The sequence below is a fragment of the Prinia subflava genome, chromosome Z (genome assembly GCF_021018805.1).
Source record: "Prinia subflava isolate CZ2003 ecotype Zambia chromosome Z, Cam_Psub_1.2, whole genome shotgun sequence".
NCBI lineage: Eukaryota > Metazoa > Chordata > Aves > Passeriformes > Cisticolidae > Prinia > Prinia subflava.
The window spans coordinates 26,034,850-26,106,938 of NC_086283.1; the positions used below are offsets into that span (position 1 = coordinate 26,034,850).

Here is a 72,089-nt window from a genome sequence, read left to right on the forward strand (position 1 = left end):
AATGGCCGCTAAGCAAAGAAAGATTACAGGCGCTCCGTGAGCTTGTGGAGGAGCAGTTAGCTGAAGGTAACACTGAACGTACATTTAGCCCTTGGAAATTCCCAGTTTTTGTTATCAAAACACTGGGGAAAGATAAGTGGTGCCTCTTCCATGAGTTCCGTGAAATTAACAAAGTCATTGTTGATATGGGGTCCCTTCAACCAGGGATACCTTCCCCCATGATGTTACCCCAAAACTGGAAATTGGCAGTGATTGGTATTAAAGACTGTTTCTTTAAAATTCCCCTAGACCCTGGCAACGCCTCCCAGTTTGCCTTCTCAGTGCCAACCACCAACTGAGAAGCCCCAATGAGGAGATTCCACTGGTGAGTCGTACACCAAGAAATGAGGAACTCACCCATCATCTGCTAGTGGTACATCACCTCATTGCTGTCCCCCATGCATGCCAGAGTGGGAGAAGCCATCATTCTGCATTGCATGGATGATATGCCTATGTGCACCCCCGATGATAACGTGCTGCAGCATGTGCTTGACCAAGTAGTCAAGGTTTTGACCTTTGCAGGGCTCTCCTTACAGAAGGAAAAGGTTCAAAGGATGCCTCTTTGGAAGTACTTGGGCCTTCAAGATCACTGTGAGGACCACTGTGTGGTGGTTCATTCAAATGGTTTAATCCCCAAAACCCTGTTAATGAGTTAACCCAAATGTCTATCATACCAAGTTGTTAGTTTACCCCATGCCCATCCCTTGTCTGTTATCCCAAACCCACTCCCTAAGTCCAGAAAGTTCCCTCATACTCTGTTCCCCATTGGAAAGTGTGTTAATGCCATGCCTCTGTGTTTCCCTGATTGGTTTTCTCCTTGTGATGTGGTGTTGTACTCCTCCCCTAAAGGTTTGTGATTGGTTGTTATATGCTTGTACCACCCCTCTTTAAAAAGGCTTGCACGCCTCTGTTCTGGGTCTTTGGTGCCTGGCTCCCTTCAGTTGATAAAGTTGCTCTGGAATCGCCGACACCTTGGACCTGTGTGATCCTTTACCAGCTCTCAGTCGCTGCCTCACCCTTGTGGACCTTATCGCGGTTCTCCTCAACGAGCTAGCCCGGAGATTAAGAGGCTAGGACTGCGATACCATTGCATCTCAAAAATTGGCTTTTAATAGTGATCCCAAAACTTTAGCGGAGCTACATTCCCTGTGTGGGACCTTAAATTGGATCAGGCCTTGGCTAGGCCTTATCAGCGATTGCCTAGTCCTCTTCTCAATTTATTGAAAGGGGGAGAGAAGCCAAGTTCTCCAAGGACACTGACTCCAGAGGCAAAATCTGCCTTAGAGAAGGTGGAAGAACTGCTGGTAAGGAAACAGGCCCATAGATGCAACCCAGAGTTGCACTTCAAATTTACTGTGTTAGGGGAACTGCCACACTTCCAGGACTGATCTTCCAGTGGGACCAAGACCAGAGGGACCCACTCTTGATCACAGAGTGGGTCTTCCTCAGTCAGCATCAGTCCAAGAATATTACTCGGCCACAGGAATTGATGGCGCAGCTGGTCAGGAAAGCCAGGACAAGGCTTCTTGAACTGGCTGATTGGCAAAATTAGTTTATCCAACAATGGAACATCTCCAGCCAAACTGACAAAACATGTTTGAATATCTCCTGCAGAACCATGAGACGCTGCAGACTGCACTTGAGAGCTATGGTGGACAAATTTCCACCCACGCCCCTGCCCACCAAGTTTGAAAATCGTTTGCTTCGAAATTCCAATTGATACTGAAAAAAAAAAGGAGCTACAAGCCGCTCAAAGCCCTAACCGTTTTCACTGATGAGTCTGGAGCATCCCAAAGGTCAGCAATGACCTGGAAGGATCCTCAAACTCACCAATGGGAGATGGATGTTAAGTATGTTGAGGGATCCCCTCAAATTGCTGAGTTGGCTGCAGCAGTTAGAGCCTTTGACAACAGTTTTCAGAGCTGTTCAATTTAATTACAGACTTGGCCTATGTAGCAGGGGTAGTGGCCAGGGCAGAACATGCGGTTCTCAGGGAAATCTCAGACAAAACACCTTTTGAGTTCCTGTTGAAACTAATTTATGCTGTCTCCCATTGAGAGCATTCTAATTCTGTTATGCATGTGCGACCACATACTGATCTTTCAGGCCCAACTGCAGAGGGGAACAGGAGAGCAGATTCCCTGGCCACCGCTGTGGTTGTCCTGGCAAAACTTTGTGACCTCTTCCAACAGGCAAATCTGAACCATCAAATGTTCCACCAGAATGTGCCAGGCCTAGCCATGCAATTCCACCTAAAACACACTCAGGCCAGAGCAATTGTGGCCACATGTCCCCATTGCCCATACTCAGCACTACCATCACTAGACGCAGGAGTCAACCCTAGAGCTTAGAAAGCTGTTAAGTGTGGTAAACCAACACTACACATATCCCTGAATTGGGCAAAATGAAATAAGTGCATGTCTCTATTGACAACTTCTCTGGAACAGTGTAACACTTCTGCCCACATAAGAGAAAACAGAAGAGCATGTAGTGAAACTTCTGCTGCAAGCCTTCTCAGTGTTAGGGGTCCCAAACAAAATTAAAACAGATAATGCCCTTGCATTTATTTCCTGGGTCCTCAATACCTACCTAGAAGTAGGGAGTTGAACATAAATATGGTATCCCTCACTCCCCCACTGGCCAGGCTGTGATTAAGTGAGCCCACCAGTCACTCAAGAGAGTTCTAGAATATCAATGGGAGAGCAGAAGAAGGCTAACCCCTCAAGGGAGACTTTACAAAGCCCTCACCACCATTAGTTTCCTAAACTACTTTTTTGAAAACGTGAACTCCCCAGTGGTCAGGCACTTCTTCCCTCATGGGGATCACAAGTCCAAAGAACATCCCCCAGTCCTAACAAAAGACACAGAAAGCATTCAGACTGAGGGGCCATACAGACTACTGACATGGAGACATGGCTATGCCTGCATGTCCACACCCCAAGGATTACGGTGGATCCCACAAAAATGGGTACAACTATATGTCCCGGTGCATCCCACCAGAGCTCCAGATGATGAACACCAAGACATGTCAGTAGTCAGAAAAAGGAGACTCCTTTGGTGGCAATGGAGACCCCTGTTCCCCTTTTTATCCTGACCTCCCCTTTTAAAATATGTTTATTAATGATTTTTAAAAGAACATTTAATCCCTCCTATGTTTGATCCCCCTAATAGTGGTGCATTTTGATGTTAATTGGTTCATTTTATGGTTCTTAATCAGAGTTTCAGTAAACCCCTATTTTGGTTATGTAAATGGCATATCCCTCAGTTGGTAGCCTCTCTCAAGTTGTCTTTCAAGTTATACCCTGCCTCTTTTTCCAGATTGTTCCCTGTCAATCCTCCTCAGGAGCCAGCCCCTGTCTAAACCCCGCCTAGGCATTCCCCGAAACCTCGACACCCAGTTGGTCCATGTGAGCTACCCTCCTCCCCTCATCTTCCCATTGGTCCCTGGAACTCATCAGTTCATGTTGATCTCCTCCCATCCCTCTACCTGACTGGTTGTATCCAAGTTTCCACATCCTGTTCCTCCCCTGTATATATTACCTGGTGTAACTTGTTCAGTTCATGTTGTGGTGCAAGCTTTGTTCGGTTATGTTGTATATGTCTTATCCAATCCAAAGTTTATATTGCTAAATGGTTTGTTCTATGTACCCGTTCTGTTTCCTTCATGGTTTCTCCCTGGAATTCCCCCCATTGGCAGTTAACTGTCAATCCCCTGCTCCCTCTCCTCTGGAGCCTGCTTGTCATCTTGGGGCCCTTCCCCGGAGCTAGAAAATTCTACTAAGGGCATCGAGTGATAGGTCAGATCCAGAGGAAGTCCCTCCCTCTTACCTCCGTTTAGTTCCTGGAGATGCCATTCACCCTTGTTACCCATCCCCAATGACCCCTATTTGCTGATCTTCTGCCTCCTCCCCTTGTTCCATCCCCCCAATAAAAGATGCTGTCAAGCAGCCTGAGGCACTCTGCCCGGGCAGCTCTCAGGAGGTGAGGAGGTCTCCCTGGAGGCTCCCATAAAATCCTTGTGACTACTCAACAGAGTCTTTCCTTCACTTCTCCGTCACCGTTGCAGCGTTCCATCAGTGCCTTCAGGCGTTGTTCCGGGAACCAAGAACCCACAGGGATCGGTTCAGCTGGTGCAGCCTGCTTGCCGTACCTTAAGCTGCCGTGGTGCCTGAGCTAGCCTGGTGGGCTTGAGGCGACACCTCAAGAGGCACCACGACAGTGTGGTGTCCAACGTGGAGCCCCTTGAGATCATTGGACCCCGCTGAGCAGACTCAGAGCTCCTGGGGGAAACTGTTGGGCCCCTCGCAGCAGCTCCACAAAGCACGCCCTAGCCCATGCCATTGGAAGGGCATGCCAGGTGGCTGGCGCACACCACACAGCATTGCGCCCTGCGACAGTGCCATTGTAACACCCCATCAGCCAGTTGAGATTATATCCACTCCCTTTACTACCCCATTGGTTACAGGTTGTGAAAACCGCTCCCTGCATTCCTCCTACGTCAAACCCTGATTGGTTAAGATGTTGTGTCCACACACTGTTCCACCCCTGTTTAAAAATCATGTTCACCCCTGCTCGGGGCTCTCTTTGGCTCCTGAACCCTTTGGCAATAAACCCATACTGCTGAATCCTCAAACTGAGAGCCTCCTCCTCCTCCTTTCCCCAGTCTGTGGCGGCGCCTAGCAGTGTCCTAGAGCTGGTGGCTCTAAAGTTCTGCCCGTGGCAAAGCTAACGCAGAGGCAGTTGCCCACTCCTGGTGCAGCACTAGTGTGCCCCTGGAGCTAGCTGAGACACCAGTGACTGAAGTCATGTGTCAGTCCTCCACAAAAGTGACACCAACATAATGTCTGCTTCCTAATACCGAAATTACAGTATCTTAGAGAGTTTTATTCTTCCTGACATTTCAGTGACATGACAGGCACTGTTTCTCATATCTTGCTTTCACGGACTGGGATTGGGAAGTGTTTCTTCTCTGCTGTGTTACGCTGCTGCTTCTTTGTACATAACATGAGTTACCGTCTCACTCATTTTACTCTAAGAAATGGGATTGAGAGGGTTCCAATGAGCATTCAAATGTTCTCTTGGTATCATCCTGCAGAGATTCCAAGCCTCAGGCAGCCAGACACAGTCAAGTGTGTTTAACAGAGACGATCCTGCTTGATGACAAAGTGGCAGTGCATTAGTCTCAATCACTACACAGAGAAGGTTAAAAACTGGCTTCAGTATCTTTGTACAGACTTGGCATCATGAAGCTATCAGGGCTCTGTCTCTGACCAAGGCAGCCACCTCCATCCCATGCTTCCACTTTCCCACAGGTGGACCTGTGGTAGATCAGGTGAATCACAGGCAGATGTAGGCAGCACTGCAAGGCAGCCAGAGCCAGGTTTCATCTGCCCATGGGGGCAGGGTGCAAGGGTTTCCCTCCCCAGAGAGCTCCCAGGACACTAGGAATATCACACTGATGTATCAAGATGTATGGAGATAGGACTGAACATTTTCCCATACCCAGGAACTGCTGACAGGCAGGCAGAAAGCACAGGCAGAAAGAAGGAGCAAGGGCCACAGTTAGCAGCATCTCTTCTCTGCTTCTCTTGCAGATGAACAGCCTGGTTCACAGTGTGTCACTGCCTTGTCCACACCAGAGTGACACAAGAAGAGACAGCCCATTTGCCAGCAATACAGGCAGCAGCACTCCAGCACACACACAGGCTGCCTCCTCTGCCAGCAGAAGCCAGCAGCTGACTGCTTCTGCCAGGGGCAACAGAACGGCCATCACCACACCCAGAAACAACCACTTACTGCTTGTTCCCATTGCTGAGGACACAGACACAGACATTCAGAGCTTGAGGGCTGTACCACACCATCACAAAGCCTATGTTGCAGGTGTGAAGTACAAGAACCAGGTCCCTATGCATGACATCCCTCACAAGAACTACAGATTCTTTTGAGCCATAGACACAGAGACACACCAGAATGGTGAGACTGTGCACACAGCATGGCTACATCAGCTTCCCTGGGCAGAGGTGCAGGGACATGGCACTGGACAGAACAGCATTGTTAAATGCAACCTCAGCAGCTGGTCTCTGCTGGTGCATCACAAGACTACAAAGGATCTGAGCATTGTGTCCAAGATAGAGCCTTCACAGATGGTGAAGATGAGAAGCCCAGTCTGTGCAAAGGATAGACTGTCCCTGCTCAGGAAAGCCAGACAAATTTTCCATGATTTTGAAAAGATCATGAGTCACCAGAGGATGCTAGAGCTTCTGGAACCAGATTTTCCAAGCAATCGTGTCACCTTATCTGAGGAGGAGAAAGAGTCGGAGGATGATGGATAGCAGGAGCTGGGCTAAAGGAAGACATCAAGGTCAAAGAGGTATCCCAGAATGAAGACAAGAGACCAAGAACTGGCTGAAAGAGAAGACAACAATGAGAAAGATCTGTCTCAAGGTGTACTGAAGATGAAGAGTTGGCCCAGTGGGAAGATTACAATGATAAAGAGCTGTCATAATAGGAATACAACAATAACAAAGACGTGTCCCAAGGGGAGGATGGGAATGACAGAAATGTCCCAAGGCAAATAGAGGAGAGATGAAGACCTGTCCAAAAGGGAAGAGGACAACGGGAAAAAATTTACCCAACAGGAAGACAACAAAGACATATCCCAAAATGAAGATTGCTATGACAAAGGCATGTCCCAGTAGGTAAATGACAAAGAGGTTTCCTATGGAAAAGAGAATGTTCTAAAAGGAATAAGAGAGAGACCAAGAGCTGTCCCAAGGGGAAAACACATAGACCAAGATCTGTCCCAAGGGGAGGACAGCAATGACAAATAGTTGTTGTGAGGGAAAGACAGCAATGACAAAGAGCTCCCCCAAAGGGAAGATGACAATGAAAAAAACCTGTCTCATCGACAAGACAAGAAAGACCAAGAGCTGTCCCAATCAGAAGATAATGTCAGCTACAGCATCTAGGACAACACCTTGGGCCCAGTGAATGAGGACCCTCACACTGCTACCCAGAGGAGGCCTAGCTGTCTCAGCAGCGTGGTCCCAGAGGTAGCAGGAAAGGTAGCCAGTGACCTCTTGCCCCAGTGAGTGCCACAGCCTTTGAGCAGCTCTGGGCAGAGCTCCTGAGGAAGGGGAGCACCATGCACCACCTCCTTCTGCTGAGGCACAAGTGGTAGTTACAACAGCTTCCCTAGCCCTTAGTGTGCAGGTAACAAGTGCAGGGGCAGAGAGCTGGGCAGCTGCACCACACAGCCCCTGCTGCTAACCCAGTCCTTCACCTCTCTTTTTGGAAACCCATGCCCACAGAAGGCAGTGGGCAGTGACAGCTGAAGGTATCAGTCCTGTTAGTGCCAAAGACCAAGACTGGAGGCTTTGCTGAGGTGGAAGAGTGGGAAGACTATATGAACTAAGATCTTTCCCTAAAGAAGTCCACAGTGTCCAGAGCCTGTCCCAAGGGGAAGATGAAAGTGACAAAAAGCTATCCCAAGAGAACAAGATCATGTACTTCTACAGAAAAGGGGCTCTCTGATCCTGCCCCTTGAGAGGCACAGGCATTTTGTCTGCACAGCTGTACAAGTCCAAGCCTTGCCTTGCCAGATGGAAGCCTATATGCAGGGGGATAATGGGCAACTGAATAACCAAACCAATATGATTTCACCAGAAGCTGTTTATTGTTTACACTACATGCCAATTATAGCTTCTAGGTCTATGGTCCACATGGGCACACATCTCTGGGTTGGCTAAATCCCTTGTTCATGAGGCAGGCACACCTCCCTCAAGACATCAAATTGCCCAGGGTCCACCAACACGTTGTGCCTCCTTTATCTAGGTTTAGCATTCTTGGTAGTCAGATTCTCAGGCTCTTCCCTTCTTTTTAGCCCTGTTTTTCTCCAGAGCCTTGACAAATTCTTGAGGGTTCTAATAACAAAACTGCAAGTGGCTTGATAAGATTATTCACAAACAGTTTGGCTGGTGCATCAGAATGGCCCGTTACACAGATGCATTGCTACATCTATGTCCTCTGCAAGCAGTAGGCTCTTTGCCAGCAGTGGCCATCCCACTTTGGGAGGGAATTCCAGGCTCTGCATAGGCTGTCTGGTGGCTCTGCATGGTAGCACAAGGATGGACAGAGGATTAGCACCCTGTTGCCAGGGCCAGGCTAGTCCCTGAAGATACGGCTGGCCCTGAGTCTGTCCAGAGTCCTGAGGGAGCAACACAGGCTGCTTTCGCTGTGGATATTTTGATAAAATTTGATGATTTTGCAACTCCATGTTTCCTGCCTTTCTCCTATCACAATTGCCATACTCCCGTCCCCGCCCAGTCCTTGCATGTTCCCATACTGTTTCCTTTACCTTTTTTTCTTCTCAGATGTCCTTTTTCCCCTCATGCTTCTCACACTTTCCTCCTTGTGATAAACGCCAATCACTCACTTTTTGAAATTCATGAAAATTTAATAAAGAATAAAAATTGGTTACAAAAAAATTAATACAATAATAAAAGTTTAAAAAGTTTTCAGAGACAGGACAAAAAATGAGACAGTAAGAGCAAAGAAGGTAGCCCGGGCCTACCGTCCCCTCTCCTTTCCAAACAAAGACTCGCAAGGAGAGGGGCAACTTAGAGAGAAATTTCGGTCTTTTCTGCAACCTCCTCATTACTATGCATATTTTCCCTGGCGTCTGCAAGTCTGGTTTAAGTCTTTGAAGAGGTTACTTCTGTTGATAAGGAGCCATAAATTCTTCTTCACTAGAGGATTTCTTGTAACTGTTATCTCTGTAGGAAAAACCTCCTGGTCATCTTTTCTTTTTTCTTGAGCTAAAGAAAATATCTTACACGCAAATTTTCTACTTAGATTCAATGTTAAAAACTCCATTTACTATATTATTTAAAATGTTAATATTGCATAACTTTTCTACCTAGCATATTACATATAGTAAATATCTGCATAGAGCCACACACACAATATGCCTTTTTCACACTCCTCACGTTTCCTGCCCTTATTCCAGACGTTTCCTACTCTCCCCCCCGTCACATTTCCTCCCCTTTCTCCTCTTGTATTTTACTCCACTGTCCCCCTCATACTTCCTGCCTCTTTGAACAGCTGGCAGATGGGGGTAAAAACTGTCTTGTGTTTCTTCGCGTGTACAGAGCAAAGTTGGAATACTTAATTAATGAACCAATTGTCTATTACTGGTCATCTAAACATATGCCTCACAATGGAGACTCTCGCCTGCCCCGCGCTGCTCCGACCCGGACAGACACCGTGGCTCGGCTAGGCCGGCCCCAGGAGCGGTGCCGGGAATGGCAGCCCGGGACTTGGGCGGGAAAGGGCGCGGGGGGCGGCGGGAGGCACCACCTCCTCCTAGGAGCAACGGCCTCGGCCGCCATCTTGTGCCTGGCGCCAGCCCCTGCGGCGCAGACCCCGCTCCAGTCCCGACCGCCCCTCCTGGGTACGCGCTTTCTCGGAGGGGCAGACGCTGTTTTCTGTCTCCGTAAGGACTGGTCTCGGCTGAGGCCGCCCCCGTTAGCAGCCAGGCGGTAACTGAGACATTCCCCCTCCAGCAGCGCCTCTCTGCCCGCCGGCCCGGCCCGCCTCTCTCCCCGCCTGCCCGTGCCGTCACGCCCGTTCCGGTTTGCGGCGCGCGGAGATTGGCTCTTGGGTCCCGGCGGCCCGAAGCGAGACATTTGAACGGCAAACGGACGCTCCGCGCCGCTCCGCCGTGGGGTCGCTGCCGCGGGACGGGGTAACACTCGGCGGGGGGCTCCTGGCCCCAAGAAACGGGGTGGGACTCGAGGGTCTTCTGACCGCTGCGACTCGGGACCGCGGCGCTCCCGCGCCTGTCACCGGGCAGCCGTGACAGGTCCGTGGGGACAGCAGCCGCTCCTCCCTCCCCGGGGGCTGCTGCTGAGTCGCTTCCTGTGCCCGAAAGCATGAGCGCAATCTGCGATCTCCCCTTGCAGGTGCTGAGAGGAGCTGTCAGTGTCCTGTGGGTCTCAGAATGGCCGGAGATGACTATGAGGAAATTCTCAAGTACTATGAATTACACGGAACAGTCGGTACAGGTGGGCTCAGTCTGTGAATGCAAACAAGTGTGTGTGGTGTGTCCACTCACCGCGATGTTTATGTGAGAGATTATCTGTTACTTCAGAGTCCGCGGGTCATGTTTTCTCGGTGTGTTTTGTGGGGTGCAACTGTGGAAGTGTAGCTGGAAGGTGGTGGTAGAAATTGCTTCTTCCTCTAGAAATGATGCTGCATGCTGTGCATATGGTATTTGCTTCAGAGTGACTGAGATCAGAGTGAGAAAGCTTGTCACCATGCAGAACTTCATACCTCTCTCTTTCAAATTCTAGGTGGCTTTGCAAAGGTAAAACTTGCACGACATCGTCTCACTGGTGAAAAGGTTGCAATAAAAATCATGGACAAGCTTGCTTTACAGGTAATTTAAAAGATACTTCAGAGCTGGTAATGTGCTGTTCCTGTGGAGTTCTCAGGAGCACGGGTGTGAGTTGTCGGTGTGGGCTAGTGGTAAATGCTATAAACATGGAAGAGTTTTGATGGCACCACAAATCCTATGCCCTCATGTGGAGAGGGCAACATTCTCTGGCTGTAAAACTGAGGCAGTTACAGCTCTAAATATTAAATAACTTAATAAACTACAGTAAGTCAGTCAGAGTGCTGATGAGAATAGTAGCATTGTACATTTGCCCCTTTGGGTTTTATTGACCATTGTGTGAGGAGAGTGAGCAGTGACAGAGCTGGTGCTGGTTTGAGTTTGAGCAGTTCTGATGTGCAGGCTTACTGTGATGTACAGGCTGTTAAACTACTTGGCAATTTCACACCTTGCTGTTGTGATCTTTTAGGATGACTTGCCTCGTGTTAAATTAGAAATCGATGCCATGAAGGACTTGAGTCACCAGCACATTTGCCGGTTGTACCATGTGATTGAGACACCCAAGAAAATATTCATGGTTCTAGAGGTAAGGAATGGTGTTTCTGCTATTGCAAAGATCTGATCTCTGGGCTTAGCCGTAGCAGTAGATGGTAGCAGAGTCTAAATGAAAAAATCCTTTGAAAGTTATCTTAATGATGAGTGTGTCCAAGGTGCTGTAGTTTAAAAATAAAGCTGACAGTGTGTTCTGTCTCATTGTAAAAGCCACTTTTCACTGTTTGCAATAAGCAAACTGACTGTAATACCCACCTCACACTCCAAAAAACAGCACCAGCAGGATATGCAGGACCTGAGAAATGTCACCGAGTTGTCACATCTTGGGTCCCGGCGGACAGTTTCTGTCACATGTGCTGGAAGTGTGATATGGCTGTGGCAAGCATCAAGCAAGAGTTTGGCTCTTGGGCTTGTTAGATCTATTGCACAGTGGGCTGAGGCATGCCTGGGTACTGCTGGGATTAAGCAGAGAGAAGGAAAGAGAAGAATGCCTTCTTGATGTTCATTGCCCTCTCTTGTCCATGTTTATATTTCGTGACTGAAAATCATTACATCCCAAATGTATTCTTTTTTTCCTGCTTTCATGCAGTACTGTCCTGGAGGAGAGCTCTTTGATTACATCATTTCTAAGGACCACCTCTCCGAGGAGGAAGCTCGCGTATTTTTCCGGCAGATTGTTTCAGCAATTGCTTATGTGCACAGTCAGGGATATGCCCACAGGGATCTCAAACCAGTAAGTCTGAACAGCAGTCAAATTTGCTCAAATAATAATGAAGACCCACTTTTATTTCTCTGAATGGAGCCGATGGGAATTGTCTTCTCTGTTCTCCTATGCTTACAGCTCTTTAGTTAACATTTGCTGAAGAAGCATTATTTCTATTTATTGCTTTGTTGCTGAACTGAGCTGGATGTAGCTGTATCTGAGAAGTATGCTTGCTCTGGAAGAGAAGCAGAATAGTGCACTCCAGTTGAGAGTGGAGCAGACATGGATTTGAAATTGACTGTTGATTAGGTATTTTTGCTATCCCCTTTATTCCAGCTTGTACCCAGGGAGAGTTGTTATCATTCCTCTCTATTGTGCAAACTGTTCTGTTCTGACAATCAAAGGAAAATGTGATTCCAACAATATAAACAAGTGAAGACTGGGCGGGGAAGGAATGTGCCAGAAGTGGACCGATCCTGTGGCTTTGCTGTCACCACAAGAATTAAGCATGGGCTTAGGGAATGGAAGTCTTGAGACCATTTCTCCTAGAAGGGGTTAGAAGTTTGCATGTTCAGACACACTGATGACTGAAAAAGCAAATTCCTAGGGTAAAAGCATTTTACTAGACAGCTCATTAAATCCTTGTCTCCAAAGAACTTCTCTCCAAGCAAAGCCTTCTGTGTCCCTCTTGGAAGGATTTGGATTATAGCTAGAGACCTGATGGATTCACAGGATTGTGATATAACTTGGTTGGGAATTTACTTCTAGTAGCTTCTGCTTTTATCTCCTGTTTAAAACCATGTCATACCAAGCTTCTTCATCCAGTCACATCTTGGACCTTTCCATTGGATGAGGCACCATAATGTTGCTGGGAAACCTGTTAAGCTCTTCACTTCCTTTTTTGTAAGAAAGGCTTTTTCTTAGTACCAGTTTAAATGTCTCCTGATGCTTGTTGACTGTCACCATCCCACCATGTGCTTCTGTGGAGGGGCTGGCACTGTCTCTGTGCCCCCTTTGTAGGAAAAGGCTGCCATGAGGTCTCCACTGAAGCTTTGTCACCTACAGGCTTAAAAACCATCTCTCCCTCAGCCTGTCCTCATAGAAAAAGTGCTCCAGCCCCCTGGACAGGCTGGTGTCCATCCACGGAACTTACCTCAGTTTGGTGTCTTTCCTGTACTAGAAGGTGGGAAGAAACGGAATGTGCTGTTCTCACTGAGGTGAACAGAGGGCAAGTGGCTTCCCCCACTTTGCCAGCTCTGCTTCTTTTCACACCGTCTGGGATATCACTGACTACCTTTTCTGCCAGGGCAGGCTGCTGCCTCACAGTTTTTGTCTTGAGTCTAGTAGCCCCCTAGGCCTTTCTCAACAGGTAGGAGCTTGCATTACCTGCCCTGAATATAAGATATATTCATTAGCAACAGGCCAAAATCTCAGACGAGAGCTTCAGGTAATTTATGACTGGTAATGGCAAGAAGAAATAGAGTGAAGGAAAATGTGGTTTGTTGGATACCTGGTGTTATGTAAAAAATTGTTACCAGTTTTTTCTTTTACTAGGAAAATTTGCTGATTGATGAAGAACATAATCTGAAGCTGATAGACTTTGGACTTTGTGCAAAGCCAAAGGTAAGGGTGTTAGTTATTCTCAGCTTAATCAGCTGCAGTGCGCACACAAAAATTGCAGGTGGGACTTCAGGGTGCAGTGCAGTGCCTTCCCCTGAATTCCAGCTGTTGGTGTAGTTGTCCCACTGCTAATTGCTTGGTAAGGCCTTAACATTGTTAGACATTTTTACATTTTCTGAGCAGAATATCAGTTTTTCTCCTCTTACACTTCATCTTTCATCCCAATTTAAGGCACAGACTGCCTTGTGTGTAGAGTATCTGTTCCTATAAAGGCTTGTACTGTGAAGCTTATCTTGGTGTCCATTTGCTCTCAATAAGTGTCAATGATGTGTCATTTTCATAGCTTTTGTCTGTAAATAGAGATTGTGGATTTAATCAAATAGATTCCCCTTGCCTTTACAAAGCCTCTGGATCCACATGGTTGTACTGAATTGTTTAACAAGTTTAAAGTTGGTTTCTACATTGCTGCTCTGTTTGTCCTCTTCACATATGAGATGGGTGCTGGGAAGAAGGAATTTAATGGGAAGAAGATCCAAAGTCCTCAGATTGTTTTAGCTGAGTCAAGTTAAAGCATCTTGCAGGAAATTGGGAGTATTAGACCACCAGCTTAGTGGTAAAATGTCATCTCACTGTGATCTGCTTAGAACAAAGCCCAGGCTAAGAAATAACATGTTTTTAATAAGGAAGCATTTTAGTGACTCTTAATAAAGTTATTGCCTTAACTATGGATATAAATATCCAACCAGCCTCATGCCCAGTAGCTCTTGCATTACTGGTTCCCAAGGTCCATCTGTTTTCTTTCTGGTCACAAAGGGAAGTATTCCTACTACAGGAGGAGCTGTAGAAAAGGCTGCTGGGATAACATGTGAAGGTGCAGCTTGGAATATGAACATCTGTAGGATTCTTCTGGTTTTGGACAGTTTTTGCCTGGTGAGGCCATATATTATACCAAAGCAAAATGTTAGGTGACTGTTCATATACAGCACTGGAAAATGAAGAATCTGAAGCCTCTAAAATGTTGTTGCCAGAAGAACATTTGTGTTAGAGCCAATGCTTCTTTGTCATCAGTTTTGTGTTGTTCTAGGGTGGTCTTGATTACCATCTGAACACCTGCTGTGGAAGCCCAGCTTATGCAGCACCAGAGCTGATTCAGGGCAAAGCATACATTGGCTCAGAGGTAGGTGACAGTTGTGGATTAGGGTGGTTTTTTCCCTGCGTGTTAAAAGGCGTATTAAAGGTGAGGTTCAGATATACTCCCTTGGTGTCTTTCTTCAATGTCATGTTGCTTCAGTGACTCAGAAGCTGTGTAACTGAGAGCAGTCACAGCCTGGAATAGCTCCTGACCACAGGTTCTGCACCTGTCTTCTTCATCTCTGACTAATCCTTCCCTGTCACAAGGTGTTGCTCTACATACAATAACTGCCTTCTACCACATTATTCCAAGTAACAATTTGTTCTGTTGATTATTCAAGTCCTGTTGTAAATTTCTGTGCAGTATCAGTATATTGTGTACTTTGCCTTTGAAATCTTTTATGAAAATTGCTCTTTGTACTCTGCAGTGTAGTGAAATTAAAGAAAACAAAAACTGTGGCATTTATCCAGCTTTGATTCCATGTACAGAACATTTGGGTCTGTTCTCGGCTTTGTCAATCCATTCAAAATGCTGCAATTTCAATCTCCTCAAACTTCCTAACTCTCTGTGCTATTGGATGGATTAGGTTTTTTTCCTTTACCTCCTTTGCACCACTGTCCCGGACCTCTAAGTCTTCCTTTCTTTTTGTTTTCTGCAAAGTCAGTGCTTCTCAAACCTCCTTTATCTTTATGATTGAAGTGGGAGTTGCAGTATAGGCACATTGTCATATTTATACAGAAAAGAAACAGTGGGGCTTTAAAGGTGATTGTAACTGTACTGACAGCTGTCATAATCACTAATACTTTTGAGTACAGAATCCTTTCAGATGAATTTGATTTCTTTTTTGTCAGTGAAATCCTTGTAGGTTGAAAGTAATGCAGCAATTTGGTGGCCTAAGGAAAAGGGTAATGGTTTTACTAGTGCTCTAGTTTCAGTGAATTGAAAATTGTGTGCTTTCACTTGGACTACGAGAGTTCTGTCCAGATTTAAGGAACCTACTTTGCACAAGTTGCACATGGGCTTTGCCAAATGGAGACAATGTGATCAGTCTCTAAGCCATTTTAGACAGATCTCTCACTTTTATTTTTTTAGGCAGATATTTGGAGTATGGGAGTACTGCTGTATGCTCTGCTGTGTGGCTTTCTCCCCTTTGATGATGATAATGTCATGGCTGTCTACAGGAAGATCACAGTAGGTATTGATGAATACATGGGGAACAGGAATCACTAAGCATTATGGGAATTTTTTGCTTTCTGATTTGAACAAAAAAGCCTTATCACTTGAATTTTGTTATGGTTTGCTTCTCTTTTGATAAATAATTTGTAGATTTGTTTCTGTTTTCCCTCAGCCTGTGCAGTATTCTACCTTGGTCCTATGATACAGTGGAAAAGTGAATTTCAGGAAAACCATTTTCTTGCTAGTGGGCTGGACTTCTATATCTGAGTATTTATCTGTGTTCTCCCTAAAAATTACTAAAAATACTCTTTGAATGTCGGCCATTCTCATGTCTAGGAAAAGCAGGATTCTGCATCTGGTGTTATACTTTCTTCCTCCAAAAGGAGTTGAATAAACAGTAAATAGTATAATGCAGTAATTGGTTCTTTCCCTGTAAACTCCTCTCGATGTGGCTGAACAGTTGTTGTTTCTCATCACACATACACATCTGCCAGCCACTCTGAGCTTCCATAAAAATCTGTGTTGATAAAGCTTGCTCTGCATGGGATGATGAACAACATTATAGAGTAACAGCTTTGTATTCCTCTACCTCATTTTCCTCTCACCAAGAGTCTGATGTGTCTAAAAAAACACCAAAAAACCCTCCTCGAAAGTATTCTAGGACTACTTTGGCAGGGGGCAACCGACCATCATTTGCACAGGAAATGTTTTCAGGGTGCGTAAAAGTCTGAGTTCTATAAAGCAGCAGATTATTTCATCAGCTAGTGTGGATTTTTAATCTGGAATTTGAGTATGCTTGCGTACCTTGACAGAAGTTCTCGAGGAAGCTTAGTCTGAGTTGTTGGAAGGACTTTTATAAAATAAAAAGGGAAAAAATAAGCAAAGACTATCTAATCCAAAGATACACAATCCAAAGAGATTGTGTAAAGGTGCTTATGGTCAGATGAGATGCTATTAAAATTACATGACTTCCCAACTCATATAGTCATAGAAATCTTGAGTTCTCAGTAAGAAAGCAAAAAGGATCATCAAGTCCAACTCTCTGCTCTTTACAAGACTGCCTAAACTAAACCATGTAATTAGGAGTCTTGTCCAAATAACACTAGCAAGCACTTAGAATTTCTCAATAAAATTGCTGTGAAGTGGAAACAGCGCGTTTGTCAATAGATTTGAGCTGCTTTTCCCTCTCTCCTTGTGGTATGAACTGTGTTGGCTGCCCAGATGGTCAGTGTACATTGAGAACGTGTTCACTTGTCAGCGTGCTGTCCTAGGATCACAAAGCCCTTTTTTCATTACACCAAGATGCAGAATCTGGTAAATTATCCCGGTAAATGAAATATTTAATTCTTGAGGCATTCACTGAGCAGAAAACTCAGATGTGAAATGGAGATCTTAATTAAGAATATCACAAATGATTCTGTGTAGTTATTGTTGTCCAGCATGGACAGGAGCCATGAACTGGGTTGTTTGGAGTAATGCAGTGTCTGCCAGTGGAATGTGTTGAAGTGAGCTGAAACAACAAATGAGGTTTTAAAGCTTAGTCTAGGAGCAATCAAAAACCAACCATGTCGCAGGTGTGAAGATGCATACTTGCTATTTCCACTCTGAATTTGTTTTAATTTTATGTGGCTGTGAATTGAAAATTGTTTCAAATGAGGACACTCACAATTGTGGAATTTAGTTTCACACATTCTAAATCCTCAAATTTATTGTGATCTCATCTCGAATCTGTTGCTCCGAGTCAAATCTGCTGCTTGAATCTAATTAAAATCATATGACTTACATGCAGTGCTGATGTTCCACATCTCTTCATTTGTGAATCAGTGGTCTGACTTTTTGACTGAAAAATTAAGCTGTGGTATAGCTACTGTAAAAAACCCCACAACTTCTGGTATGACCTTATGCACCTGCCAGATATCACAACCTGTTTACCATCCAGTATTGCCCACAGTACAATAGATGAGAATTGCTCTTTGTTATGTCCTGTTGTGTAGCAATATACTAAGAACAAAATGTAGATTATCTCTGTAACTTAGTTTCATCGTAAAACTGTGTTGTAAAACAGCCTACAGAACTATTCCTAAGTAACTTACTGGTAGTGTCTGTAAAGATGTAACTGAAAGTCTTTAATCTGTGATGTCAATGCGATACATAACTGTACTTAGAGATTTAGCTGCATAAAATACCAACAGTTTTGTTATTAAGACATTTGTCTGTAGAAAGAAAATTGCCATTATAAAATGATAGTTATGTTACTTGAGAATGACTTTTTACTGATTTTTTATTTTTATCTCAATTTTCATTCATAAATAAATGATTCTTGGTGGTGAATTTGGTTTATAGCTACTGTTACGCCTCACATCTGGGAGTTGCTTTCAATTTTCTTCTAATCAAAAATTAAAGAAAAACAGCAGTAAATAATTATTTTGAAAAAAACCCTCACTTGCTAGATCTGTAACCTTTTTCCTCTCTACTGTGTGAGATTGAAAGTTTAGCATTAGATGTAACCTATTCAAAAAAGAATATCCTAATACTGAGGATGGTGTACTTTTAGTGTCTGAAAAATAGTGATTTCAGGGAATCTTCACTTTGCAAAGCGCTAATATCGGTCATTCATAATTCAGTATGTTTGCACTTTTAGAACTTCTGTACTGAGTTGATAGGATGAACCAAGGCAATGGAGGAAGGAGCAGGTTAGCCACAAAAGTGGGTGGAGATGGAAGTATCACACAAGCAGAGTGGATGAAAACTGCAGCTGATGATTGAAACATGGCATTTTCCTTACTAATGCGTGCTGGGTTTTAATACTGCCATGATATTTATGCAAGTCATTCTTTAAACTTAGTTGACATCTTCCTGATGTTCTTTTTTTACAAAGTACGGAGGTCACTATTGTCCAAGTAATTTAGTAGTTCCTTTTGAGGTTCAGTTTTAGTTCTAAATCCTCTTCTTTTTTTGCAGAGAGGAAAATACAGTACTCCAAGCTGGCTCTCTCCTAGCAGTACACTGCTCCTTGACCAAATGCTGCAGGTAAAAGTATCATTTCTATTCAATAGATATATAAAGTACTGTCGAATTGGTGCAAAACATTACATCAGTGAAATATTTAAAAATATTTGTGTTTAAATAAGAAGTTTAATTCTTATAAATTTTTGACGAAACGATTACCATTGCCTTCAGCCAAACAATCTTCGGGAAAAATGTTTGGTATCAAAAAGAATTAGCATAGTTTACATGATTTAACAAAGTCTTCAAATAGCGTGTGTTTGATTGTTCTTAATTTGCTGTGAAAACGAGCTGTTTTGTAGTCCAAATATACATTTAGGCTACACCTAAGGAATCTAGGCAATGCTGTGTGTCCGTGGGAGATCTGTTGCAAATGTAGGTTCTATAGCTGCTCTTCATGGCTAAGATCTTTGAGTGTCAGCTTCCATTTGGTGAAGCTCAGAAACAGTATTGGTTCTGGTTTTGTCGCTAATCACCGTAACATTCTGTGTAGAATTGTTTCTTCACCTTTTTTCTACAATTTAAGTAGCACTTTGATTTTTTATGGCCCACCAGGTTGACCCAAAGAAGCGGATTACAGTCCAACACCTGTTAAGTCACCCTTGGCTCATGCAAGGTTTTTCTGATGCTGTTCAGTGGCAAAGTAAATACCCAGTAAGTACTCTGACCAGATAGATACTAAAGCATTTTGTGTAATATTTGCTGGCTTACTACCATCATCATACTACGTGGTATGAAATTATTTGTTACAAGATGAACTTTGAGATGGTTGTGGACCTTTTCTGATTCTTTTAGCTATCCAAATATTATTACTTGCTTTTGATTTCTTTTGAGGAGAAATTTCAAATGTGTTTTCGTCATTTTCTACAGCTGAATCTGCAGAATAACTGAATTCTCATCAAAAAGGGAAATACTTCCACATGTGAATGATCAGCTCCTTCTCCAGACTGCTTAATCAGTACTTGGTTTAATGTGCAAAGCACAAATATTGTGAAGGACCTGCTAGATGTGCTTATGATTTATCCTGTATGTAGTCCTCAATGAAAATTTGAATAAAAATTCGAATTTCATTGAAGGAATAGTCATCCTGTCTCTGTAGCTTGTTTTACTTGTGTGAGAGATGCAGTATGGAGAGAAAAAAACCAAAATAATCTGTTTGTCAGCTGAAAGTTCTGAGACGTTCTTGCATGTTGACAGCCAATGCTTCCCACTGCCACCAGATGCCACTGTTACCCTAGATAAAGAACAGTTTGACTATGCTCACACCATCAGGGCAGGCTGGCTCTGGTAGAGATGGGCATGGCTCATAGCTTTGGATATTTATAGGCAGATGAAAGCGTACCTTCCATTCTAGTAAAAATCGTGCGTTCTTTTGGGTGGCTTATTTGAATTTTTAAGCTCTCACATGTGAGTATCCAGGCTGTGAAGCTGTTGAAGTTGTATGTATGACTTTTTCAGTCTGTTTCCTACAATGTTTAGTATGATGCTAAACATTTGAAGTACAAGGTCCAAAATAGTCATTGACTATTGACTCAGCCCACTGGGTTTCACAACAGTGTCATTGTCAGATATGGATTATGGGGCAAATTGAAAACCTCACACTTCAATATCCATTATGTTCTTGCAGCTGGGACATCTTGATGAGGACTGTGTAGCAGAGCTTTCTGTGTTTCATGAGCAGAGCAGGGAGACTATATTGCAATTAATAACTGAGGTAAGAAGTTTATGTCAGTAATTTACAGTTATTAATTACAGTAATACAATTAAATACAGAAATAAATAATTTTACTGTGTTATCAGACTAATACTTATGTATCCCAAAGTATGACATTTTACATACATTTCAGATTTAAGAGCCCCTGTAGAACCCGAGAATCTGGCTGTAGCTTGTAAACTAAAAGCTACTGGTTTGGAAGTTCAAATTTATTTATTTATTTTTCTCCTTTAATAGTGATCTTCATGTTTCATAAATCTTACTGTTATGTACCACTATGTTAAAATCGTTCTGAATCTCTGAAAGTCAGAATAGACTTGTAAAAATTTATAGCTGAGCAAGAGATACAATTTGCTGGGTTAACTCTCTGCATTGAAATGGTTCAATAAAGGGTAGGAAAAGAAAAAAAGATAAAAATATCAGGACAACACCCAGACAATCTACAAAATACAGGGGCTTTTGAGTTACTATTCACAGATTTTAAAAATAGTGGGTATGTTTAGTCATTTTTGACTACAAATGACAAAAGAACTGAATACTTCTAGCATAATTGTGCAAATGTTAGCAATAACATTGCAGGTTGTTGAAAAGACTTAAAGCATGATGTGTTTTCCTGAATCTGAAAATTTTTTTGCCTGAATCTGAAAATTCTTCATTAAAACTGAATTTTCTTGTTCTTTGTATTCGTTAGCAGTGAAAATAGTTCTGGGTTTTTTAAAATATTTGAGTTTTCCACATAGGTATAGCAGAAACAGACTTTTAAAATGTGTGTGATACTTATAGCAGATTTGTGGAATTAATTCTCCTTGTTCGTTAGTTATAGCAAATAATCAGAATAACCTGTCTACAGAGGGGAAAGTGCCTTCCAAATAAGTTTGTGACATTTGCATAGTCCTTCACTGGAAGGCTTCTAATCCCTTATAAATTATTCAAACTAACTGTGCTATGCCGCAAACCCATCAAAAGTGGTGTCCATGTTCCTCACACACGCAGAGTTGTTGAAAATCATGCAAAAAGTTGGCATTTGAGAAAGAATGGGCAGGAGTTACTTCCAAAAAATTTAAACGTTGGGTGAAGTATTGGATAAACCGAATTATTAGGTTTGCATTCACTTCAGTAGATATATCTTTACTCCAGCACTTCCATGCTACTTGCAAAGAACAACCAACACACTGCCTTTTTCTTTATCTCAGGCATGTAATGCAAATCACTTGAAGTCTGAAGTAACACTTACGTGTAATTAGGGTTTCATATCAGGTAGAAAAACTTGTAGAGACATAGAAATGCTCAGAGGGCTGTGCTTGACTTGTACCTGTGATGTTTCCAAAGAGGAGATTAAAATACCTTTTTTCTTTCTCCTTGACCCCCACAGTGGAAATATGACCACATGTCAGCAACATACCTCTTGCTTCTATCCAAGAAGGCTCGTGGCAAGCGTGTTCGTTTAAGGTTTCCACGTCTGACAGAGCATGCCAGTACCATGACGTCGACAGGCCTTGAGGTAAACTTGAGTTCAGCAGGACAGCATCATTACAATCCTGCCCTGAATTGACAAAGCTCTGCCTGGAGAAACATTCTGCTGCTCTAAACATCAGGAAGAGAGCATAAGGCTGAGTTTAGCTCAACTGGTTAGAGCATGATGCTAGTAACACCAAGGTGGTTTTGATCCTCTTAGGACCCATTAACTTAAGAGTCGGACTTGGTGATTTTTGAGGGTCCCTTCCAACTCAGAATGTTCTGTGAAGTACACTGTCAGGCAAAGTCTTGGGCATTAAAGAGTTCAGTCTTCTCATTAACATGATTTAGCAAGCTGGGCTGTTTCTATGGTTTGACTTTGCTGGAATAGCTGTCTGGGAGGATTTGATGTATCAAGTGCTGCACGAAATCCCTCCTTGTTAATGGGCTTAAATCCCCTGTTTTGTGGCCTGGGTAGTTCCATATCTTGTTCTATGATGACTAACTGCACTCTGTGTTTTTCTCTGTTTTTTTCTACCTTGAGGGTTGTATTTGGTGAGGAAAATCTTTTGATACCTCATGGTATGTCACCTGGGCAGTGCTTTCTGAGGCGACGTAGGCATTATGGGAGCTAGTGATCAGATCAGAGGGAGTCATCCCTTTCTCTTCTGTTTCACTGGAGAACTTAATCCTAGAGAGGAATTTGTATACTTTGAGTAAAGGAAATGTGTTGCTGCTGTTTTTCTGATGATTGGGATTCTGAAGTAGTTTTGTGTATCTTAGGGAAAATTCTATTCCTTTGTAGTTTGGTAGTGATAGGGCCCTTCAGAAAGTGCCTAGAGTTGCTAAACTCCTTGGAATGTTGTATATAATATGTAATTATATGTGACATCAGTGATACTAGTCTATTTGACAAATTCCAAAGCATTCAGTGAGGTTGCAGACTTGTATAAGCTGTTCCCCCTAGAGACAAAACATTTGTGAAATGGTCTGAGTGTGCTGCTTTCTGTATTAGAGGCAGGCACTCAGAACAAATACTTTATGTATCTGATTTAGCTGCATATGAATTATTTCAGTTCACCCATACTGCTTTTTTGAGATGAGAATGCTAGGATTACTAGAGCTGCATAATAATAGATCATGAGTTGTAAGTGTTCCTGAATATGCATAGTGTGATTTCCGTGATCATCGTGGGTTAGCCTTCTACACTCTGATGATTAAGGTGGAGGTTCACTAGGTTCAGTTGTGCTGAACTGTGAAGCTACTTCATCTCCAGAGATGTCCAAGGTAAATTGGCAAAGGCTACTAAATAACATATGCATGATCCCTTCCCAGATGATGGTGAAATTCATGTTTACACAATACAGCAGTGTGTCAATCCTCCTGCACTGCTCAGAACACATTTAACTTGCCTGCATGTAGCTACTGGGTGAATATCAAATGATTTTGCCGAAACACCTAGCTGGCAAGGTTCTCTAGCTGAACCTGGTGTAATGTGAAGACCTAGCAAACAGAACCTTTTACTCAGCCATTTCTGAATTTGGTTGGCACAAGCTTGTACATAATAGTGCTTGACTTCAGCATATTGCAAAATATTCACCATGCCATGAATTACATGTAGAACACAGTAGCTGCAATATCCTAGTATGCATTCATGTTCAAAGGAATTTCAACTACAATATCAGGCTCCTATCGTCTTGTAGTTAGCAACCTTCTGGTAAGGGCTTTTGAATAAGGTGTCTTAGAAGCTCTGGAGCTTACCAGACAGCTCTCTATTCCAGTAGTAATGCGAGATCTGCTCATTGTCATATCCTTGATCATGGGGCAACAGAAACTTACCTACAAGTAGAACATAGGTTACTAAAATGTCATCCATTCCAGCTTTTTAAAATGGTGTCCATTTCAGCCAAGGACTGGCAATTTAAAATGGCTGTGTACAGTTTCGCTGTAATGGTATGAAGTAAGTCCTTGGGAGGAATTTCCTGTAAGTAACAAAAGGTGTTAGAGATTAAGGATGCTTTGATATATATCTGCTTGTATGTGGTGTGAACCATGAAGGTTAACAACCTTGGCTGAAGTTACAAATCCTTTGATTTAATAACTGACAACTTCTGCGGGGGGCAGAACTAGCCATCAGGTGAAAGGTTCCAAATGTTATTTCCAGTTAGTGTTGTGGATTTGGTAGTCGCATGTTTTGGATATATGTGTGTATATATAGCTTTTTCCAGCCCCCTTTTAAACATCACTCCATTCTTCTCTTGGATTCTTTCTAGATTATTACTAAGACTTTTGATAAAAAGAGGTTGTGGTACAAGCCCTGAATTCAAAGGTGGCTATTTTTGTGAGTTGCTTCTCTTCATGACACCGGTCAAGAAATATAATTAGGCAGTGGTGCTTTGAGAATAGTTTCACACCTGCTTTTGATACAAATGACAAATCTACAACAACAACATTAAAGTCATATTTTAAAATGTAGGTTGCCATCATGGGAACTTCCATTATTAGGAACTTAGAAAGAAATTAGATTTAGACTTTAATGGCAGTATTTTCCGATGAAGTCTTTTTTTTTTTTGTGTGCGGTGGAATCTCAACTGAATATTTCTTTACAGTCTGAAAAAACTGTGTGTGAAGATATGCCAGAGTGCAGTTAAGTGCCATGGGCATTTGTATTTGTGGAATTTACAGATGCAGCTTCACTGCTTGAAGAATCTTTGTTAGAAAAGATTGGTATAAATACTCATGGAACAAAGCAGGTGTTTTATACAGTGTTCTTAATCCAAAAGATCTTATTTTCGTTGTACATAAAAATTATTTGATATGTGAATGTTTGGTGGACCCTAGCATAGTGGAGTTACAAATGGAGTAATGACGTGTTTTAAATATATAGCTGAACATACACTGTGTCTTCCTCTAGCTGTAGGTAATTTGACTAAAACTTGAGCTCTGATTTTCTATAGAATGAGTAAATAAGGATTTTAAAGCCAACAGGAAAAAATAAGATTAACAAACAAGGTCTCAGACCTAGGCTAGAGCTGGACAAGTCTCTGAAGAAGTGCAGCCTGTCTGTATTGGACAAGTAAATCAAATGAAGCAATTAAAATTTTACAATTAAGCCAAATGGAAATTCCGAGTTTTGCTTAGGTGAGCTGGTGAGGAATAGCTTTAAATGTGCAAGCTAAAGAATTTGGAAGAGCTGGTGAAGAAGTGGCAAATTACTTGGAAATGTTATGAGCAAGTTGTAGGGAGAATCAGAAGTATTTAAGAATTTTTATAGTCAAGCATTGTATGGTATTTTTACCCTGCTTCAGAATTTCTGTGTCTGTGATGTACCTGAATGTGATCAGAATACAGCAAAGGATGGCTTTTCTCTTTTCGTTGCATCTCTTGTAGTGTTCAAGGCCTGAGGCCCAGCTGGAGGATACGGAATTCACATTGTCAACTCCAGTGACAAGAAAAGTGGCATCAAAGAAGCATAAAAACAAAGAGAATGTTGAGGGAGTGTCAGCTTTAGAAAATGAAATGCCCTTTGCACTTCCTGCTTTTAAGACTCCTCTTGCAAAAAGTCAGATTGAGACACAGGTACAAGCAGTTCCCCTCAGGGCACCTGCTTTCAAAGGTATGTAGAATGTAACTAATGAAAGCCTAGAACATATATGTTGCTTGGGAATCACTGAAACTCAAATATGAGCACAATATTTCTTCATCCAGTACATCTGTTTCCGGAATGCTTAAATTTTTTTGCCCTGTGCACCACCCAGGTTCTTCTAGTATATCTGGTGGGGTGCTGCAAGAGTTTTAACCATCCGTCAGGGCATGTTACTTGTGTGTTACTTACAAGAGTAGTTGCTGCTCACAATAATCATGTGTGAGTCCCTTTTGGTACAACCTAAAATGGAGTCAAGCACTGTGTTGTTAAAGCTTCCACTTTTCCATGAAGGTTGAGACTGCACTTTCCTCAACAATTTGGTTTTCCTTTGTGACTACCTTGAAAGAAAATAAAAGCATACTTTTAGTTAAATCTGCTTTAATTGCTGCTTCTAAGAGAAATTTAGCTTTTGGATTTCTTATGGTTGCATATTCACAGCAGTTTCACAAGGGCGGTCCAGTATAGCAGTGAAGCTGCTTCTGTTAACAGCATGTAGGTCTTGCAGCCATGCACTAGACCACAGAAATCTCTAAATTGTGCCAGCTTTTCTGAGTTACCAGAATTTTCTGTCATTAGCCAGTCTAGTCATGTACATATCCCATATGTACATTACTATTTCCTTCAATGATTACCATAAAAGTTTTGGTGTTGGTACTGTAAGTGCTAAGTCTGTCCTTCAAATGCCAAAGGCTTCTTGCAATAGGAGCCTCTTTTGTTTCAAGTGCTGAGGAGAATTGTTGAGGAACAGTAAGTCTTTGCATTCCTTGATTCAAGGAATAAGAGATTTTGAACATACTGGTATTTATTGAGCTCCTTAATAAAGAATAGCAATACAAAGACTAAGATAGTACGTGGTAACTTGTAACATCTGATGTCTGTGTATGTCTAAAAACAAGAGAGATACTATCTAAAAAGGGAAATGTAGAAACACTTCCAGCTCATTTATTTAGTGATATTTCTGCAGATTAAACAAAGAAAGCTAATTCTTTGATGTGTTGAAAGATCTTTGATTCAGGAAATAGAAAAAATAGAAAGGAAGTATCCACCAGAAATTTTGAAGTTGTTTGTCTGGAGCCAGGTGCAGTTCTCTAGACAGCTGAAACTCTGAACATTGAAGTTGGGTCTAATTGTGACAACTTATTTGCTAACTGTTTCACTTCGTGCTTTCTCCTGTGCCTTTAAAACCGTGCTCTGCAGCTACTGACTTTTTGGACTGTTGTGTAGCATGTGCATTAAACATGACTGTATAAACTTACACCCTTCATATAAGGGAGATGGATCACTGAAGAATACAGACACTTGATGCAGTGGATTGCTCAGCATTGATGGACCAGTGGCAGAGCAAGAAAGCAATTCTAATCCTCATATTTCTAATACTGAACTACAATGGTTTCTCTTAATGTTTGATTTGTAGAGCCCTGGGGAAATCAGTCACAGTTTTAATTTGTAGAGTAGAGGTAGTATTAGGAATATATTTTATAATTCCCAAAACATAGACCTGAGATTGAAAGGGGGTCTGGTGTTAGAACTAAGTTATTAATAATGAGAAGTCATCACTGAAGAAAAGGAAATCCTTTTATGCAAAGACATACCTGTTTTGGACGTTTTCTTTCAGAGAGTCAGTTCACTGCAGTCACCCCAATTAAGAAACCCACTAACCAAACAAACGCAGATGAATTGGCAGCAGCTGAGATTCTTCCTGAAAGAAGGTAAGTGTCCAGTTATTTGTGTATATTCCTGATTTAGTGCAGGACTACCTTAATCCATGTGCTGCCTGGGAAGCCCTGTTACAACAGCAAGCTGCTATCCCTATTCTCTTGGTAAAAACCTTTCTAAAACCTCTTTTTACAGTCACTAGAAAGCAATGAAGAGAGAAAATTTTAAAACTATGTCATTTAATATAATCTATTTTTCATAATGTGTCTTCTTATTGCAGGTCTCCAAAGGATTGCAATTTCTACATACATCTCTGGATTTAAACTTCAACAGGCATTCAAACAGAAACTCCTATAATACATTGCACTTGATTTAATTTTCTTTGTTCTGTCATGTCAGATAATATTTTAGTGACATCTTTGAAATAATTATTTTTTTAACACTGAGGAAAAAATAACAGATTAATTTTTTGTGTAACAGGTGTCAGTCAGTGGAATTAGATCTCAACCTTGCACATGTGGATAGCAGCCAAAAGAAGAGAAAAGCCAAAATATTTGGAAGTATTGAAAGAGGCCTAGATAAAGTGATCACAATGCTTACACCAAACAAGAAGAAACGATGCACTAGAGACTGTCCAAGGAAACTTAAGGTATAGTTACTGCAAAGGTCTTACGTAAGAACAAGTATTGTTATAATATTAAGCAATTATTTTAATTATGTATTAATTATTATCTTCCAGTAATTATCATTGAAAATATCCAGTAGCTTCAGAAATGGTTTTGTGGAAGCTTCTGTGACCTGTCTTGCTTGAAGGCTCCTGGAAAGTGCTCTTACAATATCACTGATAACAAGACAGTGCCCCAGTTATCACATCTGTCTGGGTTCAGGCAACAGATCCAGGAGGGAGTTCGGCCATTGCTGCTCATAGCCCATCCGAACCAAATGTGAAGGAAGCAGCATGGTTTTAAAGGAACCTACTTTTAATCATGTTAGCCAACTTTTAATCATGTTATTTGTATAGACATCCCTCACTAAAAACCTGACTTCTTTCTACTGGAAAAAAGGTGCAGTGTGCACAGGTTGGTGGCCTGTTATGAGAGGCTGAATAACAAGAGACAGTTAAAACAGGCTGTGCTGAACTGAGGGGCTGAAATGGACGTATTCGTGGCTTCAGAACCATCCATCTACAATGGATACCACAGAGCAGGAGACACCTTGAGCCCTCATGGCCCTCAAAAACAATGCTCCTATTCAACTTTCACACTCTAACATAGAGACCAAAAGCATGTATGATGCTTTAAAGGTTTTAGATGTCCATACGCAAGGTTACCGTAAAAAAACCCATTGAGTACTTGCAGTGGGTGACTCTATTAAAGGGCACAGAGACCCATCTGCTGGCCTGATAAAGAGTCACAAGAAGTTTGCTACCTACCAGATGCTAGGATCCATGATGTTGCTGAGAGGGTACCCCAACCTCTCAAGGACATGGACAGCTACCTGCTACTATCTTATCATATGGGTAACAAATGATGCTGCAAGCCAAACAACAGACAGGAATCAAGGAAGACTATTAACACCTGGTGAGGCAGGTAAAAACATTGGTGCCCAAGTCATCTTCTCACAGATAGAGAAAAGGGGACAGCCAGAAACAAATGCATAGTACAGATCAACATCTGGCTTCATGGCTGGTGCCGTTGAGAAGCTTTTGCCTTTTATAACAATGGGTTGTACTTCAATGATTGTAGCCTATTAAGCTGAGATGGGATGGATCCACCTGTCTAAAGCAGGCAAGAGAATCTTTGGCAGCCCCTAGTAACCATGAGATAATGGAACAGGGGATCTGTGTGGTGGAAGCAGAGTCATAACAGGACTAGAACCCTAAACTTCTAAAGAGTTAACTTTAAGTTCTTCAAAGATCTACTTAGAGGAATCCCATGGGATGGGGCTCTAGAAGAGAAGGGAGTCCAAGAGAGCAGTATTCAGGCATCACTTTTTTGAGCTCAAATCCACCATATCTCTGTGGTAAACAAGTTAGGCACAGGGAGCAGGAGGTCTGCATGAATGAGCAGGGAGTTTCTAGCAAACCTCAAATGGAAGAAAGAATTTTATGAGCTGTGGAAAAATGGAACAGGCCATGTAGGAAAACTAGGAACATTGTCAGAATATGCAGGAATGCAGCTAGGAAGGTTAAGACCCACTTGGAATTGAGCCTGGCAAGGGATATCAATGAAAACAAGAAGGTATTCTACAAGTACATCAGCAGCAATAGTCATGATCAGGGAAAACGTGAGGATGCTCTTGAATCCAGATGGATGCCCTGGTAATGAAAGACACAGAGAAGGCAAGAAATAGTGAATGCCTTCTTTGCCTCAGTCTTTAAGATGGGGATCTGGCTGATCCACTTGAAGGCTGTTATGTCATTCAAGTGGGAACTTGATAGGCTGGAAAGTTGGGCAGAGAGAAACCTAAGGAGGTTCAACAAGGGCAAACTACACATTCTGCACCTGGGGAGGAATAAGCCCAAGTACCAGAACAGATTATGAGTGACCTACAAGAGACCAGCTCTGTGGAGAAGGACCTAGGGGTGCTGGTGGATGACAAGTTGACCGTGAGCTAACAGAGTGTCGTGGGGGCCAGGAGACCCAGTGGGATCCTGGAAGGATGCATTAGGAAGAGTATGGCCAACAGGTCAGGGAGGGGATCCTGCCCCTCTGCCCTGCCCAGGTGAGGCCACATTTGGAATGCTGTGTTCAGCTCTGGGCTCCAGAGTTCAAGAAAGACAAAGAGTTGGTGTGGAGGGTCCAGCAGAGGCCATGAAGATGATTAAGATGCTGCTGGAGCATCTCTTATGAGGAGAGACTGGGAGCTGAGCCTGTTCAGTCTAAAGAAGGGAAGACTGAGAGGGGATCTTGTCAATCCATATAAATACCTGAAAGGGCTGTCACAGGATGGAGCCAGACTCTCTTCAATGGTGCCCAGTGATTGGATGAGGAGAAGTGGCCATAAAATAAACCTCAAGTTCAACTTCAACATGAGGAAGAACTTCTTTACATTGAGGGTGGCAGTGCACTGAAACAAGCTGCCCAAGGTGGTCGTGGAATCTCCCTCTCTGGAAACATTCCAAGCGCACCTGGATATATTCCTGTGAAACCTGCTTTAGGGGACCCTGTCTTGCCAAGGGAATTGGATTGCGCGATCTCCAGAGGTCCCTTCCAACCCTACTGATTCTGTGATTGTATACATGACTCAAATGCAACTTATATACTTTAGAAGCTATATGTGAAAAAATTTGTACCTGAATTTGTAGGCAACATGTTTGAAAAATATAATTGCTGTGAAAGAGGGCATGTTGTTCACCGAGGCGTAAGCAGTTGTGTAGAAGCCAGTGATGTGTCTCTTCAGCTGACTGGCTACTGGGATACCCACTACACACTGAGAGCTGTCTGTCAGTCATGCACGTTCAGGACAGGATGTTGGGCTACAAACCTGACCATCTGATCAAACAGGAGTCTAGACTGTGCAAATAGTCTGAGAACCTGAGCAACTGGAAGCTGGATATTCTTTCTCTAAATGCCTTTATCTCCTGCCTCAGTTTCTCTTGCCTATAGTGTAAGCAAAATTCCTGAGGAATGTCTAGAGAACACTGGGTTATATTACAGCAAGACAGTGTTACACCAGTTATGTCAGAGAGCTGCGTATATTTAAATCTGAATAAGGACTGCAAGAAGCACTCTTCTACTGACTTTGCATCCTCATCCTATGATAATTTTTCAAGCTTTTTTTGGTCTTGTCTTCTCTTGGCTGCTTCAGTGACTTTAGAAGCCAGATAAGACATGTTGGTATGTTACAATTATCATAAGCTTCCTCCCAATACCTCTGGGCATCTGCTAGTTGTTCAAGAGGTCACTTAGTGCACAAGACTGTTAAATGAAATACTAGATGTGATTAAAGCCCCCTGTAACAGTAAATTTAAAAGTAGTAAGTAACCTCTTTTTTATACATGAAATGTTGGATGGTACTATGCCTGTTCCTTATTATCAGAAGGACTCTGTCCGTCTCAGCTTTAGGCCATTTCACAGCTCTGGACCATACAGCAGGATGATAGTTTGGGGATGTTGAAGCATTTTTTACCATGGTTAGCTGTTCTGAAACTTTCGTAGTGAAAACTTTTTGCAATGTCTTCAGTTTTAGGAGAGAGATTTTTTTTTTCATTCCTTGAATTGTTTTAACAAGCTGCCTACTTTCAGGCACACTGCAACATTACCACCACTCATCTGCTGAATCCAGACGAACTGTTGAATGAAATAATCATTGTTCTTTCAAAGAAGCATGTGGAATATGTTCAGAAGGGGTAAGCGTAAAATGTAATTAGTTCAACTTGTATTTGTCTAAATGATTGCTAGCCCAGTCCTTAAAAAGCAAAGTATTTAAACTTAGTTGCTTGACCCCATTGTAAAATAATCTTTGTAGGAAGTGTACAAAGCACTAAGTGGATGTGTGCAATAAAACCTTTCTACACAGTGCAAAATTGTTAAGTGTGTTCTAGCAGAGCTCTTTCACCAATGAGTATAAACCAATAGTAGTAGGGTAATGCTTAGGAAAAATTCACATCAGCCTGTCTCGTGTGAAATTTTAAATATCAAAAGTTGTTTCAGGTGTAGTCACATGACTGAATGGGACAATTTTGGAAAATAGTGTGGATACCTTTTAACTCTCATTCTTGGCAGTTAAAAGACATTAGCCTTTAGGCAAGAAGTCAGTACATTTAAAAAAGTGTGTAGAAACCACACACCTTTTTGTGGATTATTTGCATTTGTACTGTTTACTAGCTACACTAAGATGCTGATTGGTTAGATTGGTTCTTACTTTTGATCAAACTGAAAGGCTATTTCCTGAGCTTCCAATGCCTGAAACAACCATTGTGCTCACTTTTCAATATGCATTTTCTCAAGTTCTTGAGTATTCCAGTGATGGGTATTGGTAGAACATCAGAGTATACATCAACCTCTGATGCATTTCCAAACTCATAATATGGAAGAATGCTGGATTGCACACCAGCACCTGCTCCCATTGTAATCATTCAAACTCTGCATTCGTATTTTCACACCAGCTGAGCTGCAGCCAACAGAGAGGAGAGTGTTCTTGTCTAGGAAAAACATGGGGACTTTCCATCATTCCAGCTCTGAGGATGGGGCCCTTTGGCTAGCAGGGGTTCTTGGGGCAGGGTAGGACATTGGAGCTGCATATTGGTCCTAGGGCATAATAATAAATATGGTGCCCAGAAACTACAGTATTTACAAAGCTCATGTGGCTAAATTGTGGACTGTTTCACAATATTCTGAACCGCAACAGGATATTTTATTTAAAGTGCTTTTATTATTTTAAAATAGCATTGCAAAACAGTATGAAATTATTCAATAATTATTCTGTTTTCCCTTCTGTTTTACAGTTATACCCTGAAATGTCAAACACGGTCAGATTTTGGTAAAGTAACTATGGAGTTTGAGTTAGAAGTATGTCAGCTCACTAAGCCTCAAGCAGTGGGTATCCGGCGACAACGGCTTAAAGGTGATGCCTGGGTATACAAGAGGTTGATAGAAGACATCTTATCTAGCTGCCAAGTGTGAGTGGCAGAGTCTTTTATCACGATGTTTTAGAAAGGTCTTTTCAGAGAAGTAATTCTTTCTCACAGTCACAGCTCTATGTGAAAAATCTGTCATCTTGGGTTTTTAACCATCCCCCTTTGTACATATTCCTTCTGTATGCTTCCTTTAATGTTAGGTTTGTAATAAATGTTCTGCAACTGCAACTTTTCTGGAGTGAAATTCTGTAAGCCATTCCCTTGGTTACATACTTTTCACATATCTGGGTTAAAAAAGCATTGGTTTTATATGCTGAAGCTTATTGTGGGATGTCTTCATCAAGTTATCAAGTACATGGTGCACAGTAATAGTCATTTGCATAATTCTCTTCCTGTCTCTGCTTAAGTAGGATTTATTGAGATCATTAACTAAGTCACAGCTGTGGTTCCCAGAGTTACACTATATGCTCAGTGTTTTACAAAATAGGATGGGCTTCAATAAATGTGAAGTCAAGAGTGCTAGGATTTAAACTGATCCCATATAAAGCATTGCGCTATCTCATTATGAAGCCTCAGTGATGCTTAACAAGCCCGTGCGCTTTCTGTTGCTCTTGTGTTAACGTGATGATAGGAGGATCTCTGAAGAACACCACCACCTTTGAACTGTTCTGAATAAAGAAGGCATTTGTCACCCAACTGGCAACAAGGAATTCAGTGACACCTTTCAGAGAACTTCAGCACGAGAAATAAGACTTGAAATATGCAGAACAAAGCAAGAACTTATAAGAGCAGGTTGAGCGGTTGCTATCATACCTTGAAAACAGATGCACATCTCCCTATGCTTGTGCTGGGTGTTGTGTGGAGTGTTTATTTCTGCCTTTAGTTGTGCTACAGCAGAAACTGTATCAGGTTAAGCCCAAACAGCAGCAGTGGGAAGACACATGTTGAAGCCCTTCTCTATGCAATGACATTCAGTAATACCTAGACAAGTGGACACTGTGCTGAAGCTTTTTCTTAAACAGGAGTTAACTGCCATATGTTTCATGTAAGCTCCACATTATTGCTCCTTAACTAAAGCCTGAGGCACATCTACCCAAGGATTGGGTGGGTGAGAGAGCTGAGCATTGCTGGAAGCCTGCATTGACAGACAGAGATCTGGCTGCTCCTGAACGCTGTCTGCTTGTTCTCTGTGAGCATTACCTCCGGACCCGGAGGGTTATTTTGTCCGTATCGAGACAGAAGCATCCATCAATTGTGTTTCCAATGGGTTGTCCAGTTGCTGCTTTATGGACAGGTAAAGGAACAGGAACATTTTTAGTGGATTTCAAGAAAATGTAGAAATGTTGGGAAGGAAGGGGAGCAAAGAGAGAACTGCTGCTCCCTGACGTGTTTCTGGTCAAGAACATTTTAGGTACAGAAGGGGCTAGTAGGAAAAGCAGGACAACATGAACGATGACACAAATCCACCTGAGGGATGGTGAGAGGTAGTAATGGGAGCCAGAGGTGGTTGGTCACATTAATTGATAAGAGGGTGTGGAACATGATCGTGTTCACTTTGGAAAGGTTATCTAATCAAAGACCTTGTCAAATGGGATACTAAGGAAAAGTGGGAAAGTCAGAAATTAAAATGGAGGGATGGAAATCTGACAGGCAGTCTTACAAGAAGAGTAGGACTTGATGGTTATGATTCCCTTCAACTTGACACATTTTATGATTCTAGTCTGTGACAAAAAGACAACAAAACAATCCTGTCAGTCTCAGCAAGTGCAGGGGCTCTGGGGAAACTGCATCAAAGCAGAACTTTGCACTTGCTGAGGCTGGAATCTTGAGGGTCTGGGGTGTGGAGCGTGCTGGTGCAATGGTGCCAGGAGATGGGGCGATGCACAGAGGTCTCAGCCTGGTGCTGGCTATGTCCCCCCCAACCCATGTGTGTGCATGTATTCCCCAGCAAACAAGAAACTGGACCAGCAAGAACACGGGAGGCCTCAGGCCTGGGTGTCACACGGGCAGAGGGTAGGTGCTGGTTTTGAGAGGGACACAGCGGCCTGGAGTGTGTCCAGAGTGCAAGTGCTGCAAGCTTGCAGTGGAGAACCGCACTAAACAGATGGTGAGCAGGGGACCCGTATGGGGTGATTGCATCAGGGTCCAGAATAGATTCTGGGTACCTTTGACTGCCTGTGCTGTCATAGGCAACTATGCTTTTGACATCCATTAACTGCTAGTGCTGAAGGGTGAATGGTGATGCCCATACAGCACAGGAGATCTCATATGTAAGTGGGTGACTGGCACATGAATTAAAGGTTTGTGTTGGTAAAAGCAGAGCTAGCCTATTTTTCTAATAAATTGGTACTTAAAACTTCATATCAGAACTTAAATACTTCCAGTATTCCCAGCTGCAACATGACACTCCTGTTTGGTTTCTGCATGCTGAAATTTGAGTATGCTAAATATCAGGTGTCAGTTGGAAATCAGCTAAAGCTGTCAGTGGAGCAGCCAAGGTTTGTAGCTGATGTGTATCTGGAGTGCTGCAGTATCATGTGATCTCTGATTTTCCTTGCTTTCTTGTTTCGATACAATCTTCTCACCAAGAATTTGGCTTCTGCCTGGAATTTGATCAGAATGAAGTAAGGGTAGAACATGGAAGGGATGCTAGAAGGCAGCATATTGATAGCAGTTTCATTAATGAATAGTGTGACATATTTTAAATCACCAGTCACATAAAGCCCAAGGGCTGAAGAATGAAAACATTTAGTTGCCTTTGCATTCCTTGAGTTTTAAATTCATGAATGACTACAGAATTTTCCTGGAATACCCAAAGTGCCACTGCTTAAAAGTACATTCTCTGTGTGTAACTATCTTCACCCTACAGTGACAAAGCTTATGTTGTGAACAGACAAGAAGTAATTAGGAAGTCTTGTTCATTCTTTTTAAGCTAAAGATCACTGATGTGATTCACATTGTCTTAGCAGCTCTGATGTATGTAGGTTCTTCTTCATAAGCTACCATCCTGACTTTAACTAATATTCCTTGCTGTGAATGCATAACATTTGGTGATAGGAATTAGAAAACAGGCAAAAAACAGGAATCATGTATGCCTTTTTTTTTAAACCAAACTGCTGCTACTATATCACTAATTTTTTTTTTACTAACATTGCTGGAAAGCTATTTCCACCTGACCTCAGGTGGAACTCGAAGATGAAAACAAGGATTAACAGATAAAGGAGCTGTGTGGATGAGGAGAAGCATGGGTTGTGTGCCAAGCTTGTGGAAGCCTTTGCACAGACAGACACAAGGCCAGAAGATTTGCCTTGCTTGCCTGCGTTCACTCAGCCAGGTTGTATACTGCCATGGGTATCTGTCAGTCTTGAAAGTATGCTTGCTTTGCAGTTCCTAAAGATCTGTACAAATATCAATCCCTTGGAATTTCTTTTGAAATCTAAACTCAATTTATGTTCATTATTGTCCTGGTTTGGGCTGGGATTGAGTTAATTTCTTCCCAGGAGCTGGTACAATGCCCTGTTTTGGGTTTAGGAGGAGGATAACATTAGTAACACACAGACATTTTAGCTGTTGCTGGACAGTGCTTAACCCAAGTCAAGGGCTTTTCAGCTTCTCATGCTCTGAGAGGGAGCAGTTCAGGGAATGCAAAGATTTGGGAGGGGGTACAGCAAGGATAGCCAAACCCAACTGACCCAAGGGATATCTCCAGCTGTAGGATGTCATCGTCAGCATTTAACCCTGTGGGGATGTCGTGGTTTGATGCTGGCCAAATGCCATCCATGAAAGCCACTCACTCACTCTCCCCTGCTGCAGCTGGGCAGAGGAGAAAAAATTTAATGAAGGGTTCATGAGTTGAGAAAAAGGCCAGGAGAAAACATTCTAAGGGCAAAACAGGCTCAACAGATATATTAAATGAGTTTATTACTAACAAAATCAGAGCAGGAAAATGAGAAATAAAGTAAGCCCTTAAAAATACCTTTTACCCCTAACACTTCCCTCCTTCCCACTGACAGTGAAAGGAGACAGGGGATGGGGGGTTTGGTCAGTTCATGACACAAGCTTTTCTTCTGCTTGGTTCAGGGAGAGAAGTCATTCCCCTGTGAGATGATGGTGTCCCTTCCCACAGGACACAGGATCTCTGAGAACTTCTCCAGTGTGGTTCCAATCTCACAAGTTGCAGTCCTTCCAAAACTGCTGTGGTGGGGGACACTCTTCCATAGGATGCAGTCCTCCAAGGGCAGGCTGCTCCAGTTTGGAAGCAGTGTCCCCCTCTCTCCACAAGGTCTCCCACTGCATCACAGCCTCCTCTGGGCATCTACCCTCTCTGGTGTGGTCACCTCCCGCATGGCCTGCAGGTGGATCTCTGCATCCCCCATGGATCCCCATGGGCTGCAGGGGCACAGCTTCTTCACCGTGATCTGCAGAGGAATGTCAGCTCCAGTGCCTGGAGCACCTCCTCCCCCTCCTTCTCCACTGACCTTGGTGTCTCAATGATGTTTCTCTCACATGTTCTCACCTCTAGCTGGAATTAAAACAGCGCTACCACCTTTGTTTTTGATTTCTTGAATATGCTATCACATCACCTCTAATTGGCCCAGCCTTGGCCACCAGCAGGTCCATCTTCAGAAACATCAGGGATTGTTTCTGCCAGACATAGTGGAGGCTTCTGGCAGCTTCTCACAGAAGCCATGTCTGTGCCCCCCCTGCTACCAAAGATCAGGCCATGCAAAACCAACACAGAGGAGATGGAAGAAGGAAGGGACAGCATTTATCTTCTTGAGTGGTGGTTAGTATGAAGAAGTCTTGTGGGTCATGAGTTTGGTGAGCACCTTCCTGCCCATGGAAACTGGGGAATTAATTCCTTTATTTACTTTGCTTGTGTGCTTTTTCTTTGCCTATTAAACTGTCTTGATCTGAAAGCCAGGGTTTTAACTTTTACCCTTCCATTTCTTTCCCCCATCTCACTGAGACAGAGTGAGCAAGTGGCTGCGTGGGCTGAGTCAGCTGTGATGAAATCATGACGACTGTACATGAATGTTGTCTTGATGTTACCATTACGCTCAAGTCTTATCTCTTGATGATGCTACCACTTGTCCAAATATATGAGTAATTACAACTTACCAATGTATGATTTGTGAGACTGAATTCATCAGACTTTGGGACTTTATCTTGACTCTCCATTTCATTGTCCTGGTGTTGAGGTGATCTTGGTTCATCTTTTAAAAGCAGGCGATCCCTATTCTTCTAAGTCCCTTTTGAGTGGAAGATGTCATAAAGTGCAAGAAGTGCCTGATAAGGTTATGGAGAAGATTATTATGGCAGGTATTGAAAAACATCTGAAGGACTACAGAGGCATAGGTCACAGCCAGTGTGGTTTCATGAGAGTTAAGTCCTTTTTTAAAAAATCTGATTTCTTTCCTTGACAAGGTAACCCACCTAGGTGATCAAGGGAAGCCAGCAGAAATAATCTTTTTGGATTTGAGTAAAGCCTTTGATACTGCATGAAGAGACTTAAAGATCACAATTTCCTCAAACACTAAAATCACTGGAGACTACTGTAGTGAACTGTGCAACTACTCATCTGTGGCCACTCATCCCCCCATTCCCCTCCCCACCGTTCCCCCTTCCCCTTTCTACCCTATCCTGAATATGCCTCCTGGATTCCTGGAATTTGACTGTGAATTAATCCACCTAATGGGAACTTGAGATAACACAAAGTTGATACTATTGTCTATTTATCTCAGGCATAAGGAAAGGTAAACAAATTTTTGGGAGACTGTGTCCACGAGGAAAGTGCACTCAGCAGCTGTGGTGAAAATCAGCTCTGACAGGTCTTGCAGGAGGATACCATAGCCCACTGATTAAAGACAAGAAACCCACTGAAATACAAGAGTAAGACTGAGCATAGAACTAATTAGCATTAGAAGAGAAAGAATCATTTAACCAATAGAATAAGAGAACTGTGTAGTCAGTGAGCATTAATTTCTTTGTTGCTGAAATGTCAAAATGGTGGGAAGTTTTCAGCGACCTCAGGACCCCTAACACTAAGAAGCCCAGGGTGAAGAGGACTGAAGGGATGCCATCTGGATCCATGGGGATGGTGACTATCTTTCTACTTCACCTAACTCTTTCTCTGCCTCTTTTTTCCGGCTCTCTTGTAATTTTTATTCTTTATCTCTCTCTTCCTCACATTTACTGTTAAATAAAATCCATAATACTGACTGGTGTTGCTTGCACCATAATTCGGGTAGAGGCATCTCTCTCTGATAACCAGATACCAGGTACCACACTGCCTCTCACAGGGTCCTTCTAGACAACTCAGCCCACAGATGGATAAACACACCATGCAACAGGTGAGCTGCTGGCTCCTGGGTCAGGCACAAAGTGAATGGTGCAACATCAGGCTGGCAACAGGACACCAGTGCAGTTCTGCAGGGTTCCATCCTTGGCCCAGTTCTCTTCAACAACTTCATAAACAACCTGGGTGCAGGACTCTAAGGGATGCAAAGTAAGTTTGCAGATCATTCAGTTTACAGGCTCCCCAGGAAAGTGGTCACAGCACCAAGCTGGATAGAGTTCAAGAAGCATCTGGACAACACTCAAGCACATGGTGTGATTCTTGGGACAGTCCTGTGCAGGGACAGGAGTTGGACTTTGATCATCCTAGTGGGTCCCTTCCAACTTAGAATATTCTATGGATCTGTGGGATTGTGTCCAGAAAAGGGCAATGGACCTGGGGAGAAGTCTGGACCAGAAATCTGATGAGGAGCAGCTGAGGAAGCTGGAGGGGTTCAACCTGGAGAAAAAAGAGTTTTGGTGGGGACCTTCTCATTTTCTACAACTCCCAGATAGAAGGTAGGGTGGAGGCCTCGCTCTTCTCCCAGTCAGCTAAACTGCAGGATCAGAGGAAACGGTCTCAAGTGGCAATAGGGGAGTCTTGAATGGATATTAGAGAAAATTTCTTCACTGAAGGGGTTGTCAAGCCCTGGCTCAGGTTGTCCAGGGTAGGTGTGAAGTCACCATCTCTCTAAGTGTTCCAAAGGTGTGTGGACATTGCACTTGGAGACATGGGTTAGTGGTGAACACAGTGATGCTGCATTAACCCTTTTATTTATTTGATCTTAGAGGTATTTTCCAACTTTAATGATTCTGTAATTCTGTGATCTCTTACTATGCAATTTTCTGTAGTGCCTTCTACAGTTTGTGTCTAAGCCACTAACAAATATATTTAGCAAGAGTAGTCCCAGACCAATTATTGAAGAACCTACCAGAAATTCTACCCTCTTCAGCAGACGATCTTTCATCTTTTTTACTCCCTTATCTCAGTAATTCATGGAGTAACTTCTGTCCTTCTGGGAATCACATTTACTATCTATTGCAGTACAAAGTGCCTTTTGCTTTCTTGTTACAGATTACTAAGAAAACCAGTTCACAAAGGAGGACTGGAGTAATTTTGATATCTTAACAAACTGTGTGGCATGTTGATTTTATTTTGAGGAACAGAAAACAGGGAACCCTTCCTGCTTTACCCCTACAGCTCACCAGTTCACATGTTTAAATTATTTTTCCATTCAAAGCTTGATGTGCAGATTCTTTTAAAAGACTGTTTTAAAATTATAACAAGAAAGATATATTTCATAAAGATTGTCACTCTTGTTGCTTTTCTTTGTGTTTTTTCTTCAGAACTTGTCTAGCTGTATGGCTTTGCGGAAGAGTAGATGGGTAGATAGTTCAGGTGCAAGGGTCAGAAGAACTCAAATAAGAAATTGCAGCTGGTTTGCTTTAAGATGGAAATGTGCATAACCTGAGTAGGCAAAAACAGAATTAAATTTTGAAAAGGGAGAATCAAAAAACATTTGCCTATTGAAGTTACGCTAATTATTGAGTCCATAAAGCAAGTTTTGGTGTAGATGCAATGCAAAGGAAAACTACACAACCTTGGCTATCCAGGCTTGGTCAGGGTCGAGGCTATTAGTCTGATTGTTTACCTTTTGTTTTACTAAATTAAAGTCAATGTACTAACTAAGGGATTTACAATACTGACATCTGTAATTTATGAGAACAGCAAGTTGAAAAAACAAGTGGGAATGCCATATGGAAAACTCTTCCAATGTCTAAATGCAGCCAATTTTTGTTGGGAGAGGTGGATAATAAAATTTTAGTTTTATATTATATATTCATATATATAATGAATATCATATATTCATTATAATATACTTGGTGGTAGCTGCTGGTCTCTAAAGCTTTAAGTTCCAGGTGTTTGAGAGCTATAATAGCAAACAGGCTTCAAAAAAGTGTTGCATTAAACCCTCCTGTCCCTAAAGTCTGCGTAATGTTGGGGAGATGTTTCCCATGACCTCAGAGCACCTCTTCGCATTCACATCTGACAGTTGCCATCCATCCCGCATGGCACATCCCACCCTCCTGCAGGTGCTGGCACTGCATGGAACTGCACAGCACACTGATCTGTTAATGATTGTGCAAGAAGAAACACCCCACTGACAAATCCCTAGCTGGGGCTGACAGGTAGGGAGGCACTTACAGACAGGATGTGTTCCTTTACATTTCTGAGGACAGGAGAAGGAGGGACATTTTTCGCTTTAGGTGTGACTGTAACTGCACTGCTCAGAGCAGCAGTTCGAGGGACAGTATTTATCCCCACAGCTGATGTCCCACCTGCAGCACTGAGAGTCAGAATGCGCGAGCTCTAAGTGTTTCTCTGGAATCCAGGTACAGAGCTGGTGAGCGAAGCAGTCACAACACATAGTCCTGTTCTTTATGAAAACTGGCCAGCAGACCCAGCACAGCAGCTGGCAGTCCCAGATCCTGAGTACCTTCCGAATTGTAAAAGCCATCCAGGCTCACCTGAAGGCTGTCTTTGGCTTGATGAATGGGTACATTTTGATCAGTTAGATCTTAGGGTTTAGGTAGACTTGAATAAAGCAACTCAGTAAAAACTTGTGTTTCTGAAATCATGTTTTTCAGTGGTTAAAACTTCAATCACTAAGCTAAGATCTGAAACCTTAGAGAATAAGCCAACTTTCTCTACATCAGGGATATTGGATAGACTATAGTGACTTATTTTGCATATTCTAGGTGAAGGAGGGATGACTGTACATTTCGGTAGCACTGCTGTAGTTTGTTAACAAAGTATGCAGCATCATTCACACAGGCACTTGTCAGATTAGAAAAATATATCTGGCAGACATTTATTTATTTTTATCAGTCAGCTCCGGTTAAACCATGTAAACTTGGACAGCCTGTGAGCTGTTTCTTTGGTTTAATATGAGGGCTATGTTTCATTAGAGAAAATAAACTCATCTACTGTGATTTTTTGGTTTTATCATATTAGTGTTTTGGCAAAGAATTTATTCCGTTTCCAATATTTAGTTATTTATGTACTACTAACTAGCTTGGCTACATTCCCTAGAGAAAGGTCCATTAAAACTCTTAATGTGACACCACATATTTTTAGTAGACTAGAAAATAGTTGCAATTTTAATTTAAATTGAAATGACTGTGTAATGGCTGGACAAATCACTCACCAATCCCTAGAGCTCTTAATTGTAACTCTCCATTGTTTCTATGCATAAATTTTCTTTTTAAGTGCTCATTCTGAAATACTAATTTTTTTGAATGTTCTATATCCATTTAGTAGTTTTTTTATGGTTAACAACTTCATGATTAAACTTAAATGATAGATATAAAAGGTGGAAATGATATGCCTAATCAAGTGTTGGGAAAATAAACTGTGTTTGTATCTTGAGATGATAATAATTTAAAGATCTTCTCTTTGAGGAAGGAAAGGGAAGGGGGAAAATATCCTGCTGGGAGTAATGGGCAGAATTCATTGTGTTCCGCCAGCACAGAAGCAATAATCATAATGAGCAGTTCTTTAGCCATTCCTACTGCCTTGAGTCATCATCACAAGAAAACAACCCTTTACTCAACATCTCCTCAAAAAGAAATGGAGTAGTTTGTATGTTGCATCTACAACATTCTGATTTGTTTTGGGCTGGATAGAACCAGGGGCAGCTCTTACCTGCTGGGAGCTGGCAGCTGTCCCAGACCAAGGGCTTCACGGAAAGCTGTCATGAAGTCTTACTTCATCTTCCAAAGTCCATCTAAGACATACCATACTAAGCTGCCAAGCTCTGTCCTTAGCATTGGCTCTTGAGGTGTTAGCTATTGTCATTGGTCACAGACCTGGAGATGCAGACCAAGGCTTTTCTCTACTCTCGCTCTTTTACTATCGCAAATTCTCCTTCCACACAGCCTGCCTCACAGACTTGTGACCCTTCTTAACTGTATCATCTTATTTCTCCTCCTCCCTGCCTGTTCCACCAGTTCCTTCTTTCTTCCAGGACTCTTGTACCTTCTCAGTTTGCGACAGCTCTTAGGACCTTTGTACCCACTCACAGCCTTCCTGTGAAGGATGCTCTGAGCCTGCCTTCCCCAAGTGCTGGTTACACCTCAAAATCTCTCCGGGTCCTTTCTGCTTCTCACAGATTTCAGTTTCCTCAGTCTCCCCTTCCTCTTTACTCTCCTTATCCAGACTTGAGTCTTCCAAAGTGATTGCCACTTTTCCTGAAGACAGTACAAAAAAAGTGAGTCAATGACCATTCTTTCTAGGACAAAAATCCTCCCTTTTATCTGCTGGTAAAAAGAGAAAAATCTGTATTGGACAAACTGTTGGTTTCAACAGCAAGGTGAGGCTGAATTTTCAGAATACATCACAATCCCAAGGAACAACTATGAGTCATAAGAAAGTCTATAAAGAAAACAAAATACCCCAAGATATCCTACAGGAGACAATTTCCATGTCACACTGCTGATGCCAAGCAATATTTATAGAATTAAAAAAAGATTTGGGTTGGAAGGGACATTTAATGTCCACCTAATCCAACTCTGCTGTAATGAGCAAGGACATCTTCAAAAGCTTCATTTTGTCATATGTGCCACCATGCTTATAAAACCATGTGTGAACACCTGTCCCACCTAGGAGGGAGCTTACTCAAACATGTGGGAGAGGAGATGTTCCTTTCAAGGGATTTGGACAGAATGACATTCAATATCTCTTCACCTCAAACTGTTCAGTGATTTTATGATTTTATGAATGCCAGTGGAATGGGCAAGCTGAGGTACAGTAGCAGGTTTGGGACCTCCAGGGCTGGAACCTCCCTTGACCTCTACCAGGCCTTCCCCTGGAGTGCAGGAGCTGGATGTCCCTGCAAAGGTCTGGCCAGAGAAAGGATTCCCCATATTTGAACTCAGAGAAGGTCCCCATCAGGATAAAGCAGAGTTCCCAAGTGGGAAACAGGAAAGTGGCTTCCTGCTGTTGGTAGCGGCATCTTCATTTTGAAACATGGAGATCTGCACTTATCACCGTGGAGGCCCAACCAGGAACACAGACTGGGGACACAGATCTGGGTGCAACAGAGCAGCAGGGCAGAAGACCCTGCCCTTAGTTTATTTTTCCATTATATATCTGTGGCAAGGTGACCATGGATTGGAGAAGGGTATCGCCACCTCTCCTGTCACATTGGTCCAGGAGGCTGTCATTCAACCTCCCCTTGTCTTGGAGAAAGTATTCATAACATTGCCAATATTTACAAAACATGGTCCTGTGTTTACAATTCACCAGCGTGAGAAACTGCACGTTTCTCCTTTAATATGAACGCTCAGCAAACCAGGAAAATTCATGGCAACATCTCACCCTTTTAAGTATATTAAAAAGAAAACAGAAAAAGAAAAATGAACAATTCTATGACAGGAAAAAAGAAAGAAAAAAAAACCTGTATAAAGTTCACCGACCTTCATTTAGGTGACGGTGTGAGGGCTACATGTTGGTCTGATTCTGCCTTTGCTACCCAGGGTTTCACCCTGAACCCCTTGCAATAACCTGCTCAAAATATCTCGAGCATAGTCTAACATAATTCAACCAACACCCTCATATTTTTAAATTTTTATAAGATACAAGGGAATATACGGTGCAAAAGGCAGGAGCATTCCAAGAAAAATTAATCACTCAATTCAAAATTTTGAACCCCAAAAGTTCTGTCCCAAAAGCACAACCCCCAAACAACGTGCACTTTCCCCACAGAGATCACAATGGCTACCATACATAAAACTGAGCCGTAGCAAACAATTCCTCTGAGTCCATGATTAACAGTCCGCTGGCTCTCAGCATCACACTGCTTCAGTCTGTCCTTGTCCAGCAGCTCCACAGGATCCAAAGTCTCTATGGAGGCCATATAGGAAAAGAGAGGATGCCAGTCCGTGTCCATGTCAATCAGATCTCGAAGAAGCTTCTGTGATGGGTGGCACTAGGGTGGCACAGGATGCACAAGGTTTCAGGATCAAACAGGATCAGTCCAATGCACCTGAGGCAGCTCAGCAGACTTTCAGCGGCCACCTCCATGGCAAAGATCCCAGAACCTGAGGATAGAGAACTTAGAAAACACAAATTGAGCAATTGACTTTTTCTCAAAGAATGCATGCAACATAGGATGTGGACGTAGAAACCCACTGCAAGGTCCAAGGAAAACTGACCATAGCTATGTGGCAACATCAACACTTCCTACACTTGAGATGATGGCTGTACACCAGCCAGAGAATTTTGCTCTTGTTCTAGAGCTTGGGAAACTGTTTCGTCCCCCTGACGTCTTCGTCTTTTTCTTCGCCTCCGAATTTTCGGGCTTGGCGTGGGCTCAGCATGACCCACTGCCTCGCATGTTTCTGCAGTATGGTCTGGACCCACACCTTGTGCGCAGAAAAACAAGGGAGTCACTTTCTGTGCCTCCTTTTCCTGTTCTCCACTAGGCTGAATATCTGCCTCTGTCTCATGTCCATCATTCTGCCTCTGTTCTGCCGGCTGTGAAGCAGCCGTTGGGGTCATCACCATAGAATCACAGGTGTTTAGAACTGCACAGGTCTGGACCATCTCCAGGATATTAGAAGTCTCCGGAATGGTTTCCAGGAGCCTCTGGCAAGCAGAATTAGCATGGCTTCTTGCTAATTGCTCCAAAATTATCATTGTCAAAGTTACATCCTCGACTCTCGTCTTTAAAAAATGCATCAGACGCGATATAAATTCATTAAAAGCTTCCTCTGGCTTCTGTGCTATGTCTAAGAAGTCTTCCTTTGGGGAGAAGGATAACTTGGTTTTTATCAATGCAGATATCCCTATGTATCTGCACGAATCTAAAACCCTGAGAGAAAGGCCAGCTTGCACATCAGGGCAAGCATATTTACTCCTCCCCATAAGTAGGTCAACTCCGACCCCAAACAAGCGATCATCTCGAGGCAGGTGGCTATTTTTGACAGCCATTTGTCCAGCTAGGAATTTCCAATTTCTTTCAAAGGTAGAAACCTGTTGAGGTTCAAGCATCATTGTTGCAAGACCTCTTATTACATAAGGAAAGATCAGATCCTCAAATTCTGCACTGATCCATTGAATTGCCTCAGTGAAGCTTATATCATCTTCTGCCACGTCCCTTGATAAGGGAAGCGGGACTGCCCATGATGGGTCATCATGGCTATGATGCTGTGGAACCACGTCCACAGGTCCCTGAACTGGCTCGGGCAAAGCTGCATCTTCAGGCAGCAGCTCTCTTAGGTCAGCAGCCTGGTTCACCTGCGGACTAAAAGCCTCATCCGATTTCACGACAGGGAAAGCGTGCACATCAGACAACGCTTTTTCCCCGTTATCATCTCCCACCGCCGACCCGGCCCCGTAGGGGGGGCGGGCGGGGGACAGTGACTCGCTCAGACTCCTCTCTGAGCGAGGGGGGCGATTGTCGCGCTGGGCAGGGAGGCGTGGCCGATCGGCCACAGCTTTCAGCTCCTGTTCCATCAGCCGATGGGTCGGTGGCCGGGGCCAGAGCCGGCAGCAGCTCTGCGGCTCCAGCGCTCGGCCCCGTCCCCTCTGAACGGAGGGGGCATGCGGCGGGGGCCGCGCGGCGGCGCGGGGGGGCTGTCCATCGCGGGTGGCCCCGCAGCAGCGGGCAGCGTTGCGCCCAGCCCTCCCCCCGCGGCGCCGGACCGGCACCGCACGCGTGGGGCGGGGCGCGGCGCGGTGGGCGGCGGCGGCGGCTCCGCTGCGGGCACCGCACGGACCGCCGGCGGCAGCGACCCCGCGCACAGCATTTGGCGCGGCGGGGGGACGGGGCAAGGAGGGGCCGTCCCCGCCGCTCTCGCCTGCCGAATCCTGCGCGGAGCAGGTCGCGGCGGGGCGGGGCGGGCCGGGGAGGCGGCGGCAGGGGGCGGCGCCGGCAGCGCCGGGGGCGGCGTGCACGGCGGCCCCCCCGGCTCCCCGCAGGGGGCCCGAGGCGGGGCGGCTCCGCGCGGCAGCTGCAGGGCGGACCCCGCAGCGGTGGCGGGCAGCGGGGGGGGTCGCCGCGGCACGGCGGCCCGGGGCGGCGCGGGCGATCCCCCGCGCTCGGCGTGGGACCCGATGCCGAGCGCTCCGCCCCCTCGGCACCCCAGCTCCCCGCCCGGGAAACCGCGCGGGGAGCGGACCGAAAAAAGCTTCCCCGCCCTTCCAAAACCCCCGCTGGGCGCGCCCAACCCCCGACATGGGGGTGGGGGTCTCCTGCATCGGCTCTAACCCTGCATCAGAGCAATCCTCGTCAGAAGCGACGGAGCTCACAGGGGAGCCAGTCCTGCTTCCTGTCGAAAGCCCAGAATCAACTTCAAAGTCCTCTCCAGCCTCTTTTAGAAGTGGGAAGACTGTTGTCCATGCCCGTAAAAGAGTGCCTGCCTTAGAGTTTCCGTCAAGGACGGCAGAGAAAAGGCTTTTTCCCAGGGTTCTCCATGGGCCAATATAAAGTGCCTTTTCAGCAGTATAAAAAATTCCAAGTTTCTTTCCCCAGCTAAGCAGTTCTCTCACGTGTTTCCTGGTCAAGTCAGCGTCACAGGACAACAAAAAGGAGTGGAGCAGTTCCATCATCAATCGTTCTTCTGAGAACATCGTGGGTTTCTTCTTTTTGCAGCTGTAGAAGGCAGATTTTTTTTTCTTTCTTTTTTCTTTCCTCACTAGCTTGCAACTTGACCACGTGGGCGCCAGTTATCACCGTGGAGGCCCAACCAGGAACACAGACTGGGGACACAGATCTGGGTGCAACAGAGCAGCAGGGCAGAAGACCCTGCCCTTAGTTTATTTTTCCATTATATATCTGTGGCAAGGTGACCATGGATTGGAGAAGGGTATTGCCACCTCTCCTGTCACATTGGTCCAGGAGGCTGTCATTCAACCTCCCCTTGTCTTGGAGAAAGTATTCATAACATTGCCAATATTTACAAAACATGGTCCTGTGTTTACAATTCACCAGCGTGAGAAACTGCACGTTTCTCCTTTAATATGAACGCTCAGCAAACCAGGAAAATTCATGGCAACATGCACTCAAATCATCTAAACTCTCTCTGTATTACTATGCAGCAATACTTTACAGCCTCCTCATGCAAATATTCGGATAATACAGGTTTTCTTTTAAATAAAAGCTCAGCAGCTAGGAACTCATCCATTTTTAATTAATCGCATGGTAATAGATTTTGTTTAAGCTGTGTGATAAAAGAGAGTTTTAACATTGGGATCTGGGCTGCTTAGATAAAATCCTGTTCAATACACACGTACAAAAAAAATCTGTTAAGAGAAAACCAACGGAACACCTGTGATGTGTGAATTCTGAAAGGCCAACTGTAAACCTGTATGTTTCTAGCTGAACCTGCTTATATCATAATCCTTAAGACACAGACTGTGACCAGACCTGAGACTAAGTAGACCTAGACTGCTCTGGAAAGTTCAAAGAGGGGGTCTTGCCAAGGCTTGTGACTCAACAGGAGAGACCGTGACTCAATGATACTGCAATCCATTGCAATAGATGAGTTATAATCATTATGAATTGTTGTTTAGATACTTTTAAAGATTGTTTTATATAGCAGTAATACTTAGATACTGTATTAACAATAAATTTAATCCCCAAATCCTTCAGGGGGTTAAATAAATTAAACCCCAAACCCTAAGTTTCCAGGATTCCAACATCAATCACTCTCATATTAACTGTGTTCCACTTATGCATGGCTGAGAGCCTCCCCTCAGCTGTTCAGGCACAGCACCACTACAAAAACATACTCAGTTTTACAGAAATAGTCCTATGACAGGTGATTTTGGATGTGTGTGGACAGAAAGAAGAGGTCATTGCACTAAGAGGGGACCTGACAGGGTGCTGAGGATCCCAACCTACTGCAGCACAGGAGTCAGATGGACAATCTCAGATGCAGAGCCCCAAAGGACAGCAGTGAGGCACAGATCCAGATGCTAGACCCAGGGGCAGTAGAGGGGGACATTCCCCCTATGCCCTCCTGGGAGCTCATGGTACAGAGATGGTGTTGGGGGCTTTCTCCTCCCTCAGGGGCTGGCAAATGTTTTGGGAAAGGCAGGAGAAGAAGGCAGTGTGCTGCAGCAGAGAGCTCTTGCTTTTCTGTTCATGCATGACCCTCTCCTCTCCCCCTTGGCAGGCACCAGATTGCAAAGAAAAGTCTTGTGCTGGGGGGAGCCTTGTTGGGGAAAGCACTCGAGGCTGGGGAGAAGCTGCAGAGAGAACTGATCCTGAAGCAGAGCCCTGCAAAGGGGCCAGCAGCCCCTCTGGCAGTGACAGTGCTTTGGGCCAACCTGATCACAAAGCTGGACATCCAGATTGCAAGGGCTTTATGTATGTGTGAATTGTAAGTCTGGAGAAGAGACCTGCAAATGCACTTAAGGTGCAGAGTGGGTGATTTCTGTACCCCAAACTCTGGAATCCTTGTTTTCTAACACTATCAGTCCATGGCCACCCAGCCTCAGTGCTGACATAGGCTGCAACCAGCTGAGCTTCCTGTCATGGGTTGGCACTGGCCAGATGTTAATGCACCCATGAATTTTTTTTTTTTTTTCTCTAACAGCTACTGTGGGATGTGATCAGGAACAGAGCAGAGCAGGCTTAAATCTTGAAAACAAAAAAAACTACCAAAACTTTATTACATTACATAAGAACAGGGACAGAAATACTCTTAAACACACACGGAGACAGAAATAAAAACTTCTTAGAACATTTCTTCTCTCAGTTTCTACCTCCCCACACATCACTCTTCACAGACCAACCTTTGGGTTTTAGATCAAACAATCACTACTCAAAAAAAAAAAACCCTAATTTTTAGTTCAGCAAGGGAGAGAAGAGTCTCTCTCGCACCACAGACTGTTCTCCAGAACACACGGGTTTACTCTTTATGTGTTCCCATGTCACCCGTGGCACCGCCCGGAGAAGTCTGCCAGGGTGACTCTCTCTTTTTCCTATGTCCAGCGCTCTCACCGCTGTACAAAGGCTGAAAACTGCATACAGGGCTTTTTTAAGGATACTTGCGTGCTGAGCTCTCCCCTTTTTACCCAGGGGCCAGGGTTCCAGGAGCAGGTCTGCCCTGAGGGCAGAGGGTGCCACCTCACCCTCCCCCTCTTTTCTCTGCTCGCTCCACTCTTCAAGTGCCAGTCACTGTAGCAAAAGCAAGGGCAGCTGCATCTACCCAAAAATGCAGTTTATGTTCAAAAGAGACTCAAGTTCAGTCCATGGCTGACATTATGCAAGAGAAGTCCAGCTCAGAAGGCTACTCCTCTCATTCTTCGCCCATCAGGTTCCTTCCAATCGTGCTTTATCACTTCGGTCCCAGGCCGCTTCCTTCTCCTTATTTCCAAAATCACCAGTCATGAGAATCAATGTCTAAGAAAAGTTTCTTTCTGCCAAGCAAGGGTTAACAGCTTCTATCTCCCAGCAGGGTGCAGGCTCAGGCACTCCCAGGCTGGGCAACCCCCACGTGGCTCGGCACCTTCTCCCAGAGTTTGGGGGGAAGAGGTGAGCACACACAGAAGGCACTTCCACAGTTTTCCACCCCTCCATCCTGGACGGGGCAGTTCAGTTCCAGTCCTGTCCACTCTCTTCTCCCCCCGGAGCTCCGGCTTACCTGAGCCCGACCACGTGTTTTCCCCTCCCCCACCCAGCCTCGTGCCTGGGCAGGGGAAGGAGACCTGAGACATCTCTCTGCTGAAACCGGGATCCAAAAAAGAGACCGAACCCCCTTGGGGTCCTGCTTTTAAGTCTTTGTGTCCTCAGAGGCGTGTCCAAACCTCCGAGTGACCAATCCAGGTGCCAGCAGAAAAGCTAATTACTGATTGGACTGCCCACATCCCCCTAAAAAAAATTTACCTCCCCCGCAACTACGACACTTCCATAAGGTTTTGGGAACAAGGCTCAGGCTCATGGATGCTCCATCCCTGGAATTGGTCAAGACTAGATTCCATGGAGCTGATCTAATAGAAGTTGTCCCTGCCCATGACAGGAATGTTGGAACAAAATGATCTTTAATGTTCCTTTCAATACAAGCCATTCTGTGATTCTTTGATTAACTGTGGTTTACCCCTGTCCTTGATGAATCAGGGAATAGTGAGCATTATCTGCATGCTCATTGCTGGGCCTCTAGTGGGATGGAAAGTGACCAAGCAAGACAGCAAGCTGTGGTAAAGGGCTGTGCAGGTTGCTACACTCCTCTGGTGTAAAGCAGTCACTCCTCGTCAGGGGTTTTCCCTGTGTCCTCTTAGGGACCAAGCCTGTCCTGCCCAGGTAATGTGCTGCTCTGCACCCCTGATCAGCTTGGTTTGCTGATCTCCTTTTCTCATGAAAAGTCAGCCAAGAGTCACCACAAATCATTCTCCTTGACTTTGTTTTCAGGGTCAGGGCAGATGCTTTGTTCAAGCTGAAGCAAAATGCATATCTTGACTTCCAGAGATCTCCCTTAGAAAGGAGCTTGTGGCAGGAGGAGAGGTAATTTCAGTGTAACTATGGGGGGTGATAAAAAAAAAAAAAGTAATAACACCTTAACATTTAAAGGGACCCTGCTCTGCAGAGAGCCCTGCGACCTGTGTCGACTCTGAAGATGGCACTGATGGGGTGTGGTGGCCAGCAGTTCCCCCTCTTGGAGGTGCTGCTGTGACAGGCACCAACATATCACAACCTGCTGGGGATGGTGCCTCGGTCACTTGGCCTGTTTTCAAGTTGTGTGTCACTTTGTGAGTAGCTTTTTTCAATATGCTGTGGCTTTGCAATTTTCACCAGTTTATAAACTGCATAATCAACTCTTCCTTTTTAATATCTTTTCCTGTTTTGTTGTGTTTGTTTTTTGTGGCTTTTTTTTGCAACTACTTTTTAAATGCAAAGACTGCCCCTCTTTCATGTTTCTGAATTGGAAATCTCGCTAAAACTGAGGCACTGATACTCATGAACTGTAAATCAGTATTTAGTGGGAGATTATTTAATGAAAACCTTAGTAAAGTAATGGCTGTTTACTGTACTCTTCCATGGACATTCCATACTGGGATGATCCCATCACAGTCAGACAGACTGAACAGACTTGTATGGCTGCTCTTACTGTTTTCCTTTTCTTGAAAGAAGTTAATCTATTTTGCACATGTATGGTTTCACTTAGCAAAGGTCACAGAGAAAAAGCGAATTTCTTCTTAAAAAGACAAACCCGAGAACTTTTACAATACACACACGACACACACACACAACTCACCTCCTCCACCAAGATGTAACTAGAATGGCCATTGAGTTTTTGGTGTATCAAACGGATTTGATTAAACTTGTTTTCAAGGATTCTGTAAGCTAAATTCATTAAATCAATTATGTAGGGCTCAGGTGGTCATGGGCAGGTCACAATGGTCCTGAGTTGCTGCTAGCATGGCAAGGTTTATTAAAATGATAAAGTTACAGGAGGAGATGATCTGGCTTACCATGTACAGAACAGAAAGGAAAAAAAAAAAAGGTTAATCAAAATGTCATAATCATACAAATGAGCACAAGCTCATGCTGAAAAGCAATTGCTTTTTATTTGTCCTATCAAATGTAAACAAAAAAAAATCCCTTGCGAATACATCCTCTTTGGTGATTTTCATGTATTAAAACATTTTATGTTAATTTAATCATAGAAAGCATCTTTAAGGATATGTCTTGTAAATAATTATATAACTGCATTTAACAGCAGTGTGCCAAACCTGTCCCCATGGATTGCAAGCACTGTGTTCTATTTTCTGCAACCAGAGCTCTGAATATCACTTTGGATGCAACTCCTACAATCTCAGCATTGAGCCCTCTGCTGAAGAGACTCATCCAGGTTGCTGTTGCTTTTGAAATTATGAGGGATTTGCATTTGCCCTAAGGTTTTGAACATTTAACAAGGGAAAACAAGCCTCTCTGCATGCTCTGTCTGCTCCTGTCCTGTTGGCTTACGTTGCCTCCAGGGTGTGAGAGATGTTGTTGCTGTTTGTGCCCATGCAAATGGTTTGCAATGGTCTTTTGGTTCTAGGAGGTGTATGCAGGGCAGAGAGGATTTGAGCTCCAACCTATTGATAGGGAGATAAGATAAGGTGTATTTGGGACAGCCAACATCTCCGGACATGTCAGTTGTTGGGAAAGACAAAGATCTGGAAGATCCTTCTGGGTGTCTTAGGATGGAAAGGTGCTCCTTCCCCTTACAGCTATTGTTTGGCACCAATGGAGGACAGAGCACATATACATGGACCACGTATTACAACAGGCCCAGGAATGGGCTGAGCTGAACTGCTGCCTGTACACTGCCCAGACACATTCAGTGTGTTTTTCTGAGTGTGCAAATTGAGACTTCTTGTTCCATCCTCATAGTGTGCTACCTCAGGTAAGATCATCTCTGTTTAGCTGACTACTACAAATGCAACTCCAGTAATTAAACCCTTCTCTTGAGAGGTTTTTTTTTGCTCTGACTAGAGCCTGCAAGCCAGAGAAGGACCTTGTGAAGTTCAAAAAAGGGAAGAGCCAAGTGCTGCCCATGGGATGGATGGCCTTGAAACCCAGCTGGAAAGCAGACGGCACAAATAATGTTAGGTGTCCTGGTGAACACCAGAACTTACCAAGAATCAGCAAAGAAGGCAATAGCATCCTGTGCAAGAGTATCTCCAGCAGCCTGAGGGAGGTGAGCCTTACTTTACCAGCCTTTATGTGTGCTGGTGAGACACATCTGGAGTACTGTGTCCAGTGCTGGGCCTCCCACAACCACAAAGACAATGAAGGGATTGAAGCGCCTCTCCTATGAGGACAGGCTGAGAGAGCTGGGACTATTCATCTTGGAGAAGAGTAGGCTCAGGAGGATCTTATCCATGTGTATAAGTAAGTAATGGAAGGAATGATGATGAGGAAGCCAGGCTTTCTTCAGTGGTGCCTAGTGATGGAGACCACAGGCACTCATGTAAGCACAGGAGATTCCTGCTGAATATCAGCGAACACTTCTTCACTGGGAAGGTGACTGAGCATCATCCCAGTGGAGTCTTTGTCTTTGGAGATGTCTAAAGCCCAACTGGGCACAGTCCTGGTGGCCCTGCTTGAGCAAGTAGTTGGAGTGGATGATCTCCAGTGTCCCTTCCAACCCCCAGCATTCTGAGATTCTGTCCTAAATTTTTATGGAAAGATCAGTTTATAGTAACTTCTGCTATTTCTACCAGCGAAGAAAGCATGAGGGATTTCTAAGGCAGTGGAAAAACCCTGATGCAGATGTAGGTATCTGAGTCTGCTGACAGAAAGTATACGTGAGCAATATTTGGCAGCTCTATGAAATCAGTGTTTTTTCCCTCTCAAAACAAAATATTACTAACTATCATGAAAAACCTGAAGATCTGGGACAGAATCTATGCTACTCCAGGTTTAGTGTTCCTAGGCACATTGATATTGATGTTGGAAAAATGGGACTGCTGACCTGCTTTGTGTATGGTTTTTCTGGTCCTTATTTGCAGACTGTTCTAATATTTTCAGGGAAATATAGGTGTAAAATTGTTTCTATCCTCTGGCTGAACTTGTCAAAGCAAGAATGCCCATTTCTTCCCAATACTGTGAATTTGCTCATTTTTCTGTCCTCATTCTGCTGGTAAATGAAGGCTTGTTTTCTGTTTCAGGTAGCTATATTGAACAGTGGCTGTGTCCTAAGCCATGGGGTATTTTTCCTGGAAGTATTCTGTAGGTTCCCAGAAACTAAATGATTATTCTGCTTTGACACAGATAACTATGCATCAGGAGCTGTGCACTTTAGTTACTACCATTAGCACATGCAGCTGCTGAAATCTTTCAACAGGAGACCAAAAAGCCCTGACAAAAGAGGCTTCAGTTCAGGATAGCACCCTATACTGGTAGAGGACATATCAAATCTGCATTCATGTGTGGCTGTAGCTATATATAAAGAATTCTGTATTTGTTACCCAGTCAGCAATCCCCATGGAAATAAAACATAATAGATTTAACATCAATTAAGCTAGATTTGGAAGACTGCAATCTTCTAAGCTTGTGGTACATGCAGAAAGGAGGAGTTGGTCAATCATAGTCAAAAGGTTAAGCCTTGTGTCTGAATCCCTGACAATATCTATGTGATTTTTTTTTAGACAGATTAAATTAATTTGGCTCTAGTGGAATAGAAAGAGAGGGAAAAAAAAAAAAAAGGCCACACACCTAACAAGCCTGAAGTGCACAGTGTTATGGATAGAGATGTCCTTGGCTTTTAAAAGTGTTCTAGAAGAGGGATATAATTATCTGGTAAAAGCTATTGGTTATCATTTTCTATTAGTTCTATAGGACACTTCCATTATGGAAGGTCACTTTTCTCCAGTTACCATGTGGCATTTTGTACAACAACGTACTCATAGGATGTGACATTTGCTGTTCTGCAAAATAAATTACAGTTCTTGTCCTGTGGAAGCAACTAAAAATAGGCAAGAGAGCAGACAGTTACCTTGCAGCATATGTCATCTCTAAGTGCAGGCAAAGACCCCAGCGTTACAGGATGGAGTCTGAGCACTCATGTGCACAGCCAGTACCATCTGACTTGCTGATGCATGTTTTTATCTCGTGAGGGGGCCATGGCTCCATGGTTATTAAATACCAGTTTCCAAGCACTGTAGCAGCTTTGTCCTGTTTTGTAGCAGTGGTAACACAAGGCAAAATAATCTGAGTTTATTTTGAATGAAACTTGGCATTTGGTTGGCTGACTGCTTACACGAAGAAGTAGTTTCTTAGAACAGCTGTGATGACTCAGCAGTGGTATGCATATGCTGCGGGCACCTTGAAGGCAAATGTGTGGTGTGACTTGGCTCCATCTCATGCCTGACTTCCATGTGTTGTTGCCCAGATTCAGTGCTGTGCTCCACACCACAGTCTCACTTTGCAGAACGGAGGACCTGTCAGGAGTTTTCAACTTCGTAATCCTTTATCTCCAGGAAAAGCACTACAAATATTTCTCAACAGTAAGCAGGTATTTGAAGGACTTTCCCTAACATCTATTCATGTGTCCTTGCCTAGAAAGAGTAAAAGTAAATAAGTAAAAAGATGAAATGTCATCTTGCTTGCAAGCCTAAATGGAATATTTGCTAGGAATTGCTCACAGATATCTCATTATCTTTGAAGAGGCAGTTTCTCACCTTCCATCTTCTTTCTTTATCATGTCTGTTTCTCCCGCCCCTGCCATGTTTGAGCCTGGATATCTTTGCAGCTGTGCTGCTGGGCCCATGCCTTTTGTGAACCCTTGCACAACATCACCAAGCTGCACACAGTAGATACTAATTGCTGACTTATTACAGATGAATAAAAACTTGCATTAGTAGTTAAAAGTAGAGTATTAAACCTGTTTCTTACTCAGGAGTGATTGATGGCTTCTATTACACACCATTAGATATTTTATTCTTGTTAAATGAAGAGCAGGCAACTTTGTCAAGTATTTTTTAGTTCTTCCTGGTCTTATTGGCTCCATCTATTTTCAGGGATGTTCTGTAAATGGCCACATATGGCTTTGTGTCTGTAGGAGTGATGACTGTACAGCTGGCTTTCATTGCCCACCAATTTACCAGAGCCCCCTTTATTGTGAGCCTGACAGCACCAGGGAGCTTTGTAGAACTAACAAAATATATCTATTTTCTAATTGTCTATTTATCCCCTTCCATGGATTGGTGGGCCTCTCATCTGAAAGCAAAGGGGGGACAGCCTTGAACAATGATCCTTGTCAGGGCAGTTGCTCACTTTAAATTAGGGTCTCATTGCTAAATAACTAATTTAGTCCTGCTATCAGACTGAAAAAGTGTGTATTCAGTGCAAAGTGCCAACTGGGGAATTGATTATGTCTCCTCTTACTGTGCATGATAAAAGTGCCAGGTCAGCAGGAGGTAGGTGGCTCCCCAGAGCCCGACAGCTTCCCAGCATGGAGGGTCCATGCCAGAGAACCAGGCAGGGATTCCTGCCTGCCAGGGTGGCCAGGCTCCGAGAGTCTTGGCATGAGCGTCGATGCTTGGGATCCCTGCTTCATGTGTTAGAATGGGAGAGGGTCACTGCTACTGTCTCTGATCTGAAGCAGGACCAGGAGAGAGAGGAGAGCAGAGGTTGCTTGGGAACCAGAGCAGAGAGAGATTGTAGAGGGCTGGTCACAGATTTTGTCCCCTTGAAGCAATTTGTCCAATGTCCCCGTCTACTGCAAGACCTTTTCCCATCAACATCCCATGAGAACAACTGCAGCAATCTGCACTAACTGCAGTCTCTCCAGTGTGCCCAGGCTGCCCTTGTCCACCAGGTTCACTCCTGTTGCAGTAGTGTGGCTGGACCAGTATTTGTGACCACAGATGAGCACACAATCTGAGCACCAAGGAACTTTTCTCCCAGCTATAGGACAGGTCTGGATTTGCTCCAGAGCATTCTAGAGGATTGAGGTGCCCCTCTGAGAGCTCCTTGCTGGGTGACTGAGTGAAACGGTGTGTGAACAGCAAAGGGTTTAAGATCTGTTCCTGATCAATTTTGCATCAGGGGATAGAACAGCTGTGGTTATACATATTCAGGGACAAACCTCAGAAACTATTTGTCTTGAACAGTGACTTGAGCCCCCTCTCCTCACATTACCTTGCCTCCCTTGTGTGCTATGGGCAAGTGCATCCTCCAGTAGACCAGGTTGCTCCAAGCCCTGTCTAACCTGGCCTTGAACACTTCCAGGGATGAGGCATTGACAGCTTCTCTAGGAAAATTTGTCCCAGTGCCTCACCACCTTCACAGGAAAGAATATTTCCCAATACAAAATATAAATTGACCCTCTTTTAATTTAAAACCATTACCCCTTTTCCTATTGCAATAGGCTCTTGCTAAAAGATGAAAATTTTTCTCCCCCTCCCCTAAAATATTTGGTTTGGAGATAAATTTGGCAAAACTACCTTCTATGTAAGGCTCTCTTCGTTTCAAGAGCCACATCATGCAAGGTCAGATTAGCAGAATTCAGAGTATTTCCCCCTTAAAACAGCTCTCAGCCTCAATCTGCTGGGGTCTCAGCATTGTGGCAGGACTGCAAGAGTCCCCAGGACAATGTCTTTGACACCCTTGACATGTGCATGGACATCAGGCACGGAGCAGCTGCAGTACTGCTGTGTGAACTGCAGAGCACCACACTGCAAGGTAGCAGGGAAAACTTTCCAGGGAAAACACACCACAGGACATGTTGTCTAGGCAACATATGACAACACATGGCAGAGTTGTTGGCTCCCCATCAGCCACCCAACACTGGCTCTGCTCAACCCACAGCACACAGGCTGCGTGTGATGCTCCTGGGAAGAAGAGGACATCACTGCTTTCAGAATGTGCTCCCATGGTAATAAGCCACCACATGCTGCCACGGAGATCGTCTTCTGCTCAGATTGCCACTAAGTGGTTAATAAATGTTCATTTGTAGAGTTTTAAGAATGCCTGCTTCCATCCCAAGCTTTCATATACTTAGTAATTAAAACCTATAACCAGACTGATAAGAGTAAGAAATTCTTTGCTTTGTGAGGATGGTCAGGCAGTGGCAGTACAAATTCATACAATATTTAGAGGGTCACTAGACATAGATAGCTTTCTGCTAGCAACCACTTTTAAGGAGACTCTAATTCCTCCCACAAATTATCATGGCGGTAGTAATAACTTCAAGGGACTATTGCCCTAGGCTGGATGTACGCAAATGTCGAACGTTCAGCCAAATCCAAGGCTTTGTCCTATTACTGCTCCCTAAGCCATTCTGCACCCCATTCATATGAATAATTAGAGTCAAGATCAAGTGTATCCTGTGAACCTCAGCTCCAGGTGCACATTTTTCCTGTCACCAAGCTATGAGGACTTCATGGATCTGAGGTGTATAAGGCTATTTTGATCCCAAAACAGAGCTTGGACCGTGAGGAGACCTCAGTATTCGTACAGGTTTTGCTGCAACCAGGTTACCCTTCCCAAAGCCAAACTCACACGGGAATGTAACAAAATATCTGAATTTGCTTTGCTTTTTTACCAAAATCTACAGGAGATCTGGGAACTCTAACTGGATTGACCTTTTACCAAATAATAGGGATGGTATATGGAACCATAGAATGACCTGGGTAGGAAGGGACCTTTAAATGTCACTTACTCCAATCCCCCTGCCATGGACAGGTGCCACAGCAAAGGCATTAGCATGTCACAACAGAAATCTCCAAGAGATAATTCCCTTGAAAAAGCTGTCAAAACATGACAGTACAGCTACAACCAGCTCTACAGCCATGCAGTAATTTAACTTTGTAGTTGCTTTAAGTCTTCTTTAAAAGACAATTCCAGCAAAATCAAAATGCTGCAACTGATCAGCTGAATGCTGTTTTCTAAATATTGTTATCAATTTGTACATGCCATCATTTTAATGGCCACTGCTGCTCACCAGCTGAAGCTGCTGTGCTTTCACGTAGAGAGACACAGTCTCACCAAGATACCATCAGGGCCAAACTACTGTGGGCTTTGATGATCATACTGTTTTCCACATCCCAGAAGATGGAAATTCACACTCATTTTTTTAATGTGTTTTACATTGAACATAAGGTAAACAGGGAGAACAGGCAGTATTCAATCTGTGGCCAGTTTATTCATGTCTCACTTAAGATTTTGAATTAAAGCATGACCTCTTCCACTATTATGTTTTCCCCTTACGCCAATGTGAAAATATGGCACATGGGAAATAATAGAAGATTCCAATTTTCTCCCCCTTGAAGTTTACCTTAGAGAGCTATGTGTAAGGATGGATAGAAATTATAAAACAGATGTGTTAATTTAAAAGCTGAAATACCATTAGTGGTGTGAGCACGTCCTCTTGGTGGTCACAACTGTCACAACAACAAGGCAGCTAAAAGGTCCAAGAAGCAAACGATCCCTAATTTTAAATTTAGGCAGAGCTGTGCAGAGTGTGCACAGAGGCCTTATGCCTGAGCTGCAAGACCTGAGTTTGTGAAAACTCGAAATAAGACAATGACATTCAGTACTTGCCTTTTGCATTTCTTTGCTAAGTATCTGAAGTATTTGAAGAGGAAGACTGCGAAGTGGTAAGCAGAAAAAATGCCCTATACTTATTGTTCTTTGTTCCCCCGTCTTCCTCCTGACAGCAGTAGTCAGAGCAGGGAAGCTCTGCTGGGGTCACTCCTGGCGTCCTTCTCTCAGCTCAACGCACTTAATGGCGATGCCAGCACTTGAACAGGAAGCTGCAAAATTCTCCCTCGAGCAGCTGCCAAAGATACACAGTTTTTTTCCAAGCCATGGACAAACGCAACCCCCCAAACAAAAAACAAACAAACAAACAAACAAAAACCCCAAACCCCAAACAAATCCTATTCCAAAACCAAATCCAAAACCAGAACCAAAACAAAACCACCACCACCAAAAAACAAAAAAAACCAAACCCACAAAAAAGTCCAAACCAAAACAAAACTAAACAAACCTTTGCTCGAGCACCAAGCAAACTGCCAGCAAAACAAACACACCCTGTCCTGAGCTGTGAGGGAGCCAGAGCCGGGGTGAGAAGCTTTTTATAGATGCTGCCAAGTTGATGAAAGCCAACTTCCCCCTGCCAAGATTCTCAACTGATAATCTTAAGGACACAGTAACAATTTTTGGGCATCAGATGATTTTGGGGATACCTTATCATTATGAATCACTCCAAGTCAGCACTACAAACTGCAAGGTCTGTGGTTGAGAGCACACACAGGGACAGCTTCCAGACACAAACCCAACTCTCCAGACATGACTGTGCATTAGGGGAAACTTTTATTGGGGTGGCTCTGTTGGGAAAGAAATAGATAGGCCTTTGCAAAGGGAAGAGCAGATCTCTGTAGCTGCCAAGACTGCTTGTCCATAATTCTAAATTATTTATATAATCTAATCTGGCTAATCAGACACACATTTCATTCCTTCTGAGTTTTTTCAAGTGCATCATGAATGTTGTGGACATTTTAATAGCCAAAATGTTTCTGATGCCTTACCAGGATGCTGGAAGGTTTTCCCAAACCTAACACAGATGCAGAATTTGCCCCTGCTGGCTGCCCAACGAAAACAAAATTTGAAATCTCACTGTAATTTGCATCAACTAAGCTTGAGACTCTGCATTCATTAACTTTCTTATCTTAAACAACAAAGAATATTGGAGTTCACGATCCTTACATTGTGGTGGCTGCAGCAAAAGCCACAACAGTTTACAGCCTGGAAAATTTAAATTTGTTTTTCTGCATTCAGCTCCTCTCAGGCTGCCTCCTCTTAGCTCTCCAAAGGTGAATCTAAGAAAGGAATTAAAATTGTGATTTTTTAAAATATGTCCTCTATAGATACTATAGATCCTGCAGTTGCTGTCTTCTGATTTATTCAGGCAGTGTCCTTTATGAAATGTTTGTCGGTATATGTAGATGTACTGAAGCAGAATCCCACCCTGAAAGCAGAGAACTCTGCCAGGGCTAAATTCCAAAGTTGTGGAGTAGGCAGTTTCCCCAACAGGTGCCCATCACCGAGTTCCTGCAACCTGGAGAGCCAGCAGGCAGCACCCGCAGGTGAGGAGCAGAAACAGCAGCACAGGACTGATGACCTAGAGTTCAGGGAGAACACTTGCCCATTTGCTTAATCCCTTCAACAAAGGCATCGCAGGTGTTTTCAGCAGCAGAGCGAGGGTACAGTGATACACTGTCGTGTCTCCTTTCCTCAGGCTCATCCCTTAAAGTGTCAGATAAGCACCTTCCATTCCGTTTGCTGGCGGGGATGCCTCTCTTCCCAAAGCCATTTTCACTTGAATATGTAATAGTCACCTCCACCTGGGTGACAGGCACCTCCCATGACTCTCTGGGACAACATGACAACAGCAGAGCTGCAATTTTAATAGACTCCAAGTAGTTTTCACAGAGCAAAGCCTTAAAAACTCCCCAAGGAGAGATCATCAAGCAGAATGGTCCCACGAGCTGAGTTTATTAGCAGGCAGGACAGAGAGGTTGATGAGCCTGTGCGGCTGAGCAGACAAGCTGTCAGACAGGACTCCTAATCCAATCAGTTACCTGTCGGTGGGGACTGGTCTGTGATTTCTGACTGCAGCACCTCTAGGGAGCACTGTGCTGTGGCCCCTCACTGGCTGCCACCCCAGCTAGGGGCCAGACATCCTGGGCATCCCCACCCTGCCACAAAGAACGCACAGTTAAAACCACCCTTAGAGCCTTCCTCCCGTGTGAAAGACACCACTGGGGTGTACAGGTTACAGCATGCTCAGATTCCTTGGGAAGCCCTTGTAGAGGCACAGTAGACATTTTTTGTTGATTTTTCTTGCCTTTTTATGTTGTTGTTATCATGCCGTCCTTAAAACAATAATGAGATCTTTACCTTGCCTGGTGAGGGGCACACAAATATGTTTAAAATAGCATGAGAGTTGTGTGGCTGACGTGCACTGTGGCTGCTCTGCATGGCAGAGTCTGAGGACTCCAGGAGGTTTCACTAGTGTGGAAGGCCGCAGCACAGCAGGTACATGTGAGCACTGAGGTGAAAAGGCTCCCCCAGGCACTGACACCGAGTACCAGGCTGTCTTGGGGTGGAGAAGCTCCCTGTGCCTCTCCACTGCCAACCACGGTAGCTTGCTGTGCACCTCAAAACCACCCACTGCACGGTGTGCAGGCTGGGTGGGCAGGGGGGGCAGTGCCAGGGCAGCAAACTGAGACCCATTCTGAGCAGCAGGGAGGACAGGGTGTGGGCTTTGAATGAAAAGAGGCGACCTCTTGCCAGTCCAAGAGCTGTAGAGTGAATAGAATCATTAAACTGAACAGAATTAAGGAAAAAAATTACATGACAATATAATATTTGTCTAGAAAATATTACATAGCTTGGAAGAAACCATTGTTTTCCTTAGAATGAAACCTAATTTTTTCTTAAAGTAAATGCAAAACCTACATAATTTCACACAGTTTCTGTTCAATCATAAATTGAATGTCTGATTTTGTTAATTTTTGAAAAGATCAGAAGTCCCATATATGCCAAAAGTGGTTGCTCAGTGATTTCTGAATGATCATGTCCAACACTTTGGTTCCTGGATCTTTAAAGAAAAAAACAAGTGATTGTATTTTATGCCTGTATATGTTCATGATTCTAGCAAATTTAATCAGGATTAATGACTCTCTCCTCTGCTTCAGAACCTGCCAGGAACATGCAGTGGTATTGTCCTTTTCTCTTCTAGAACCACCTTTTAATCAAGGAAACAGTTTTTAATGTGACTGCACTAGTATTTGCATTTACACCAAAAATATTCTTCTGTTTGAACTTCTCTGGAAAGCAACATTCCCAGGCTTTTTCAGAGGTTTGTGGTGCAGTGCAGGGGGCTGATGACAAGAACATAGTTTCCCTGCCATTTGTATCTGATGGCTGTAAAGAAGCTTGTCACAGTCTCTGCAAAAATAGAAAGCAACTTATTTGGGTTTGTTCTTGTTCTGATCCCCTGTATTATATCCAAGGGTATCCTGTACTAGACCTGGGTGGTTGTTCAAGTACATGTTTATGTAATGAAATTGACTAAAATAGCAATATAAAACTGGGAAAACGCAAACACATATCAGATTAACAGTACTTCTGACTAAATGAAGTGGCAACAGCAAAATCTCCAGCATGACAAGAGGCGAAATCCAATGTATAGGCTTTATAGGAACTTCTACTGAACTCAAGTGAAAATACAATTCTGAAAAGTGCTGCAGGTATTTAAAACCTCTTTAATTTGCTGTAGAAGCCTGGGGTACTCTTCTTGTAATTCCAAGATTCAGAGAGAATGGACCTGTAACGAGCACTTCTGCCTCTGCTCCTGCAGATACTCCCTGATTGTTTGTTTGTTTGTGCCTACCCCTTAGAGCGAAAACTTGGGTAAATAAACACACAGTCTTTGGCAAACTCTTCAAGATTTTGCTCCTCCCACATTTGTGTAGATTACATTTACTGGATTTTGTTGAGATTTTAGAGGGACACAGGTGGTGCGTGGGGGACTCTAGAGGGTGTTGTCATGCTTTAATCCTCTCCAGCCACCAATCAAGTACCCCACTGCTGCTTGCTCACACTCCCATCACATTCCCAGTAGGGAGGAGAATCAGAAAGAAACAGTGAACTTTGTGAGTTAAGAACAATTTAGTAATCGAAACAAATTTAAATATAATACCAGTAATACTGCTTATAATAATTACAATAATAGTAACAAAAAGGAGAGCAAGTGAGAGAGGACTAAAACCTGAGAGAAAGAAGTGATGCTGAATACAACTGATGACCTCACACTATCTGATTCCCAGCCTGTCCCCAAAGCAGTAATCACTGACTCCTGGAAAACTTCCCCCTGTTTATAGACACAAAGTAGGATTCTCTATGGTGTAGAATATCCCTTTGGCCACTTCAGGTCAGCTGTCCTGGCCATGCTGTCTCATAGCTCCTTGTGCACCTTCTCACTGGCAGAGCATGGGACACGAAACATCCTTGATTTAGGGTAAGCACTACTGAGCACCTCCCAAACATCAGTGTGTTATTAACAACATTGTTCTCATTTCGAATTCAAAACACAACACTGTGTCAGCTACTGGGAAGAAAAGTAATGCTATCCCAGCCAAAACCAGTACAGAGATGCAGTTTGGATTTGTATGGAAATTTGTCTATTTGTCCCTGATTTCCTGAAAGAGATGCTGCTGCACCCAGTGTGGCAAGGATACAGTGCTCTCCCGAGCAGCTGCTGCAGACAGGACTCACAGACACTGCTGCCATGGGATTCAGGGGTGCTGAACTGCCCCAAACAGCATGGGCAGTGCTGATGTGCAGTGCTCCACACCACCTCATGCTGGAGCAGTGTGTGCAAGCAGTTGCAACCTCTGTTCCTAACCTCCAGAATGGATTTTGTAGCCCACCATCAGCTTTCTGATTATGTTGGCTTGCATGATGCTGCTCTGTCTCTAGGACAGGCAGCTACAGTGCTCTCCCACAGCTCCTCTGAGGGCCAGGCAGAGGATGAGAGGGTGCATTTCCAGCACCACAGCCCATCATGCTCACGGGGACAGAGGGACCATGCTTGGGCATGGCCTGATGCAAAACACAGACCAGTAAAAGGGAGACCTGGCTTTACTGGTCTGGGTGTTTATAAATAAAGCCTCAGAGTCATGCACACTAGTTATTACATTTCTTTTGCCAATGGTGTTTCTCTGCTCTAATTAAGGAGCCCAAGTTTGAAGAAAATTAAGATAACACAGCTTTGCTGTACATAGGTGGTAATACCTGTAGACTTATGGACCATTTTCAGGACACAGGTGTGCTTTTTACATTCTGCATTAATTGGCCATCAGCTTGTGTCAGATACCCTCTCATCAGTTTCTTAATTTTTATTTCTGCATTGCCAAAATCTTTCCCAAACTGGGGGGAGAGGAGGTGGGGCAGAAGACTAGTCACAGCTGCCCAAGAAACACTTCACCTATGACTCAAGATTTGCTTTTGTGGGTTTCTGTTGTTTTGTAGATTAAGAGCATTAGCTTTTTAATCCATCAGAATTTCTCAGCAAGACACACTTTGTTCTGTTCTCTATCTTGATCCAGGCAGTGCCTTTGCTTATGACAGGTAAATTTAGACCAAATTCTGCTGTGTTTTATGTCAGATGTGAGACTTCCATTAATTTATTATCGGAGAAATAGGTATCCATGCTGCTAATCTCCATGGTGAAAGACCTAGTGCTGTCTGGGAGGACCATGGTGGGCGTTAATTAACAGCATCTCCTTGTGTGCTGCCTAAGTCTTCCATTTGGTGTAGGACACTCATTAGTTGTACTTCAGCAACTGATTTTTGATTTGTTATATTGTGTGGTACATATAAAGTGCAAGTAATTTCTTACTGTCTACCTGGATTTGAGGACTGTGTTACAAAACCTCCATTTTTTAAATGGAGATGCAGGGGTAAAAAGGGAGAAATGAAAACACCATGCCTTTTTCCATTAACTGCAAAGACATGAAGTAAGAAATCCAGATATGTTTTACCTATGTCCTGAAGAGCCTAAACTTCAGTGGGAGAAAGAAAGTAATTGAAAGAAGGTAATTTAAAAAGAGTAACCATAGAGTAGTCATAGTGTGATATTGCTATAGAGGAGCATACCGTTTCATATTTCAGATGTTGCATTGAGAGGGACCAATCTGATTTTTATTTATGCCTCAACATATGTTGTACATGAGGTGAAGGATTCTGATAGGGGCTGTACATGTGCAGCCTTGTCTCCAGGGGGACTTCACCTGCCAGCCAATCGAGGAACAGAAAGCTTTCATGATCAGGCTGTGAGCAATTGGCTGGTGGAGCAGAGTCCCGAATGCCTGGGAATAAATGCCCAGGAAATCGGGCTGTGGGAGGAGCTTTAGCAGATAAAAGCAGCTAACTGCAACTCAACCAGCACTATCTTGCTTTGGTTTTCTTGGAGGGATCAGGGGCTTTCTTGGAGGGGAAGCCAGGCCCTCCTCCTCCCCTGTGGTCCTCATCTCTTCTGCCCCACTCTAGTGTTTCTGCGAGGCAGCTCTTTGCTGCCTACACCCAGCTGTGACCGCCACTGCCGCCGTGTTTCTCACACTGCAGCCACTGCCACCCACAGCCACTGCGTCCCAACCCTGAGAACCCACAGCTGCTTCAGTACTGCGTCCATAGCCATGGCAGCCTGCTCTTTGCCGATGGCAAAGACATGGAACTTGCTGCTGCTTGAAAATGGTGCCCAGCCACTCACAAAAACCTCGCGCACCCGTCGTGTCTTGCAGCACACACGCTCCATCTGCTGAGCTGAGATTGTTGGTGGAGGGTTAAAAAATATAATTTCTAGATTGAGTAATGTATAGGGGGAGGAAAGTAGAGAACGTACAACTGGAACTTGACGCAGCTAGCTGGGAACAAGCGTCAGTTTCGGTAAACAGCTCCATGCTATTGTTTTAACCAAATCAAGTGTGGATCAGGGTAGAAGCGTAGGTATGATTTAAGATAGTAACTAAGGAATAGGATAATCAGTATCTAGGGGTGGGGGTTAGTTAACATGTGTATAATTTAAACTATAAAAATCACGAATCGACTCTGTATGCTTTGGACATCAGATTTGGGTGTATTATCACCCCGGTGTCCCGCGCGCTGGAATAAAGAACCGCATATGATCGCCTCTGTGTGGTTATATGTTTTCCTACGCTAACAAGATGACAGAGCATCTGGGATTCTTGTGGTAACGTTGTCCCTGTCTTCTGTTTCTCTCTCTCTTTTCTCACTCTGCTCTCTTTTCTATCCCACTTTGGTAAGAGCACTTACTCCTTTTTTATCAGTAAACAATTCTCAGATATAATATTACTGTGTTTGCACTTTATTTCCATCCAAGAAATCTATTAAAAAGAATCCTCTCTGGCTCCCTGTTTTTACAGCGGGACAGGACATACATGATGTTAAAGCTACAGACTTTTAAATAACTCACAGAGTTTTTTGTATTTAATACACAAGACATAAGCTGTTAGAGAAACAGGCACTGAGAAAAGGAGAACATTGCCTTTTTTTCCTTGCCCTTTCTTTATAGAGCAACTGAAGTATGCAAGTCTGTGGGATTTAGGGTCCCTGGGATATATTCAGGCAGTTGAAGAAGTCCACTCAGTGGGGACAGGTTCTTGGGCTCCAAATGGGATGCAGAATTCCCCCAAAGTATGCAAACAGTGCAGAAAGTGGAGAGTGAGGGGAGCCATGTTGCTGCCAGTTGCATTGCTGTTGGAGAGCTGGGTGGGGGGACTGCATGCTTGCTGCCATGAGCAAGTACCACACATATTTTCAAGTCAACTCAACTTCAACTTCTGAATTCACCTATTGTCACCATAGAGGTTGGTGGTGGTCAAGTGTGCGTTGGAGTGTACATACAAGGAAAGGAGATGCAGGGATGGGATGTCCTCAGATACCTGTGAAAGCAGGACAGTGTTGGTTTCCACAGAGTTAGCACTTGGTCTGATGCAATATATGTCTCCACCAGTGTGGGATTTGCACACAGTGCCCACTAGCATTGTTAAAGAGAACAGTGTTAACTGTTAAAGAGAACATCAAGCCTTCGGTACACTTCTCAAGATTTCTGAAGATCCAGTGAGCACTCTCTCAGTGCCCACAGGAGTGTTTAGTCAGAGTCAAGTTCTTTAAGCAAGGTGTTCTGCCGTTCCACTGACTGAGCCTACAGGCATCAACTAAACACCCCAGCTGGGGTAGAGAGGAAACTCCAAAATGAAGTGGCTTTCCAGAACGGCCTTGACAGGACTCATTAGAGATATTACCATTTGAACATCTTTGCAAATCTAATCCAAACTGCTCAGCTGCTGAAAATAAATCTTGAGATATTTTGAAACTTCATCTTTGTCTTGGTTTGAAAGACAGGTGTCTGCTAAGGAAGGCAGAAGCCTCCCTTGGAATGGAAAATATGACCCCCTTCCCTGTGAATTACTATAACTTTGAAATTAAGGGGCTTTCAGGCAAAGATATGAGAAAAGGAATAATAGTTCTTTATTAGTATGTATATGGATCACAAGGCAAGCAAACAACCCCAGCAGCAACAACAAACAAAACCAGAAATCCAACAACAGCCTCTCTCAGCAGCAGGCATTTTCCCTTTGGCACAGTTCCAGGCATAGCCGGTGGGGGCGCTGCTGGCTCCCGGCCGGGCAGGGTGGTGCAATGATTCCCCCGCCGCTGCAGGGGGCACTGTGGCATGAGTTTCAGCCATCTTGCTCCATGCAGTAATTGCAGACGCAGCCAGCACAAAGGGATGGAGAAGGAGCTTCCTTTATGAACCCAGGGGGAGCCGATCCTGGTACCGCCTCTGAATAGAAAAAGAAGCTGTAGCAGGAACCTTCGAGTAGCAAGCTAGGAAGGCAGGGATGAACAAAGTCCCGGAGTGGTAGATGAGATCTGTCAGACACTCTGCAGCTATGTCTGGAACCCTCCTGGCTGGCAGTGCTTGTGTGTCCACAGTGTTGTGAAAAACCCAGAGCAGTGGCAGAGGAACAGCAGAGGGGCTGGGCAGCAACAGCCCAACTCCAGAACACTGCAGAAAAAGACCCCCTGTGAGGGGAAAGGGGCTTGGGGATCCCAGGGTTTTCCCCTGAGGCACTTATGCAGATGGTGAAAGGGTTCTTTGTTTGGTGAGGCAGGGTGTTAATAAGGTCTCAGTGCAATGGTCACTTTTACGAGCAGAGCTCCATGCATGTTAGAAGACAGAACCCGCAGTGGATTCTTCCCATAGCGACCGAAGCCTTCTTCCCCTCCAAAGCTAAGAGAGACAGAGAGATAGAAAGAGAGAAAAAGAGAGAGGGAGTTGGAGCTGCCCCAGCACCTTTTTCCCTGTCCAGTTCTCATGATATCTCTGGCCCTCTGAGAGAAACCCTCAGATAAGAGAAGGGCTCTCCAGATGGCCTCCTCCCCTGAGCTTGGCAACTTCTTTCATCTCTCTTAAGTACCCAGTCCTTATTGTCCTGTAGCAACAAAATGGGGGAAAGTTCCTATTAGAAAAAAAAACCAAAAGGAAAAGTCCTTACTTCCAGTAATCTTACATGCTGTTGTAGAAAACTAGGAGGGACCCTTAAAAAGGTCCTTCTAAAAAGCACCTTCAGTGCTGTGTAAAGAGACAAATGTATAAGCCAGCTCTGGTGGAAGCCCAGGGAGGGACAGAACAATGAGGCTGAACTAAAAATCTAGAAATGTGGAAATGTTTATTCAAGATTTTATTCTTAAACAGGAGGTAGAACAAGGTGATTCTAGTATGCCAAATCCAGTCAGATCCTGACAGTCCAGAGTCCAGCTTGAAAACGTCATTTTATGGGAAGAAACTGACTGGCTTCATATGCAAAGTCATCAGCAAACTGAATTGTTAACTCAGCTGTCTGAAATCAGAGCTTCAGAGATTAAAATAGACACTTATTATGGATAAAACAGCTGCCTTCTATGTTCAAATGGGACATGGAACACTTACCTTGGAGACATGAAGGGAATTCAGCCAAGTCACTTTTTTTTTGCCTGCCAGCAAACATGGCTGTAAGCACGAGAACAGTAAGGAACACAGTGCCCAAAATTCCTACATTAAGTCAAAGGGCAGGCACTGGTGTCCAGAATCTTCAGGAACAAATAATGTTGTTTTGGACCTCTAAAGGATCCAAAAATGAAAACAATCAAAGTGGTGACAAGATGTATCTGTTGAGTCCCAACCATCACTACATTTGAGACATTCACTTTGAAGCAGGAGATCCTCTTTGATGACAACAGATGACAGCAGTGACAGCTCTCAGGGGACTCACAGGAGATGGCAGATGTGTAACAAGTGACAACCTTCTTGAAAGAGACCTGACAAGAGTAGAGCATTCTGTACCTCAACCAAGTCTAGTTTTCTCTCTAAAACACCAGTTTTGCTCTTTTGTTATTGGTTGAAATGTTACTGCAAGAAGATGTTATAGATGGGTAATATGATGATCGACTCTTGCAATTAAAGAATGAATATTGTGTATATGATAAGAGAAGTTTTGTTGATGTATGGTTGTTTGGACACCCTCTGTTCTCCCCATAGTCCCCTTTCCCCTCCCCTAATTGTTGCCATCAGACAGCCTTGGTTGTCAGGGTTGCCAGGGACATGTGGAGGGATGTGGCAGTGTGCAAATTAGGTTTATTAGGTGTATCGTATTATTCCTTTGTTCTCTCTCACACGTGTGTACACCTGTTGTTAGGTAACAGTCCGTTACTTGTCGTTCACACTGCCCGCGTTCTTTTGTACTCCTCCCCGCTTCCCTGGTTGGTAAAGTTAAATTTCCCGCGTATTTAATGGTCCCGGGGATCCCCTTCATTGGTTGTTGTACCCTCACCCCTCCCTCTCACCTATCTGGATAAAACCCTGCACAGACTGCTTTTGCGCGCAGTCGCGGCACAGTCGGAACGCGTGTGGACATGCAATAAATTCCACTGCTATACCCGCTGTCTCCCTCCTGCCTCTGTTCGCGTCATTTTACCACCGCTGCTGAGAGGATCTCTCAGGAACAAGAACCCCGTAGGAATCAGCACCGTTCGCGCGACGTATGGACTGATCCTTCAGACGATATACATGGTGCCAGGGCTAGCTGGTATAGAGACGCTGAGGTCTCAAAGCGCATCACAGTGACAGAGGGAGGTTGTGTACATATTCCCCTTGCATGGGGCAGTTGGGAATGGGTAAAGCTTGTTGCTGGGAGGGCTTGGCATGACAACATCTCACCTCCAATCAAGTTGCAAGAAGGTCTCCACCAGTGGATAGCAAAGTGGACTGGCAGACTTTGGGAAGGGGCCAGGGTTGGCTGATGCAACACCAGGGGTATAAAAGGTGGAGCAGCCATTTTGTGGCAGTCAGCTGCCTTCCCAGAGCTCAGAGCTGTCCCTATTTCCTCATTCAGTCCTGTGTTGTGTTTGTTGAGGTTTAATAAACCTTTGAAATTTTAAAGTGAGCGGTTTTTTTCTCACAAACGGAAAAGCATGGATTGCCCAGCATCAGAAGGCAGCTCGTAATTTTTCACCTTTTCTTAGCAAATGACAGAGGGACAGGAAGACTGACTCTAAACCTGTCCTGGACAGGGCCTTTTATATGCAAAATTCTGAGACTGCGATAGCTACTGTAGCTTGGTGCAGAGATTGGATGTAAAGACGGTTCAGCGGCTAAGTTTCATCTCAGAGCCCTTCCATAGGTCTCACACAGAGGTATTTTGGAGGCTGGATTTACCCTTGGACATAGAAGAGCATAGAAAATCAAGAATAACAGTAGAATCCCTTTCCAGCTTTAAATTGCAGGTGGTATCTCATAACTATCACTTTTAGAAAGAAAAGGAGAAATACTTAGCTGGGGCCTATCACAAAATCAACATCCTTCAAGCTCAAGAAGAGAACTGGAAAAAGAGTCTCCATCTGCCTGCACTTTGTCATGCCTGCAGCCGCCAGCTCCTGACCCTGGGAGCCTGCTACTGCTCCAGGATTGCGCCCATGGCCCGAGCCAGTTCCCCTCTGATGGAC

General features: G+C 43.8%; 1 protein-coding gene across 2 annotated transcripts; it reads left to right on the forward strand.

The window, feature by feature from the left end:
• Positions 1 to 9,654: 9,654 nt before the first annotated feature.
• MELK (maternal embryonic leucine zipper kinase) lies at positions 9,655 to 32,895 on the forward strand. Of its 2 annotated transcripts, none has more exons than XM_063422182.1 (17): positions 9,655 to 9,784; positions 10,002 to 10,103; positions 10,392 to 10,477; positions 10,902 to 11,018; positions 11,574 to 11,717; positions 13,242 to 13,310; positions 14,392 to 14,484; positions 15,532 to 15,630; positions 18,577 to 18,645; positions 19,177 to 19,275; positions 20,249 to 20,335; positions 21,708 to 21,836; positions 25,181 to 25,406; positions 27,052 to 27,145; positions 27,573 to 27,741; positions 31,340 to 31,443; positions 32,542 to 32,895. In XM_063422182.1, exons 2-17 carry the CDS (start codon positions 10,040 to 10,042, stop codon positions 32,717 to 32,719), a joined length of 1,827 nt encoding a protein of 608 aa, XP_063278252.1. In that variant the 5' UTR covers positions 9,655 to 9,784; positions 10,002 to 10,039; the 3' UTR covers positions 32,720 to 32,895. The 2 variants fall into 2 exon arrangements, with proteins under 2 accessions (XP_063278252.1, XP_063278253.1); XM_063422183.1 differs by having other exon boundaries at positions 9,780 to 9,901.
• The last annotated feature ends 39,194 nt before the right edge of the window (positions 32,896 to 72,089 follow it).

Coding starts and splice junctions, on each gene's coding strand:
- MELK (XM_063422182.1), top strand. CDS start 10,040: ATGGCCGGAGATGACTATGAGGAAATTCTCAAGTACTATGAATTACAC. Junction 21,837..25,180: donor TGACGTCGACAGGCCTTGAG/GTAAACTTGAGT, acceptor CATCTCTTGTAG/TGTTCAAGGCCTGAGGCCCA. Junction 27,742..31,339: donor ACTGTCCAAGGAAACTTAAG/GTATAGTTACTG, acceptor GCCTACTTTCAG/GCACACTGCAACATTACCAC.